General features: G+C 38.0%; 5 protein-coding genes across 7 annotated transcripts; 3 read left to right on the top strand and 2 right to left on the bottom strand.

Annotated features, from left to right (window-relative positions):
- The first annotated feature begins 33,323 nt into the window (after positions 1-33,323).
- On the top strand, positions 33,324-38,285 carry LOC107831544 (RNA demethylase ALKBH10B). The gene is made up of 7 exons (XM_016659327.2): positions 33,324-34,085; positions 35,653-35,777; positions 35,893-36,010; positions 36,457-36,567; positions 36,691-36,806; positions 36,903-37,057; positions 37,390-38,285. The coding sequence occupies exons 1-7, from the start codon at positions 33,551-33,553 to the stop codon at positions 37,850-37,852; spliced, it is 1,623 nt and encodes a 540-aa protein (XP_016514813.1). The 5' UTR covers positions 33,324-33,550; the 3' UTR covers positions 37,853-38,285.
- Positions 38,286-38,511: 226 nt separating this feature from the next.
- LOC107831537 (auxin-binding protein T85) lies at positions 38,512-41,861 on the bottom strand. Its single transcript, NM_001425973.1, has 5 exons — positions 41,718-41,861; positions 41,239-41,345; positions 40,570-40,773; positions 39,787-39,854; positions 38,512-39,039 (listed from the first exon to the last, which is right to left on the bottom strand). The coding sequence occupies exons 1-5, from the start codon at positions 41,791-41,793 to the stop codon at positions 38,931-38,933; spliced, it is 564 nt and encodes a 187-aa protein (NP_001412902.1). The 5' UTR covers positions 41,794-41,861; the 3' UTR covers positions 38,512-38,930.
- Positions 41,862-44,237: 2,376 nt separating this feature from the next.
- LOC107831520 (methyl-CpG-binding domain-containing protein 4) lies at positions 44,238-46,222 on the bottom strand. Of its 2 annotated transcripts, XM_016659298.2 has the most exons (3): positions 46,105-46,222; positions 45,443-45,920; positions 44,238-44,421 (listed from the first exon to the last, which is right to left on the bottom strand). In XM_016659298.2, exons 1-2 carry the CDS (start codon positions 46,132-46,134, stop codon positions 45,444-45,446), a joined length of 507 nt encoding a protein of 168 aa, XP_016514784.1. In that variant the 5' UTR covers positions 46,135-46,222; the 3' UTR covers positions 44,238-44,421; position 45,443. The 2 variants fall into 2 exon arrangements, with proteins under 2 accessions (XP_016514784.1, XP_016514776.1); XM_016659290.2 differs by lacking the exon at positions 44,238-44,421 and having other exon boundaries at positions 45,239-45,920.
- Positions 46,223-48,498: 2,276 nt separating this feature from the next.
- Positions 48,499-52,133, top strand: LOC107831478 (receptor-like cytosolic serine/threonine-protein kinase RBK2). Of its 2 annotated transcripts, none has more exons than XM_016659245.2 (8): positions 48,499-48,650; positions 49,533-49,902; positions 50,383-50,631; positions 50,717-50,871; positions 51,043-51,122; positions 51,240-51,375; positions 51,458-51,607; positions 51,830-52,133. In XM_016659245.2, exons 2-8 carry the CDS (start codon positions 49,551-49,553, stop codon positions 51,998-52,000), a joined length of 1,293 nt encoding a protein of 430 aa, XP_016514731.2. In that variant the 5' UTR covers positions 48,499-48,650; positions 49,533-49,550; the 3' UTR covers positions 52,001-52,133. The 2 variants fall into 2 exon arrangements, with proteins under 2 accessions (XP_016514731.2, XP_016514738.2); XM_016659252.2 differs by having other exon boundaries at positions 48,646-48,744.
- Positions 52,134-54,929: 2,796 nt separating this feature from the next.
- LOC107831510 (histidine-containing phosphotransfer protein 1) lies at positions 54,930-58,365 on the top strand. Its single transcript, XM_016659278.2, has 6 exons — positions 54,930-55,102; positions 55,227-55,357; positions 55,463-55,531; positions 55,858-55,929; positions 57,301-57,373; positions 57,927-58,365. Exons 1-6 carry the CDS (start codon positions 55,040-55,042, stop codon positions 57,975-57,977), a joined length of 459 nt encoding a protein of 152 aa, XP_016514764.2. The 5' UTR covers positions 54,930-55,039; the 3' UTR covers positions 57,978-58,365.
- The last annotated feature ends 12,906 nt before the right edge of the window (positions 58,366-71,271 follow it).

Raw genomic sequence — 71,271 nt, 5'->3', positions numbered from 1 at the left:
AAGGGGAAAAATTTAAAGAAAATATGGATATCCTTGCCTCCAAAAAGGAGTCCGTTCAAGCGCAATTGGAGTTTGCTGAGGCCCAGCTTTGGGCTGCAAAAGAAAATGACTCGGAGCAGATCGAGGGGGTTAAAGAGCTTCAGAGTCAGTTAGATTTGGCCACTTACGATAAGGCAAGCTTGGCTAATGAACTCGAAGTGGTAAGATCTGAGGTGACTGAGGCTAATAAAAGAGCTGATGCTAAAGTAGCCCAGTTCGGGATTGATGTTGAGGTTAACTAGGCCAAGGCCAAGAGCATTGTCGAACATGCTCAATGGCAGGCTCAGAGAGATGCTCTCGACTAGGTCAGTGCTCAGGGCTTCGATGTTGAGGCCGAAATTAAAAATGCCAAGGCGGAGGAAAACAGGGCTCGAAGGCTGGCCATTCCCGAGGAAGACTCCGATAGCTCGAGCGAATCTGAAGGTGGGAAAGATTTCGAGGATGCGGCCTCCGATGAAAACCAAGCCATTTAGGATCTTAAGTAGTTTTTGTTATTTTTATCGAGGCTGCTTCGAGCTTTGTAAAGAACTTCTTTCGGGCCGTGTTGCCTTTGTAAAGATTTTGATGTATATATAAAACTTTTCCCTTCTATGGCTTCTAAATCTTTTGCCTTTTTGTTTACTTATACAAAGGTCAAAAAGTGCCTTAACATGGAATAATTATTCGAAGGTCCAAGATTGAGATAGTAAGGATTGATAGCAAGTAGTGCACTCGACATTTTCTTATAGGTAGTCCCCGAGTGAATGTTCGAACTCAAAGTGAGGTGGATCTTAGGCTTGATAAATAGATGTCAAGTGAAATGATTCGCTCGAACTCGAAGCAAAGTATCCCTTAGGCTTTACAGTCGAGTGAGAATGATTTCCCGAACTCGAATTAAGGTAGCCCTTAGGCTTTGTAGTCGAGTGAGAATAATTTCACGAACTCGAATTAAGGTAGCCCTTAGGCTTTGTAGTCGAGTGAGAATGATTTCTCGAACTCGAATTATGGTAGCCCTTGGGATTTGTAGTCGAGTGAGAATGATTTCTCGAACTCGAATTAAGGTAGCCCTTGGGTTTTATAGTCGAGTGAGAATGATTTCTCGAACTCGAATTAAGGTAGCCCTTAGGCTTTGTAGTCGAGTGAGAATGATTTCTCGAACTCGAATTAAGGTAGCCCTTGGGCTTTGTAGTCGAGTGAGAATGATTTCTCGAACTCGAATTAAGGTAGCCCTTAGGCTTTGTAGTCGAGTGAGAATGATTTCTCGAACTCGAGTTAAGGTAGCCCTTCGGCTTTATAGTCGAGTGAGAATGATTTTTCGAGCTTAAAGTAACGTAGCCTTTAGTCTTTGTAGTCGAGTGAGAATGATTTCTCGAACTCGAATTAAGGTATCCATTAGGCTTTGTAGTCGAGTGAGAATGATTTCTCGAGCTCGAATTAAGGTAGCCCTTAGGCTTTGTAGTCGAGTGAGAATGATTTCTCGAACTCGAATTAAGGTAGCCCTTAGGCTTTGTATAATTCGATCTCGTTGATTTTTCGGATGGCAGTCCCCGATTTATGGGGTAAATCATTCGAACTCTAGTCATGGTCGACCCTTAAGCCTATTTGCATAATAGATCAAGAATATGATGTAGAAGAACCTTTCTGAGGTATGAGATATCGGTAAAGAATAAATTTCTCTTTTATAGGTCATTATACATGCGTACATGTTTTGTGCCAGGGATCGAGCAAACTATGCGGGCATGATTCGTTTGATCATTTGGCCCTTATAAAATTTTTAGTATCGAGACCTTGTTGCCATGAAGTAACGATATTGCCCGAACTTGATATTCGAGGGCAATGCCCCACCAGTATTAGAGGTTGATTGTAAAGAGGCCTCGGATACTGTTGAATTATTCTAAGTTAGGACGATCAATGGTTGCCTCATTAAAAACCTCACCGGAAAACCCATTTGGGATAAAACCTGTCTAAGGGAAAAAGAGTGCAACGCGCGCTTTCATACCTAAAGGCTTCATGTTGAAGAATCCATCCTTGTTTCTGCTCGAACACCTGCAAGGGTTAGTTTCGAAATACAAATGAACATGGGAGGGTCGTACCTTAGCAGTAGTATCGTTTTAGTTGTGATACGTTCCAATTGCTCGGTAGTTGTTTTCCGTTTATCATACCGAGCTTGTAGGATCCTTTTCTGACGATTTCAAGAACCTGATACGGTCCTTCCCAGTTCGGACCCAGATTCCCTTCATTCAGATTTAGGGTATTAAGGGTGACTTTTCTTAGGTCCAGTATGCCTGTCGAACCCACTCTTGTTCATCAGCCCTCGAGACCCTTGGCCTCAATCACTTCTCCTTTCGCCCCGTACGGGGTTACATCCCAGTTCGCTATCCCTACTATCCTCGTTATACGGCCGGTATCGGTCCCTGTTTGACCTTGGTTCTCGGTCGGTGTCCCTTTTAATAACAGACCCAGAACCCAACTAATCGTCTTCGACTCTAATCTTCGATTGATATCGATTGTGTACGTCGGCCCAGGTAATAGCCGGGTACTCGATCAAGTTCTGCTTCAACCTTCATGAAGCCATCGAGCTTCGTTCGTTCAGTCCTTGGGTGAAAGCTTGAACGGCCCAATCGTCCGCGACCGGTGATAGATCCATTCGTTCCATTAGAAAATGAGATATAAACTCTCTTAGCATCTCGTTATCTTTTTTCCTTACCTTGAAAAGGTCCAACTTCCTGGTTTCGACCTTTATGGCTCTGGCATGTGCTTATACGAAAGAATCTGCAAGCATAGTAAAAGAATCGATAGAGTTAGGCGGTAAATTATGATACCATATCATTGCTCCCTTTGACAGGGTTTCATCGAACTTCTTTAATAATACAGATTCGATCTCGTCATCTTCTAGATCATTCCCTTTGATGGCACGTGTGTAAGAGGTGACATGTTTGTTGGGGTCGGTCGTTCCATTATATTTAGGAATTTCAGGAATGCGAAACTTCTTGGGGATCTGTTTTGGAGCCGCGCTCGGGGGGAAAGGCTTTTGTACGAACTTTTTGGAATCCAAGCCCTTTAATATTGGTGGTGCCCCCGGGATCTGATCAACCCTGGAGTTATAAGTTTCCATTTCTTTGTCGTTTTCTTCAATCCTCCTTTCTCCTGACTCTATTCGATAATTTCGGGATTAGTCCCCGATTCTTGTTCATTTGACCTTACTACAGCTGGCCCCGTTTTGTGGGTGACTTCTTGGGGTGGACCGGGCTCGAGCCTGCTCGGTGCCTGGGTTTGGCTCTACAACTGAGCTATCGCTACTTGTTGAGCTTGCAACATTTCAAAAATCGTACGCAGGTTGATACTGTCTTGTCCAGCATTTTGGGTATTTCAAACTGCATATCGAGTTCCATCATGAATGTTGTTTTCGGGGTCGGAATGTGGGTTCGCCTCAATGGACACATGTGAATTAACATCAATTAGATCTATTACTCGAGTTCCAACGAGGTCGATGAGTGGCCTTTCATCCCCGGGCATCAAGTTGTTATTGTAAGGCCCCGTTAAAAATTTCCTAATGATTTAAGATTTTAAAGTGCGCCAACGGTATTTAAGGATAGCGTTTTCGGGTATTAAAGGATACCTATGGGATAGGACCACATCACTTTGAAATGAAAATATATGTTTAAAGTGTGTTGGAACATAATAAGGAGTTTTGTGAATAGTAAAAATTTGTGTGGAACAAGTTGGATACATTAAGTGGAAAAGATGTCTCAATTAGCACAAGACCAGACTTCAAACGAATAGAAATCCCTCAATATAAAGACTTAGGTTCAAATAAAAGCCCTCTGACTCTAGTTTCTAATGCTTCAAACCGTTCGTCATTTGGACATTTCTACAAGAAGTTATGACCAAATTACCAAAGACTGGAAGAGGAGTGAACTGCGGATGCGAAACATTCGAGGCCGCATCCGAAAGAAGGGTTGGCAGTGAAGTGCTGCCATAGCATCCGGGGTAGCATCCGAAACCCAGAAATATGGGCCTATAACTACAATTTCGGGGTTCATTTTCCCCACTTAACTTGGACGAATTTTGGAGCTCTTCTCCACTCTCTCAAGACCACCAATTCCCCTCTTCTTCAAGGTAAGCAATCCCCATTATCTTTGTGTGAAATTCCATCATTTCTACACTAGTATTGATGAGATCTACACATAAAATACTTAGATCTTCAAGAAATTTCTTCAAGAACTCAAAGGAGAGTTTTGTAAGATTTCTTCCAAAAGGTAATCCTACACCCTTAGACTTACATGTATGGATATATTATGGAAATATGAGTATGAATTAAGTACTGGAACTTATGGTATGGTGATTAGAAGCCATTAGTTCCCAATTTAAATATATAATCGTTGTAGAGATTGAAAGGTGATTATTTGATGGAATTTTGTTCGTTGGATGTGGATGGATGGTCATGTATGTAATGTTGAAAGTTATGAATTGTTTAAGAATGATAGTGGGATAAATGTTTGGTAAATGGTAGTAGTTGGATGAACTAATTCTATGGTTAAGAGGTGTAGAGATTCATGCCTACTAGGTGTTTGATAAAATGTTTAAATGGCCTAAAATATGGAATTTGTTACTAATGTTGTTCCCATTGGATGTTATTATTGTAGATTGAAGTTACTTAGTGTAGTGGATCATTGTAGTATCATTAAGGGGCGAATTTCAGGAATGTTGGCTAAACTTTCTCTCTTAGAATCGAATTCCATAATGTTCACGTAAGTTCAAGTATTGTTGGCTCAAGATTTCTAATTTCTATATTCCGGGTTATCTCCTATAAACTTGACTATTCCGAATGAGCCTTATGTCGAAAGATATATGTTCGGAGTATGGTTTGCGTATTAAAATGTTATGACTTTGAGTTGTGTTTTAAAGTAAAACTAGTATACCAATTAGGTGAGAAAAACTCTATGTTCTTAAGACTCTAAATTGCTCATATGTGTACTTAAAGTCTTGATTGAAAATATCTTGTTGTCAATAATCTATATAGATGCTTGAAAATAAAATAAGTGAATTGGGGATATAGAGTGTGGCCAAAGTGCCAAGAATTTAAGTTATGATTATGGCTAGTAGTGAAAATGAAATGAGAGGAGGCGATAAAGAATATGAAATGAGCCTCGACTCAATTGTTTAAAAATAGAATTGCCTAAAAGCTTTTGTACTCAATTCATGCCCATAAGTGGCTACTTTAACTAATGTTATGTTTTATAAATATATCCAGTGTGATTCGAGTTCTTACATACTCAGGTGTTGAAATTGTACATTGTCATTTTTGGGGAAGAGTATTGCAAGAATAAATGGTGTATTGATTGTCTATGATTTTGATGTGTGTTTCTATTGCTGTTGGTATGCCCCATTCTTTGGGAAGAAACCTTTTGTGTTTAAAGTTCCCATTACAAATGGATTTGAAGTATATGATTTCTGAAATATTTTTTATGTTGATATTTGATGGTGGACCTTGAAAATAAAAGAGGTGAAAGTGTGGAACATGAAATACGGCCACCGTGCCAGGAATAAAGAATCTTGTGAATGGCAAAATGAGCCAAGGAAATATTGTTGTTGTGAGCGACTGGAAATACTAATGAGAATTTATACAATGTGAAAGAGGTTGAGGTGAGTACAATTGTATTTATGTTACCTTTGTTTCCAAATCAATTAATAAAAAATATTTTTGGGAGTATCATTAGTAAAATCGAGGAAGGGTGGGTCATAAGGCCCACACCTGAAACTACACGTGTCGGTGTAGGTGTGTATCGTGATTATTTCCCTTATTTGGGATGAAATTGAAATATTGGTAAAATTGTAATTATTCCCCTTAATTGGGATGAAACTAGTAATAGCTGTGAATTGAAAAAGTTTACCCACACAGCATATGTGGGAAGACGACCTAGCTGATCGGGTGGAGATCAGACGCCATGTTACGCACATGGTGGTACTACTCTTAGTAACAAGTTTCTTTCGCATCACATGTCAAACCACATTGTTTGTGGGGAGATGGCCTAGCCGATCGGGCGTGATCGAATTCCGTGCTAACAAAGACGGTGGTATATCAGTGCTAATGATTTTCCAACCAAAAATATAAATTATTTTCATATTTTAAAAATTGTTATGTTTCAATTGGGCATTTGGATATAGTTGATTGTGACTTGTTGTTTCTATGGTTTTCCTTTTCTTATATGGTCATTCTATTTTGAAAGAAGACTTTTAGATATATATACTAGTACTATTCCATATGTACTAACGACCCCTTTTGCCGGGGGGCGCTGCATCTTCAATGGATGCAGGTTGTTCATCGGCGGGTAACTTTGGTCCTCGTTAGCAGTTACTCCCTATTCAGCAGGTTTTGGTGAGCCCTACTCTATTCCGGGCCTGATATATTTTGATGTTGTACTTTGAGTATTGAGGTATAGCGGGGCCTTGTTGCCGTCATTTCCATATTACTCTTCTGTTATACTTAGAGGCTCCGTAGACAGGTTGTGAGTGGTGTTTGATGTGGGGAATTGAACTAGAAATATTGGTATTTTAGAAATTATGAAGGAAGCTGCTAATGGAAATTAAATGGGAGTTGCTAATGAAATCTTTTTTAGTGTTTTATTAATGGAGTGCATCTCTTCTTTATTCATGGATGGGTTTGGGTAGAAGAAAATCTAACAGGCTTGCTCGACCGGATTCACTCGGTTGAGCGCCGGTCACGCTCCCCGAGTTTGGGACGTGACAAACTTGGTATCAGAGCTTAAGGTTTTAAAGTGTCTTAGGATGTCTCGGAGCTGTGTCTAGTAGAGTCCTTCTTATTGGTGTGTTGTCTACCACATCTATAATTAGGAGGCTACATGGGCATTTAGGAATGTCACCTTTTTTTGGTACTCCAGATCGTGCGATAGAGCTCAAGATAGGAAGCTAATTTTCTCGTCATATCTCATTTTCCATGTGAGTAACCCACGGGTTCGAGGCAGTGAGGAGGGAATGAAAGAACCAGTTACTAGGGGAAGTGTTCTTATTCCTATTAATGTCACCACACCACCAAATCATGTGGTGAAAGCACCTAAGAAACGAAAGAGGGTTGTTTGTACCAATAAGCCGGAATGTTTGATATGAAAGAAGATCTACTCGGGTTTATGTTGGATGATTCTTGAAATATGTTATAGTTTTGGAAATAGGGGGCACAAGAATAACAAAGTCCCTAGGTTGGATACACCCATACTGATCTGCCCGATATGCAGGAAGGAACATTTGGTGTTGTGTTATGAGTATGCTTAGGAACGTGTTAGGGTTGGCAGGCTTGGGAAATTCCAAAGGCCCACACATCAAACTTTTACAGAGATTGATACTCCCGCCGTGAAGGCTTGGAGGAAGTATAAGGGGGATGATTATGATGTATGCAAAAAAAGGGTAAATATCAGGTTAGTGGGGCGAGTCAGTTTAGCGGACCCCATCCTCGTTGTGTGAAGTATATGAGATGTCATTCGGGGGTATGTCACTATGGTACTAATGTAAGTTTTGGATGTGGAGTAGAGGGGAATCAATTAAGGTATGGATGTGGAGTAGAGGGGAATCAATTAAGGTACTGCCCTATCAATCTAAAATCACCAAGTAAGTCACTCCTTGCTACATCATTATGAACACTGCATAATTTTCCTTGTTGTATATGTATATCTGCATTGAAGAGCCTGCATAAATATGGTCTTAACAAAATGCTGAATCACAAAACATTGCATGTACTTACTCTTTGAACGAGACGTCTAATTCATGAAGCCACTTTATCACAAATTCTCTTATTTACAACCTCTTAAGGAATTGAGTTCTGTAATGATTTCCTTGAATTGAGTTATAACCCTAGGCTAATATTTCCCACTTGCTTCCCTAAATTCTCAACAAGGGACTATACCTGATGATTTATTTCAGAATCTTTTGATTCAAATGTATAACATCTGCTCACTTGTGCTTATGCATGCACCGTCCAAAACGTTTACCTATGTGGTATCAAAATTCAATGTATAGCGGTCTAGTGTTAAGATCCTTCTTGAGCCACTCTTTCTCTCTCTGGTGTATGTGGCTCATATGGCTTGAACAGTCACTCTACTCCTTTGTGAGTATTATCATGGAACCTTTCCACTGTCTTGTAACATGAGAGCATATCTTATCACCTATCATGTGCGTACATGTCAATTGAAAGGGGCCACTTGTCCGCATAAAATTTTTGAGAAATTTGAGATTTATCACAAATTCATCACAAGAAGATCTTGTTGTTTGCCCATCTCAGTATGACTTTCATGTTCACCTAAATCGTCTCGCAGTAAGTAGCTCACTTTGTACCTAGTATTGTAGTTGCCCATGAAGTGGCTTGAAATTGCAGCTCGAGAGTTATTATGGCAAAAACATGTCTAGCTCATAGCAAAGTGTTCATTCTCTTTAACCAATACATGATTTCATCCCAACAATAATATGTCCTAGCTACATGGTTTCACTTGTGTGTGGGGTTGAAAGTTAAGTAGCCATATCGCGACCTTTCTCTCCCAACTTCAGGTAGATGTTTCAGATTCTGACACATATCAGCATATTGATTTGAAAGACAAGTTTGTTGTATCTCTAGTCCTCTCATAAATGATCAACTATTGTGAAGGGTTAAGCTGTCAGAATGATAATAATCTCACAAGTGTTCAGCTTTATTTTTTTCATCCTCATGGGCTTGTGGCATAGATTCCTTGTGCTAGTCACTGTTAAGAGCATAATGCAACTTCATGTATTTTGAAACCCATATCACATTCCGGGTGCTAGAATATTCTCATTTCGAGTTAAACTGATTTTCCTTACATTTTCTCTTTAGGCCTACTATTGCCGAACAAGGCACATATGGAATGAAACAATTGTTGATGTCATTTTCATGACTCATAGTCTTCCAAGAATAACTGACGCTAAAGTATTTATCCTCCTGACCATGCCTCCCATATGTCACATGTCTAAAATGACTCATTTATTTTAAATCTTATAATCATGAACATGGTCCCTACATTATCAATGCCTACTAGGCAACTCTATGCCTCATTTGTAGAATCAACGATGTGATCACAATGATTAACCATGATAGCGCTATTGGTAGTAACCTTCATGTCTCTTAGGATATAACCTCATGAAATACTCTGCTTAGCCCATTGATGGATTCTTGAATAATTCCAGCCAAATCTTGAACCCCGTCATTCCTCCTTGTATTAAATCTATGGGGATTGAAGGTTCAAACATGTCAAAGAATAAGCATCATCTCGTGATCAAATATATGGGATAGGAAATTTTATCGTCATATTCATGCTATCAAATCTTAGAGAAATTGTTGGAGGTCTCCAAAGGTTTAGTTTGGGTGTTCGGCGTAGAGATTTAGAGTTGAAGAAAGTGAATAGGTTATTCTCAGGATTTTCTCCATGAAGATATTATGTGAATTTCTAATAAAGGTAAAGTATGTGTAGTCACATTAGGCCTTATGAAATCTTGAAGGAAATATGCCGAACTATGAGTATGATGTTTCCCCATCCTTAACCTTTATGTACCCGGTGTTTCATGTGTCTATGTCCAAGAAGGTAGTTGGAAATCCTATGTCTATCATTCCGGTGGAAACTATTGAAGGTGAAGTTAATGGGTAATTGGATTATAAAAGATACCTAGTTGACATTCCTGTTAGATAAGTCCAGAAATTGATATCTACCTCCGTTAAAGTAAAGGAAGTATTATCACTTGCCTGTATAACCAAATGGTTGAGGCTCAAAAGGGTACTTGTTATGTGTTATGATTTAAATATGTGCAACTCATGTCTAGATATCACTTCTGTAAATGTAATACCCTTAATGTTGAGATCAGTGTTATTGATATATACGGTGATGCTTTGTTGAGTTATGTATATGTTGTTAGGGAGGTTATGTGATTCTCTGGCAGGTGAATAGGCCCCAATTACGTGGGAGACTCTGACGAAATTTTTGGAAATTTAGGGAGTTAGTCAAAAATTTGGAACCGCTGGTGTATGTTATAGCAATTGAGTCACATTGGGTGCTAATGGTGAATTTTGACCCTCATTTCCTCGAATGATCCTAAGCGGGGGAGAATGTAAGGCCCCGTTAAATATTTCCTAATGATTTAAGATTTTAAAGTGCGCCAGCGGTATTTAAGGATAGCGTATTCGAGTATTAAAGAATACCTATGGGATAGGACCACATCACTTTGAAATGAAAATATATATTTAAGGTGTGTTGGAACATAATAAGGAGTTTTGTGAATGGTAAGAATTTGTGTGGAACAAGTTGGATACATTAAGTGGAAAGGATGTCTCAATTAGCACAAAACCCGACTTCAAACGAATAGAAATCCCTCAATATAAAGACTTAGGTTCAAATTAAAGCCCTTTGAGTCTAGTTTCTAACGCTTCAAACCGTTCGTCATTTGGACATTTCTACAAGAAGTTATGACCAAATTACCAAAGGCTGGAAGAGGAGTGAACTGCGGATGCGAAGCATCCGAGGCCGCATCCGAAAAAAGGGTTGGCAGTGAAGTGCTGCCATAGCATCCGAAACCCAGAAATATGGGCATATAACTACAATTTTGGGGTTCATTTTCCCCACTTCACTTGGATGAAATTTGGAGCTCTTCTCCACTCTCTCAAGACCACTAACTCCCATCTTCTTTAAGGTAGGCAATCCCCATTATCTTGGTGTGAAATTCCATCATTTCTATACTAGTATTGATGAGATCTACACATAAAATACTTAGATCTTCAAGAAATTTCTTCAAGAACTCAAAGAGGGGTTTTGCAAGATTTCTTCCAAAAGGTAATCCTACACCCTTAGACTTACATGTATGGATATATTATGGGAATATGAGTATGAATTAAGTACTGGAACTTATGGTATGGTGATTAGAAGCCATAAGTTCCCAATTTAAATACATAATTGTTGTAGAGATTGAAAGGTAATTATTTGATGGAATTTTGTTCGTTGAATGTGGATGGATGGTCATGTTTGTAATGTTGGAAGTTATGAATTGTTTAATAATAATAATGAAATAAATTATTGGTAAATGGTAGTAGTTGGATGAATTAATTCTATGGTTAAGAGGTGTAAAGATTCATGCCTACTAGGTATTTGATAAAATGCCTAAATGGCCTAAACTATGGAATTTGTTACTAATGTTGTTCCTATTGGATGTTGTTATTGTAGATTGAAGTTTTTTAGTGTAGTGGATCATTGTAGTATCATTAAGGGGCGAATTTCAGGTATGTTGGCTAAACTTTCTCTCTTAGAATCGAATTCCATAATGTTCACGTAAGTTCAAGTATTGTTGGCTCAAGATTTCTAATTTCTATATTCCGGGTTATCTCCTATAAACTTGACTATTCCGAATGAGCCTTATGTCGAAAGATATATGTTCGGAGTATGGTTTGCGTATTAAAATGTTATGACTTTGAGTTGTGTTTTAAAGTAAAACTAGTATACCAATTAGGTGAGAAAAACTCTATGTGCTTAAGACTCTAAATTGCTCATATGTGTACCTAAATTCTTGATTGAAAATATCTTGTTGTCAATAATCTATATAGATGCTTGAAAATAAAATAAGTGAATTGGGGATATAGAGTGTGGCCAACGTACCAAGAATTTAAGCTATGATTATGATGCAAATGAAATGAGAGGAGGCGATAAAGAATATGAAATGAGCCTCGACTCAATTGTTTAAAAATAATTTCGAAAATAGAATTGCCTAAAATTTTTTGTACTCAATTCATGCCAATAAGTGGCTGCTTTAACTAATGCTATGCTTTATAAATATATCCAGTGTGATTCGAGTTCTTATATACTCAGGTGTTGAAATTATACATTGTCATTTCTGGGGAAGAGTATTGCAAGAATAAATGGTGTATTGATTTTCTATGATTTTGATGTGTGTTTCTATTGTGGGTTGGTATGCCCCATTCTTTGAGAAGAAACCTTTTGTGTTTAAAGTTCCCATTACAAATGGATTTGAAGTATTCTAAAATATTTTGTATGTTGATATTTGATGAAGGACCTTGAAAATAAAATAGGTGAAAGTGTGAAAAATGAAATACGGCCACCGTGCCAGGAATAAAGAATCTTGTGAATGGCTAAATGAGCCAAGAAAATATTGTTGTTGTGAGTGACTGAGAATTTATATAATGTGAAAGCGGTTGAGGTGAATACAATTGTATTTATGTTACCTTTGTGTCTAAATCAAATAATAAAAAATATTTTTGGGAGTATCATTAGTAAAACCGAGGAAGGATGGGTCATAAAGCCCACACCTGCAACTACACGTGTCGGTGTAGGGGTATATTGTGATTATTCCACTTATTTGGGATGAAAATAAAATATTGGTGAAATTTTGATTATTCCCCTTAATTGGGATGAAACTAGTAATAGCTGTGAATTGGAAAAGTCTACCCACACGGCATATGTGGGAAGGCGGCCTACCTGATTGAGTGGATATCGGATGCCATGTTGCGCACATGGTGGTACTACTCTGGATAACAACTTTCTTTCGCATCACATGTCAAACCACATTGTTTGTGGGGAGATGGCCTAGCCGATCGGGCGTGATCGGACTCCGTGCTAACAAAGATGGTGGTATATCGGTGCTAATGTTCTCCCTACCAAAAATATATATTATTTTCGTATTTTGAAAATTGTTATGGTTCAATTGGGCATTTGGATATAGTTGATTGTGACTTGTTGTTTCTATAGTTTTCTTTTTCTTATATGGTCATTCTGTTTTGAAAGAGGACTTTTAGCTACACATACTAGTATTATTCCATATGTACTAATGTCCCCTTTTGCCGGGGGCGCTGCATCTTCAATGGATGCAAGTGGTTCATCAGCGGGCAACTTTGGTCCTCGTTAGCAGTTACTCCCTATTCAACAGGTTTTGGTAAGCCCTACTCTATTCCGGGCCTGACATATTTTGATGTTGTACTTTTTGTATTGAGGTATAGCTGGGGCATTATTGCCGGCATTTTCATATTACTTTTCTGTTGTACTTAGAGGCTCCGTAGACAGGTTGTGGGTGGTGTTTGATGTGGGGAATTGAACTAGAAATGTTGGTATTTAGCAAACATGTTTTTCATTATATCTATAAACTTGTAATATGTTGGGACCAAACACACTCACGTAAGTATACGTGGTCGTCAAGTAATAAAGTAGTGAATAAAGTATCGTTCCCACGAAGACTTATGATTAACTTTTGACTAATTCAAACACGAATAGCTTATTGATTCAAAAGATTTCTGACAAAATATATAACTTTCTAAATTACTACCTAAAGGCTATCAAGTAATGAATTGCTAAGAATCAAACACAACACTTAAATAGTTTTGAATAAAAATCAATAGGATATAATATTCCAGGGTCACGGGTTATCTAACAATCATGTTGCATTCTTAGTTTAAAGTAACTAATTGATTTATCTGGATTGTTGATTCACATGGTTGATATTACTCGTAAGCATCTGTCGAGTCCTTACTCGCCTATTCAAGCTAACTTAATACCTATATGTCTATGGAATTAAGTTTAACAAGAACGCATTTATAATTCCTGTATTGCAACCGAGAAAGGCAATTAGGTATATGTCTATCCTAATTGCGAATCCTTTCCCCGATGCCCGGGTTTAAGAACTTACTCTATTTAATTCTATATGCAATCTAGAGTTTCCACTTTCGAGTTCAACTCTAGATTCGTAGATAGTATTTCACTGTTAGCTACTCAGCAAAATAATTTAAAACATAATTAAATAAACAACCCAATATGATAAAATCAACTTCGTCAAATTAAACTTCAAACATCAACATTCATGTATACCCATGACCCTAGAACAATAGGGTTCTTAGCCACTCATGTTCATACAATCATCAAAAATTATATTTTCAAACATAAAATCAATGAATACTAGGAAAGGGATGGAAGAATTGATCAAATCCTCGCTTTTCCGTGTTCTGTGCCTCTCCTCTTCCTTTAAATCCGTTCCCTCCTCTTCAAAAATAGGTTTAGGTTGGATTTTATATGAGTTGGGGGCGTCTAGGGGTCGAAATAACCGAGTCCTAGTCAAAAAAGGAGAATTCCCGTTGTGAGCGTCCAGGCCAGCGTGGGGCGCTGGACCTGGCGCTCAAACTTCTTTGCTTCTGTAAAGTGCGCCATAGCGAGCGCCCCACGCTGGCTGTGGCGCTCAACTTCCATTTCTGCAATCTTGTTCCGATTTCGCTCCAATTCATGCCCTTTCGTCCCAAATTGCATCCGAATGATTCCTACACATAGAAATACCAAATTTTAGCACAAACAATCATATTAAACATCTCAAATCGTCGAGACGTGAACAAAATGTGAGGTGATATATACCAAAATATGCATTCATTAAGCCGATTATCAACACCCCACACTTAAATTCTTGCTCGTCCTCGAGCAATGGAACTATCTGAGCACTAAAGAGGACTTCACAATTAATTCAATCAATTCACCCTACCTTTTGACTATGATCGATGTCGACAATTAAGCATGAACACCCAAATTTCACATTCTTCCTATTTTTAAATAGCCCAAGTATACTCAATGGTTTTCAATCAACTCAAGCAACCTCTCCACAACCACCTTACCTCAAGAGACGACTTGTTACCACTAAGCATCCTCAACTCACGCATTCACTCAACACAAAAAAGTGTACAATATCACCAATCCGTCATGAGATCAAGTGCCCTCACCACAAACAAAAGAGTGAATATCAAAGTAGTCCACAAATTTAAATATGTCATTGAACATAAATTAAGGACATCACACAATTGAACAACATTCACTCACTCTCCCAAAGAATTCATGTGCATCCCGTGGTCGTACCATAAGCTTGCCCGTAGTGTACATCTCTACTAATCTAAGTTAGCTAACTCTAGGATCAATTAGGACTTTAAGGTTGTAATGTAGGCTAAGGGACGGGTAGGATACATTTGGGAGTAGTGACTAACCCTCCTAAGCACTTTAATACACTATACTCATAATTCAAGCGCAATATCTTCTCAACCCATTCACTTGTCATACACCATAAATAACATAGCCTCTTTTCTATCAAGCATCTCTATAGATTCACTAGCACTAGTGAGAGAGATTAGGAGGTGTGTATCTTTCTTCATTAATTGAACTTTTTATTTTTTGATTTAAATAACACACTCCATACATTGAAGTTCATAAACTAGTGACCTTTATTCACAATTTTAGTGCACCTTAGGGACCCTTTCATGGTTCCATTCGGAAGCCACTTCCTAATCTCTCAACTTACTACTTTTAGCGACTAAGTGCCTTAGGAGGTTAAGGTTCAACAATCTCACCTTAAGAACAATTAGGATTACGGCTTGTAATGTGGTTGCCAAGGAAACGGTCTATAGGCTCAAAGGGGCTAGCAATGGGAAAATTTTATCTGTCAGTGACAAGCACCTTTATGGTCAAGCAAGAAACGCCTGTCATCTCCTAGACTAGTACAACTTAATGATTTCGCGTTGATTAACACACGGGGCAAGTTCTAGACTATACAGGGTAGCACAGAATATTAACAATCCTTACACACACATGGCACTTGACTCACTCAAGACGGTTTTTTGCGACTCTCAAATCAAGCTAGCATATCAAGTTGAGGATCTTTAAGCAACACTGCGCTAGGTGGTATACAAGTCAATCAACTGAGAAAACGGCGTCAAAGAGTAAGCTACTTTAATTTACTTGGGCATTATAATTCAAATCATATACACAGGAAGACAGAGCGCATGCCCTAACTTAATTTACCAATACCAAAGATGTCAACAGGTACCTCAGATCAATCTCAGTTTTCTCCCTTATCCTACTTCTAAAAAGAAATAAAACAAAACACCCGGTTCGAGCTACACCCTTGGAAAAGAACCGGCATCCAAAGAAAAACCAAGGGATACTGCCTAACGATCAAAAGTAAAACAAAGAAAATCTTTTTGGTATTTTTAATCAGACTTTTCATCCCTTAGGAAAAGTGTCCAATAGATCCATCGTCGGGAAAAGTCTTTGGTTTTTTTTATTTTTATTTTATTTTATTTTATTTTATATGTTAGTCTTAAACTAAGCTAAAAGGTGAAAGAAAAAAATTATAAAATAATAATAACACTAAAAATTTCAATTCAAGGAGTATTCCCTCCACCCCACACTTAAATAAGGCATAGTCCCCGATGCTAAATAAATTCGAAAATAAAGTAAGGTGGAAAGAAAAAACTCCATGTTAGTCGGAGTCTGCCGCATCAGGATGCCAACCAATGGCGGCAATGTGCGCATCATCATCCCCAAAGGGTACCTAAGCCATTGGTCCCATATCGTCATCATCATCCGCATTATCAGATTCTTCGTCAGTGTTTTCATCCTCAAATGGATGAACGGGACTGCCTGGTGCTATGCCCAATATCTCCTTGGAAGAACTGGAGAGATCACTTCGCATCTGCGCACGCTCCCCATCTGACATCCCAAGCTTGGTCATAATATCATTGAGGGATTTGTAAAGATACCTGTTAAAATTTTCGTCCCTCTCATTCCTAGCAGCTTGGGTGAGCTTGGATGTGGGTTCTAGCATGGATGTGATTTCTAACAATGCTGTGGGTGCCTCCACTACCTCATCATAGCCAGGGTACTCTGGCACCCCACGAGAGAGCATGTATTGTGTTAAGGTGTTGCCGAAGAAAAACCTTTTTATCCTTCCTCCAAAATGGGTGCGGGCCATTTCCCTAAGCATGAGCTCACCCACATTTATGGGGAGCCAAGTCATCAAAAAGTAAATCACACACACTCGAGCTCGAGTGCACTCAGTATTATGTTCAACGGGCATTAATCTAGCTTGCACAAAATTTTGCCAAACCTTGGCCGTTTTGTTGAAGTCGAAACGGAGCATTTCAAGGTGAATATTGCTCTTAGTTCGCGTCCATCTTGCATTAGAATCAATGCCACAAAGAGTGTGACGTATTGCTTGGTAGTTTGGACTTTTGACGAACTTTCGAAGCCTTCGTGGATTAGGACTATCCACTCCCAAAAATTGACACAAGGCTTCCCTATCCATTGGAATTTCCTGACCTCTGACCCACGATATGTCATTTTTCTCGTTCCAGTTAGCATACAACTCTCTTACCAAGCTGAGATTTGCCGGGCCCAGACATTCGAGGAGCTTATCCATCTTCTTTGCAATCAATGTAGCAAGTATATCTGGGAAGTTCCGTTCTAAAGCTTTCAAATTTATCCCCATTTCAGATACATATCGCCCATATGGAACAAAAGTATCATGCCATTTGATGGCGTCCTCCCGAACAAGTTCCACTCGAGGCCGTGGTGGCCTTTCAGACCCACTAGCCTGTTGCTTTCCTTTGGCTTGTCGGGAGGAGCTCTCGCCTTGCCTGCGTTTCTTTGGAGGGGGAGCAGTAGTGGAGGATTTCCCCACCCCTTTTCCTTTAGCGGCATCGTCACGAGCCATAGCAACCTACACATGATAAACACAAAGATGAGAATGAATCAAGAGACGTTGCCTAAGGTCATCGTGAGAGGCAAGATGACCCCACACTTAAAATCGAAGGTTATGTATAAGCGAATCATAATATTGATCCAATGTGCACCAATGTGTCATCACAAGGCTATAGGTACTTAGACTTCCCTATGTCATAAAATTCAATTAGCCTATCATGGCCGTAACTTAACTATAGTGCAAACATAACAAAGTTAAAATCTACATTACTACACTAACTACTCTTACAAAAGTTTACAACAAGAGACAATACCCCCACAACACCCCACACTTCACCCAAACTCATATATAACTACACTCGGCTACTTAGACTTCACCGGTGTTCAAATTTACTCTCTTAAGCTTTTTAGCAAACACCTTGTGGGCATAACTTTTTGCTCTTCTATTTCAACAATGGTGGGAGAAGGTGGGCCTCCCAAATTCACATGAAGTAGAGGAAATTATAGTTTACTACTTCAATCACAAATGCTCAACCAAAGTTTTGCACCAATTTTTCGTGTATAATCATTCCACCCACCATACCATCCAAATATGTTTAAGAACCTAGGGTGTTGGAAGAAAAAGGGGGGGGAAAGAGATAAGACTACACTACTCTAAGAACTTCCAAAATACAAGAAAAGAGATAAGAAGAAGAACATACCTTAGATTCTTGAGATGGAATTGAGCAAGATTTATTGAAGAATATTGAAATTTTGAGAGAAAAGGGGGAAGAAGAAGGTGAAAGCGTGAGTGAACTAAAGAATGGGGTTTTTTTCGGTTATGAGTGTGTATTTAGGTGGGGGAGTGGGTTTGGGTTATTGGGTATGGGTTGGGATGTTAGTGTATATGGGTAATTGGGTAGGGTATTTTTAATTAAATAAAGAAAACGAAAAATAAAATAAAATAAAATTTACCTGGACCGCCAGCCCAGCGCCCCACGCTGGGGCTGGCGCTGGAGCATTGAGGACACTGTAAAGTGCGCCCCAGGCAAGGTGGGGCGTTGGCCTGGGCGCTCACTTCGGCGAATTTTTTTTTTTCCGACTTTCCGAGCACTCGATATATACATTCCACACCATTTCAACCTACAAAGAAAAAAAATTTATGGCCTACAAAAAAAACTATGCTGCGAAAGCGGTAAAAAATTGGGTTGCCTCCCAACGAGCGCCTAATTTAACGTCGCGGCACGACTCAACACATGTTTAAGCATCAGCTAAGTTCACTGAGGTCTTGTGACGTGCAATGTCACCACCCCAATAATGTTTTATTCTCTGGCCATTTAACAAGAAGGTACCACTTGAGCTCTTATCACGTAGTTCCACCGCTCCGTGAGGCCTCACACTTACCACAACAAAAGGACCTGCCCAACGGGACTTAAGCTTTCCAGGGAATAGCTTCAACCTTGAATTGAACAAAAGAACTTCTTGACCCGGCTCAAACTCTCAATGTTGAATGTGTTTGTCATGTCACCTCTTCGTCTTTTCTTTATATAATTTGGCATTTTCATATGCATGCAATCGAAACTCATCAAGCTCGTTGAGTTGCAGCAACCTATTTTCACCAGCTGAGTCCATATCCATATTTAGCTTTTTGATCGCCCAATAAGCTTTATGTTCAAGCTCGACTGGCAAGTGACATGCTTTCCCATAAACTAACCTGTACGGAGAAGTACCTATGGGAGTCTTGTATGCAGTTCGATATGCCCATAATGCATCGTCCAGCTTTCCTGCCCAGTCTTTTCTATTTCCACTTACTGTTTTCTCCAGAATCTGCTTTACCTCTCTGTTTGAAACTTCTACTTGACCACTCGTTTGGGGGTGATAGGCAGTGGAAACTTTGTGCTTAACTCCATATTTTGCAAGAACATTATTCAGCAATTTGTTACAAAAGTGAGTTCCTCCGTCGCTTATCAACACTCTTGGAGTCCCAAAGCGTGTGAAGATGTGCTTTTTTACAAAACTTACCACTACCTTTGCGTCATTAGTAGGCAGAGCAATGGCTTCCACCCACTTAGAAATATAGTCGACCGCCACCAAAATGTACCTGTGACCATTAGAGTATGGGAACGGTCCCATGAAATCAATCCTCCAAACATCAAAAAGCTCTACTGTCAGAATATTTTGCAAGGGCATCTCGTGCTTCCTTGTGATAGTTCCGGCTCTTTGGCATCTGTCACATTTTTTAACAAAGGCATGTGCATCCTTAAATAATTTTGGCCAATAGAAACCTGATTGTAGTACTTTTTGGGAGGTTCTATCCCCATCGTGATGACCTCCATATGGCGAAGCATGACAGCCATGCAATATTGCATTCATCTCTTCTTCAGGAACACACCTTCGCACCAACTGATCTACGCATTGCCTATATAAGAATGGCTCATCCCATATGTAGAGCCTCACATCATGTAAGAATCTTCTTCTATTATCAGGTGTTAATTCTAGTGGTGTCACCCCACTTGCAATAAAATTTACATAATCCGCATACCATGGGGCTTCACCTGAGGTGACTGCTAATAGCTGCTCATCAGGAAATGTTTCTTTGATTGACTCTCCTTCAGCTATATGGTTCCGACTTTCTAATCTGGACAAGTGATCAGCCACTTGATTTTTTGTCCCTTTTCGATCTCGGATATCTAAGTCAAATTCTTGCAAGAGGAGGACCCAACGAATCAGCCTCGGCTTGGCATCTTTCTTTTCAAACAAGTATCTGATAGCTGAATGATCTGTGTAGACGACAACTTTGGTTCCCACTAGATAAGATCTGAACTTGTCAAACGCCCACACCACTGCAAGCAACTCTTTTTCAGTAATTGTATAATTCATCTGAGCTGGATTCATAGTTTTGCTCGCATAATAAATGGAGTGAAATATTTTATCCCTTCTTTGCCCCAAAACAGCTCTGATTGCTATGTCACTTGCATCACGCATCAACTCATATGGCAGTCCCCAATCTGGGGCGATGATAATTGGTATAGTCACCAACCTTCCCTTCAGCTCCTCAAATGCTTTCAGACATGCATCATCAAACTTGAAGGTGACATCTTTCTCTAAAAGCCTGCATAATGGAGAAGAAATTTTTGAAAAATCTTTAATGAATCGACGATAAAAACCTGCATGGCCCAAGAAACTGTGAATGCCTTTGACGGATGTCGGTGGGGGCAATTTTTCAATTGCCTCCACCTTTGCTTTGTCCACCTGTAAACCATCTTTTGACACCTTGTGCCCCAAAACTATACCTTCACGTACCATGAAATGACACTTTTCCCAGTTGAGTACCAGGTTTGTCTCTTCACACCTAGCTAGCACTTTATCAAGGTTCGTTAAACAATTATCAAAAGAACATCCAAACACAGAAAAATCATCCATGAATACTTCTACAAATCTTTCACCCATGTCAGTAAAAATAGCCATCATACACCTTTGAAAAGTCGCAGATGCATTACAGAGACCAAAGAGCATTCTCTTGAACGCATACGTGCCATAGGGACATGTAAATGTGGTTTTCTCTTGGTCCTCTGGGGCTATAACAATCTGATTATACCCCGAATAACCATCTAGGAAACAGTAGTATTCCTGTCCGGCTAGCCTATCAAGCATTTGGTCAATAAAGGGGAGGGGGAAGTGGTCCTTTCGGATGGCTTTGTTCAATTTTCTATAATCTATACAAATTCTCCACCCAGTGACAGTTCTTGTAGGAATTAAGTCATTATTTTCATTAACCACTACAGTCATCCCCCCTTTCTTTGGCACACATTGAACGGGGCTTACCCATTTGCTATCAGAGATTGGGAATACAATACCTGCATCAAGCCACTTAATCACTTCTTTTCTTACCACCTCTTTCATGATTGGATTTAGGCGGTGTTGTTGCTCTACACTTTGCTTGTGTACATCCTCCATGAGGATTTTATGCATGCAGAAAGCTGGACTAATGCATTTGATGTCAGACATCGTCCACCCAATTGCTCGCTTGTGCTCACGTAGCACTCTCAACAACTTTTCTTCCTGCAATTTAGACAAGTCAGAAGAAACAATAACAGGTAAAGTGTCAGAACTTCCCAAATAAGCATATTGAAGGTGAGGGGGTAGGGGTTTAAGCTCCAATTTTGGAGCTTCTTCAATTGACGGCTTTAGAGGGGGGCCACTTGGCCTATTCAGGGGCTCAAACGGGTTTATTCCTTGTATGTAAGCACATGATGCATCTAGGATATGCATCATCTCCTCAACCTCATCATCAATCTCCAAGCTATCAAACATCATGATTGCTTTTTCTAGAGAATCGTCTAGATATACAATCGTGTCAAGAAGTTTCTCATCCACCTCCACAACAGTTATCATAGAGAGCTCCTCATAGTGGCGGGGAAGTTGGATCGCTTTGTATACATTAAAAACTGCTTCCTCGTTGTCCACCCTCATAATCATTTTTCCCTCTCGCACTTTAATTATTGCATCACCAGTAGCTAAGAGAGGTCGTCCCAATATGATTGGAACTTGTTCATCAGCCTCAAAATCAAGAATAATGAAGTCAGCTGGGAAGATAAATTTCCCAATTTGCAGCAATACATCTTCAATTACTCCTTCAGTGTAGGCTATGGACCTATCAGCTAATTGCAACATCATAGTGGTTGGTCTTGGAGCTCCCAGACCCAATTGCTTAAATAATGACAAGGGCATTAAATTTATGCTTGCCCCCAAATCACAAAGGGCACGACCCACGTTAATATTACCTATTTGTACAGGGATGGTGAAGCTGCCAGGATCCTTAAGCTTTTGAGGAAGCTTGTTTTGGACCCTTGAAGTGCACTCCTCAGTAAGTGCAACTGTTTCGAACTCAGTCAATTTCCTCTTGTGAGCCACTATATCTTTTATGTACTTAGCATATTTTGGGATTTCACGAAGTACATCCACCAACGGAATATTCAATTGAACTTGGCTTAACATAGAGAGAAATTTATTGAACATGCGATCATCATTCTTTTTCTGCAATCTCTGAGGGAAAGGTGGTGGTGGCCTTGCAGCCTCCACTGGCTCTGAACTTGCATCATTTTTCTTTGACTCGTGTATTGCCTTAGGGATTAGTTCCCTCTCAGGTATAGGACTGTTCTTTCTCTTCTTTGGCACTTCTTCTAGTTCCCTCCCGTTTCTGAGTGTAACTGCATTAACTTGAGGGTTCTTCTCTGTATCACTGGGAAGCGCGCCTGCAGGTCTAGTATTTTGATTTGCTGCTAACTGTCCCATTTGCCTCTCAAGATTTCTGAAATCGGTCCTGAGTTGTTGATTATCAAGCAACAACTTCTTCAGCAAGTCATTCGTACTCTCTTCTGTTTGTAGGGGTGGTCTCTGAGGTTGATTGAAATTTCCTTGGGGCCTATACTGGTTCTGATTCTGTTGATTTCCTCCCCATGAGAAGTTAGGATGATTCTTCCAATTTGGATTGTAGGTATTCCCATATTGCACATGCTGATTCATTGGACCCCTGCTCTGTTGTCCCACATAGTATATAGACTCAGGATTCGTGGGGCACATGTCACTCATATGACTGTCACCACATAGTTCGCAACAAATAGACATCTGCTGTACATGTTGCATTTGTTGTGTTTGTTGCGTTGTCATTCTATTCATCTGATTTGCCAATTTTGCTATATCGGCTCTCATGGCGGAGAAATCATCAAGCTCAATCAACCCGGCTGCCTTCTGTTTAATTGCCCTTCTTGAATCCCCCTCTCCTTGCCAATTATGGTCATTGGCAGTGAAGTTATTTAGCAAGAGTTGTATTTCACTATACGGCCTCGCCATGCAACTACCCCCACAAGCTGAGTCAAGATTCATTTTTGATGCTTCATCTAACCCATCAACAAAAGTGTGACCCAATACCTCATCAGTCTGACAATGATGCGGGCAGTCTCTGAGTAGCTTCTTGTATCTTTCCCAAGATTGACGAAGTGTTTCGCCATCCCGTTATTGGAACCCAAGAATTTGGCTCCTCAGGGACTTTGTCTTCTTAGTTGGGAAAAACTTGATTAAGAATTTCCTTGCTAGATCATTCCAAGTGTGGATTGAGTTCGCGGGCTCCTTTTGCAACCATTCCTTAGCTTCCCCCAACAGTGAAAAGGGAAATAATGTCAGCCTGACATAGTCCTTGGAAACATTCGGATAATTGTAAGTGTCCGTAATTTTGAAGAAGTTCTGAATGTGCCATTGCGGGTCCTCATGAGATAGACCCACATATTGTCCTATGGACTGAATCAGCTGTACCATGTACTGTTTGAGTTCAAAGTGTCCAGTGATATCAGGCTTCACAATAGCCTGAGTCATATTCGCAAGATTGGGCCTTGCGGCTTCAATCACCGGACGCTCTTCATTACCTGCCATCTCTATTGGCTGTGGTTGAATTACGATGTCCAACTCTCTTTCTATTCTCGTTCTAGCTTCGAGTTCCCTTCTCACTCTATGTAGTGTTTGTTCGATTTCTGGATTAAGAGGAATGAGGTTGTTTACACTTCTACTCCTCCGCATTCAAGAGAAGATCTTGCGTTAACACAAACAAGGCAAACTGAAAATTAAAACTTGAACAAATAACTAATAAAAGCTTAACTTAGTCAAATAGCTAATTTCTAGGTCCCCGGCAACGGCGCCAAAAACTTATTGGGACCAAACACACTCACGCAAGTATACGTGGTCGTCAAGTAATAAAGTAGTGAATAAAGTATCGTTCCCACGAAGACTTATGATTAACTTTTGACTAATTCAACTCGAATAGCTTATCGATTCAAAATATTTCTGACAAAATATATAACTTTCTAAATTACTACCTAAAGGCTATCAAGTAATGAATTGCTAAGAATCAAACACAACACTTAAATAGTTTTGAATAAAAATCAATAGGATATAATATTCCAGGGTCACGGGTTATCTAACAATCATGTTGCATTCTTAGTTTAAAGTAACTAATTGATTTATCTGGATTGTTGATTCACAGGGTTGATATTACTCGTAAGCATCTGTCGAGTCCTTACTCGCCTATTCAAGCTAACTTAATACCTATATGTCTATGGAATTAAGTTTAACAAGAATGCATTTACAATTCCTGTATTGCAACCGAGTAAGGCAATTAGGTATATGTCTATCCTAATTGAGAATCCGTTCCCCGATGCCCGGGTTTAAGAACTTACTCTATTTAATTCTATATGCAATCTAGAGTTCCCACTTTCGAGTTCAACTCTAGATTCGTAGATAGTATTTCACTGTTAGCTACTCAGCAAAATAATTTAAAACAGAATTAAATAAACAACCCAATATGATAAAATCAACTTCGTCAAATTAAACTTCAAACATCAACATTCATGTATACCCATGACCCTAGAACAATAGGGTTCTTAGCCACTCATGTTCATACAATCATCAAAAATTGTATTTTCAAACATAAAATCAATGAATACTAGGAAAGGGATGGAAGAATTGATCAAATCCTCGCTTTTCCGTGTTTTGTGCCTCTCCTCTTCCTTTAAATTTGTTTCCTCCTTTTCAAAAATAGGTTTAGGTTGGCTTTTATATGAGTTGGGGGCGTCTAGGGGTCGAAATAACCGAGTCCTAGTCAAAAAAGGAGAATTCCCGTTGTGAGCGTCCAGGCCAGCGTGGGGCGCTGGACCTGGCGCTCAAACTTCTTTGCTTCTGTAAAGTGCGCCACAGCGAGCGCCCCACGCTGGCTGTGGCGCTCAACTTCCATTTCTGCAATTTTGTTCCGATTTCGCTCCAATTCGTGCCCTTTCGTCCCAAATTGCATCCGAATGATTCCTACACATAGAAATACCAAAATTTAGCACAAACAATCATATTAAACATCTCAAATCGTCGAGACGTGAACAAAATGTGAGGTGATATATACCAAAATATGCATTCATTAAGCCGATTATCAACACCCCACACTTAAATTCTTGCTCGTCCTCGAGCAATGGAACTATCTGAGCACTAAAGAGGACTTCACAATTAATTCAATCAATTCACCCTACCTTTTGACTATGATCGATGTCGACAATTAAGCATGAACACACAAATTTCACATTCTTCCCGTTTTTAAACAGCCCAAGTATACTCAATGTTTTTCAATCAACTCAAGCAACCTCTCCACAACCACCTTACCTCAAGAGACGACTTGTTACCACTAAGCATCCTCAACTGACGCACTCACTCAACACAAGAAAGTGTACAATATCACCAATCCGTCATGAGATCAAGTGCCCTCACCACAAACAAAAGAGTGAATATCAAAGTAGTCCACAAATTTAAATATGTCATTGAACATAAATTAAGGACATCACACAATTGAACAACATTCACTCACTCTCCCAAAGAATTCATGTGCATCCCGTGGTCGTACCATAAGCTTGCCCGTAATGTACATCTCTACTAATCTAAGCTAGCTAACTCTAGGATCAATTAGGACTTTAAGGTTGTAATGTAGGCTAAGGGACGGGTAGGATACATTTGGGAGTAGTGACTAACCCTCCTAAGCACTTTAATACACTATACTCATAATTCAAGCGCAATATCTTCTCAACCCATTCACTTGTCATACACCATAAATAACATAGCCTCTTTTCTATCAAGCATCTCTATAGATTCACTAGCACTAGTGAGAGAGATTAGGAGGTGTGTATCTTTCTTCATTAATTGAACTTTTTCTTTTTTTTTTTTTGATTTAAATAACACACTCCATACATTGAAGTTCATAAACTAGTGACCTTTATTCACAATTTTAGTGCACCTTAGGGACCCTTTCATGGTTCCACTCGGAAGCCACTTCCTAATCTCTCACCTTACTACTTTTAGCGACTAAGTGCCTTAGGAGGTTAAGGTTCAACAATCTCACCTTAAGAACAATTAGGATTACGGCTTGTAATGTGGTTGCCAAGGAAACGGTCTATAGGCTCAAAGGGGCTAGCAATGGGAAAATTTTATCTGTCAGTGACAAGCACTTTTATGGTCAAGCAAGAAACGCCTATGTCATATCCTAGACTAGCACAACTTAATGATTTCACGTTGATTAACACACGGGGCAAGTTCTAGACTACACAGGGTAGCACAGAATATTAACAATCCTTACACACACATGGCACTTGACTCACTCAAGACGGTTTTGTGCGACTCTCAAGTCAAGCTAGCATATCAAGTTGAGGATCTTTAAGCAACAATGCGCTAGGTGGTATACAAGTCAATCAACTGAGAAAACGGCGTCAAAGAGTAAGCTACTTTAATTTACTTGGGTATTACAATTCAAATCATATACGCAGGAAGACAGAGCGCATGCCCTAACTTAATTTACCAACACCAAAGATGTCAACAGGTACCTTAGATCAATCTCAGTTTTCTCCCTTATCCTACTTCTAAAAAGAAATAAAACAAAACACCCGGTTCGAGCTACACCCTTGGAAAAGAACCGGCGTCCAAAGAAAAACCAAGGGATACTACCTAACGATCAAAAGTAAAACAAAGAGAATCTTTTTGGTATTTTTAATCAGACTTTTCATCCCTCAGGAAAAGTGTCCAATAGATCCATCGTCGGGAAAAGTCTTTGGTTTTTTTTATTTTTATTTTATTTTATTTTATATGTTAGTCTTAAACTAAGCTAAAAGGTGAAAGAAAAAAATTATAAAATAATAATAACACTAAAAATTTCAATTCAAGGAGTATTCCCTCCACCCCACACTTAAATAAAGCATAGTCCCCGATGCTAAATAAATTCGAAAATAAAGTAAGGTGGAAAGAAAGAACTCCCTGTTAGTCGGAGTCTGCCTCATCAGGATGCCAACCAGCGGCGGTAATGTGCGCATCATCATCCCCAAAGGGTACCAAAGCCATTGGTCCCATATCGTCATCATCATCCGCATTATCAGATTCTTCGTCAGTGTTTTCATCCTCAGATGGATGAACGGGACTGCCTGGTGCTATGCCTAACATCTCCTTGGAAGAACTGGAGAGATCACTTCGCATTTGCGCGCGCTCCCATCTGACACCCCAAGCTTGCTCATAATAACATTGAGGGATTTGTAAAGATACCTGTTAAAATTTTCGTCCCTCTCATTCCTAGCAGCTTGGGTGAGCTTGGATGTGGGTTCTAGCATGGATGTGATGTCTAATAATGCTGTGGGTGCCTCCACTACCTCATCATAGCCAGGGTACTCTGGCACCCCACGAGAGAGCATTTATTGTGTTAAGGTGTTGCCGAAGAAAAACCTTTTTATCCTTCCTCCAAAACGGGTGCGGGCCATTTCCCTAAGCATGAGCTCACCCACATTTATGGGGCGCCCGGTCATCAAAAAGTAAATCACACACACTCGAGCTCGAGTGCACTCAGTATTATGTTCAACGGGCATTAATCTAGCTTGCACAAAATTTTGCCAAACCTTGGCCGTTTTGTTGAAGTCGAAACGGAGCATTTCAAGGTGAATATTTCCCTTAGTTCACGTCCATCTTGCATTTCAAGGTGAATATTGCCCTTAGTTCGTGTCCATCTTGCATTGGACGGTACAGGCCAGCGTGGGGCGCTGGACCTGGCGCTCAAACTTCTTTGCTTCTGTAAAGTGCGCCACAGCGAGCTCCCCACGCTGGCTGTGGCGCTCAACTTTCATTTCTGCAATTTTGTTCCGATTTCGCTCCAATTCGTGCCCTTTCGTCCCAAATTGCATCCGAATGATTCCTACACATAGAAATACCAAAATTTAGCACAAACAATCATATTAAACATCTCAAATCGTCGAGACGTGAACAAAATGTGAGGTGATATATATAAAAATATGCATTCATTAAGCCGATTATCATAATATTTTGGAAATTATGAAGGAAACTGCTAATGGAAATTAAATGAAAGTTGTTAATGAAATATTTTTCAGTGTTTTATTAATGGAGTGCATCTCCTCTTTATTCATGGATGAGTTTGGGTAGAAGAAAATCTAACAAGCTTGCTCGACCGGGTTCACTAGGTTGAGCGTCGGTCGCGCTCCCCGAGTTTGAGACGTGACAATTATTCTTATCTTGAAGGCCAGCTTCGTTGTCGATAGGTAGGGCCATTAATTGAGAGTTCGTCGTTTTTAACCTGAAATCAAAGACACTTCCAAGAGCAAGTGTAAAATAGTGTGTTTCACAGAGATTCGTATCAAATAACCACTATTATCCTTAGCCCCACGGTGGGCGCCAAACTGTTTACCCGAAAAACGGATAGAGTTGAATTTATACGCAGTTCTAAGGCTACATGGTATAAATTGGTACAAATCGGGAAAGATAAATAAGTGTGTATTGAAATTAGTTATAAAAGAAATGAATGCAAACCAGATGAACTAGTTGGCCTAAGCCTTCAAGTTTAATCAGCTCCAAATCGGGTAAGAACGATTGATAGAAGAAGCAATTTGACTAAAATACCAAAAGCCACCAAAGGATAGTATTGGCTCTGTTTTCTGTATATATTAGAATGAATGTGTGTATGTATCCGTCCCCTCTTACAAATAATAACCACTCTTAATATAGTGGGGGAATCCCATTTTGTGTATAATTAAAAATACATAGTGGAGATCCCATGATAGACTAATTAATTAACTTTTTCGTGATTTCCGCCGAGATTCTCTTCCCAAATGCGGCTATAGAGGCTCTTTTGTCCCTTGACTCGATCTCGATCTTGGCCGGTCTCGGTATGGGTCGGTCTCTGGGTCTCGAGCTCGATATTGACTCAAGCTCGATATTAATCGGTCTCTGGGTCTCGAGCTCGATATTGATTGGCCTCTGGGTCTCGAGCTCGATATTATGATGACAAACCTCGGTCCATCATGCTCCAATCTTGATTAATCACACGAAAGACAAACTCGATTTTGACCGTATACATATTTATATATTTATTTCAGCTGATTGCTTAATGAAAAAATTGAATAAACAGGCACAAGTCCACTGCTTCTCTGTACTTTATGTGGCTTCTCGTGTGCGTTGAAGTATGAGGTAACAATAGACTCAATTTGCACCCACAGAGTCATCCAAGGAGCCAAGCAGTAGGAGTATAATAATTATTTGAAGAGCAACAGTGTCTAATAATTAGACAAAAAATGTCAACAGTGTCTATTACATTATTTGAAGAGCAAAGGACTTAGTATATATTTAAATAAATCGATCCCATTTAAAAAGAAAACATAATTAGGAGTATAATAATTTTCTTGCATCTGGAACGACATTTTATTTGGCAAAGGTCGGTCACTAATCCTTTCATCATCTCCCGTTGTTGTTTAATACTACTTCATTCGTCCCAAACAGATGAGGGTGAACACATTCTTAGTCTTTTGTGTAAGTTCAGAGAATCAATTACAAAATTTTACACTAGTAAATCACAACTTTTATAAAGAAAAATACCTTGAAATGTTTGACAAAATACACTGACGAATAAACTTCGACCGTAATCTATCCAAACCGAATATTCCTTTTGTCCCAATTTATATAATTTAAAAAAAATAATACTTTTCTATATCTAGAAACAACTTAAATTTAAACTTGATAACCATACAAATATTTTTAATTTGTTTTAAATTACACTATTTCAAAAAAAAAATTTTCTTTCCTAAATTTCGTGCCTAGTGAAACAGCTTACATAAAATGAGAGAGAGGGAGTAATAAATTACTGAAAGTATCTTTTGGAGTGAGTGAAAGTGGAAGAGTCCCATGGTTATTTGATGGTGCCCTTTTGATTATGTAAGCGAAATTTGAGGTCCAAACATATACAACAACGTTCTGAAAGAGATGGATAATAATCTTTTGAAAGCGTATAAATTCTACTATTAAGCACTTGAGACTTGACATTCCACGTGCTAAAGGGTACGAGTCTTGAAATTATAAAGTAGGTCAATACTTTTGTCGACAAATTAAACGCTTTGATTTTCACAATAACGCTACGATTTTAATGTGATATAAACATTATAGAAACAGCTGCAATTAGTTGGCAGTCTTCAACCTAATGACATGTATAAACATAATTTGCATATGTAATTAAGGGGACACTGTGTCACCTAGGATCCTCTAAAACACATGGTAGAATTATTTAATCATACTCATGGATATGAGATAAGATATGCTACACATTTAAAACTTAATTAAACAGCTATTAGTTGTGTAACCAACTCCTCCCTTTAGCATTGACAAACATTTCTTCTCTTTCACACCTAATTAACTACTTTTCTCTAATGGTCAGATTCATGCTCTGAAGAATAAAGAATCTAATTATTGAAAGAGAACATTCTATATATTCAAAAACCGAAGCCAGGGTTTTTTATGGAGTTGGGGTTGCGGATCAGGGAAAAAAACTGGCCTTGGGGAACAATATTTATAATTCTTAGAGGAATTATAATATTGGCCTCATTTGTTTTAAAATTGATAGCTGATTTGGAATTTGCAACAACTATTTAAATAATAAAATCAATGTGTTATTATTTTGACTTCATAAAAAGGGGCTCCTAATTGTTGTTTCGTTCTCCAGTGACCCTATTTTCATATCTTAATTACCCGTTTTCAATTGCCCTTCGCTTGATTCAAATGCATGCTTAAACTAAAATAATCTCGTAACTTCTATTAATACTCCATCTGGTCCACAATAAGTGATTTCTGGCCCTTTTTGTGGTTCAAAATATCTGATTTTTTTAGATTTCAAGAATTAATTAATTGTTTTTTCCCCTATATTGCCCTTGGAGTAAATAGCGTTAGAGTATGTGTTAGAGCCCGTTTGGATGAGCTTGTTTTAAGTAACTTTTAAGCCAAAAGTTATAAGTTAGGAATTCTAGCTTTTGACTTATTTTTGTCATTTTAGCTTAAAAATAAAATGGCTTAAAAACATTTTAGCTTAAAAGCACTTTTTTACTTTATCCAAACATTACAAAATGGCTTAAAAGCTATTTTACCTTAAAAACACTTAAAATAAGCCAATCCAAACGGATTCTTAAAAGTGTGTAAATCACTTATTATGAACCGAAAGGAGTAATAACATTCTTTCCTCTCTTTTTTTCTTTATTTTTTGACCATCTCGCTTATTCCCAAAGTTGTACTGCGGTGGAAGTGCGTGATGTTGAATACTTACTCCTCCTTTCACTTTTACAGACGTTGACATATATACTAAAAATAGATTTTTATTTTTACTTGTCACTTTACGCATATCAGGAGAAGATAAATTTTTTTTCCTGTTATACTCACAGTATTTATTGCTTATTTCAAATCATTTTCTCAAATCCAATAAAATATGCATCAATTAATATGAGTATCATGATAAGTTATGCACTTCATTTATTATTTCTTAAGGGACGTGAAAAGTCAAAACGTGTCAAGTAAAACTGAAGAGAGGGAGTAATAAACATCAACAACTTTTTTTTTTTGACAAATAAAACAGGAAAAATTAAGGATTTTTCCTTGATTTTAAATATGCTCGTTATTTTATGTATACTTTACTTACACGGAAAGATCGACGAAGACAGATAGAGCTAGGATTTGAACCATATGGGGTCGAGATTATAATCTTTTTAAGTTACAAAGTTCTAAATTAATAATTTGTACATATTTATTAAATTTCTTAATATAAATACAGGGTTTGAACAAAAGCTACTGGATTCGGCCGAACCCGTAAACGACACTGTGGCTCCGCCCTGGACAAAGTTTAAAGAATAATATTGCAAGAGAAATAACTTATGTTTATAATGTTAGAGCTCCTCCTAAACTTAGGAATGTTGTGTGATTAATATAAGTTGTTAGTTTCCAAAAGAAAAAGGTCGACAAAAAATTATATCTTAATAGGAAATTATTCAGATTCTAGTGATCATGAGCAAAATTAAGTCTGGTTTGCTTTTTAACTATGTAAAAGGAATTAAGCAGATGAATTAGAGCCTTGCAGTTAACACTAACAAAGGTTTCTTTTTTGTTTTAAAGGTTAAAAAAGATTTATACTATACTGCCACATATTGTCAGTATCCTAGCTTATTGGTTTTGGCCCACGCCAGCATTAGCTTCCTTATTATTAACCATATGTTTCATGTGCAATACATATAATCAACTTTATTGTTTTCACATTTTTAATTTCACAATAATAACTGTTTTTTTGTAAAATAATCACATTTGTTTAGTGATGCGGCCAGCCAACTTTGAAAAAAACGTGAAAAAGAGATTTTTTTTCCCCTTCTTATGATGAGATTTGACCTGTAGCAAAATGACATAGGGTGAATTTATTAGTGGGTAAACACCAACCTAGTGTTGCTTTAATTTGTATTGCTATAATTTCACTGTCAAAATAATAATATTTTCTATTAATCCTATCATTTTAGAAAAGTCAAACGCCGTTTTTATAATAGTTTAAAATATCTTTCTTATAAAAATATGACTAATACTAATACTTTTTGTTTAATATAAGCTGTAAATTTTATTTCAAGAAAATAAAATTATGATCTAAATTCAATTTAGACTATTGACTTATAATACATACCAGGTAACTTTTTGTAAAGAAGAAGTTTGATATGATTATCTAGAAAATAAAAATGCAACCTACCATAACCAATTAAATTTACTCTGATAATGTAAAATTTAATTTTACTGTTAGTATACATAATTTAAATTGATATTTAATCAATAAATATATAATTAGAATTTCCATATTGTGACACCTGGGTACACGCTGTACGGACTGTCACTATCGCAAAAGTCGCCATGAACGTGCCTTTAAATACTCAAAACCCCTTCACCAAAATCTCTCTAACAAAACCCTCCCTTTTAAATCAATTATTATTCGTGTTTAATCATTCTGTTCTTTTTTCATTTTTTCGGTACATTTTCCTCTCTTTACTAAACCAGAAAATCCTTGCCAAATATTCGAAGCATTCAAAAAATACTAATCCAACTACTAGTTAATTAAACACTTCGCCATATTTTTATTAGTGACTCATACTAGTTTGAGATTAAGGCGTAATTGATTGATTAATATGTCGCCAGCTGTCGCTGCTGTTGGACACCACCGTGTAGTACCGTTAGCACCTACGGTTACGCCGGAGGCAGCTAGTCCGGTGGTGAAACCACCACCTCCGACCGTAGTGTCGGAGACATTTGCTAAGGACGCAATATTAGCGTGGTTCAGAGGGGAATTCGCAGCTGCAAATGCAACAATTGATGCGTTATGCAACCATATTACACAGCTTGAAGGCGGGAGATCATCGGAGTATGAATCGGTGTTCGCTGCCGTTCATCGCCGGCGGCTGAATTGGATCCCGATTCTTCAGATGCAAAAGTACTGTTCCATTACCGAGGTTACCGTTGAGCTACGGAAAGTCGCTGACAGAAAATTAAAGGAGAGAGAGGAGGAGGAGTTGACTGAAGCTAAACAGAGTGACGCAGAAGTGAACGGTTCTTTGGGTGACAAGGAAAGTAAGCATTCCGTAGAGAGCTCCGAAAATGCAGGAAGTGAAGTGGTGGATGAAGATGAATCACATGATTCTCCTGAAAGTGAGATCACTGATACAGGTAAGTAGTTATGTAGTTTAATTATAGTTAGTGCAGTATTCAATAAAAACAGCAAATATTCAGAGCATAAATAATGTATTATTTTGGGGTCAATTGGTTTTGTGGTCCGTTATTAATATTTTTTTTTGTTTTAGCTTTATGTCAAATTTCATGAGAAATATTTATTTTTACAGGAAAGAGGTTAGAAATTAAATTACAAGAGATATTTACAAGATCAATTTCTTTGTTAAGTGTTGAACCAATTTTCCATTATTTCGATGAAAGAGTTCTACTCTTAATTAACGTCAAATCCATTTTTAAGAAATTGCAGATCTTAAGCAAAATTGGAGTTCTAAGCTTAATGAAAGTGTTGAATTTTAACTTTTGTTTTTATCCCATCCCACTTTTAGATAGTCAACAATGTTCAGCTTATCTTTGACTCTGGCTTTTGAAATTTAATTTCTACTCCATTAACGCTGCTATAATCTAATGTTTCACAAAATAAAATATGTTTGGTTCTAAGCCTGGATTAAAGAAAAACGGTTACTCTAAGTTGGCCGTCAGCTAAAATTAGTTTGATATAATAAATAACCGACCTAACTAATTTGGAATTGTATTATACTAGTAGTTTTCTTTTCCAACTGGAATTGTATTATAGTAGACTGATTGATTAAAGTTCTCATTTTTCTCAAGTCCTTTTCTCCTCTTGGAACGAAGGCAATTCGTAAGTGAAGCTAGTCAAATTCGTCAGAGATATTCAAATTTTAGATATTGATTTTTTAAAAAGGAAGCTTTGCTATTCCAGTCCTCTGTATTTTTCTGCCCTTTGTTATTGGGACTGAGAAGTATTGGATAAATGCTGTTAATTTCCCGAGGTTTTGATGGAACAAGTTTGAGACAACCGAGATGGGAAGAAATGAATGTTATAATTCAGTTGTTAGTCCCAGAATCAGAATAGCTCAGTGAGTTGTGGCAAATGCCCTCTGTGTGTGACAGTGTGAGGTTGGGCGGCTCTGTTAGCTATATCCTTACCTAGGTTTGGGACCAGGATCGGGTCACCAAAATTTTGACTTTATTTGGTGGTCTAAACCGTTTGATGCTTTTACGAACATCATGCTCTGTCTTGTTGGCTTCTTCTTTGCAGGTTGTCTGGTTAGGAAAGCTTGTTGACTAATGTGACAGCTAAATTCAATCTTTGAGATTCCATATTATAAAAAAAAGTGCTTCTAATAGAGTAGAATAAGTCCGTTAAAAATAGGGGCGACAGTCCTATGATAGTAATCGCAAATGAGGGCAGCAACTAAACTAATAAAGTAGCAATACTATATGCAGTTCAGTTGTCTGTCTCAGAATATCTTTTTGCTAGGAAAGTTACTTTATCTTGATACATTCTCAATGGCGAGTGGTGACGGCCATCTTTCTGTCGTATTTATTTCCAATGTAAATAGTTTTCATACTATTCCCAGAGAAATTTAATTCAGCTCAAGCAATCATATATGTGTGTTCGTCCTTTGGCTTAACTAATCATGTTTTACTCAGGCTACGATCATTCTAAATGTATACATGTATGTTTTCTTTCATTGTACAGGATCTGTAGAGCCTTCGGTAGAAAGTGTTGAATTCTGCTCAAACCATGAGAACTGTGAGGCAAGGCACGCCCACATCAAGATGACAAAGGGGTTTGTATCAAAGGAGCCAGTTAAAGGGCGTATGGTGAGTTTTCAATCGCAGTTAGTTTGCATGCTTTCTGTGAAGGATGGCATTCAGTTTTAAAGTTGATCCATAATGTGAAGGCCTTAAGCGTGCTTCCATAATCTGTGACTGGCAGGTGAATGTAGTAAGAGGTTTGAAGTTATTCGAAGACGTATTTACTCCAAATGAAATCTCGAAATTAAATGACTTTGTGAATGAACTTCGAGCTGCTGGCCAGAATGGTGATCTCTCAGGTGGATCCTGTGATTCATGACACTTTTATAGTTAGTGTTGTTTCCTTTTTGGGGCGAAGTTTGAGATAGTAAAGGACACCTCCTATACTTTTGCTCAAGCAGGTTTGGGAATTCATTTTCTTGTCTCGTTATAGCTGCCTTAGCTTACTATAATAGGCTTTTCCATGAATACTTTCTTCCTAGTGAAAATTTTCTCGGTACCTGAGATCTATGCTGATTACTATGTTGCCTCTATTGTGAACTGTACAATCATCAAAAGCTCAAATCAATCTTCTGTTTTGTAGCTTTTGTTGACGAGTTTTTACTGCTTGCATTTTAAGACATCATACTTCTTGAAAGGAAGTCATAAATGCTCTTTATTACTGTCTGATCTTTTAATCGGCATTCTTCAAAATCACCTGTTTATCTTGGATATCTTCCCTGAATTGCATGTGATTGCCTTATAGGTGAAACTTTTGTTTTATTCAACCAGCAAGTGAAGGGCAACAAAAGAGAGCTGATTCAGTTTGGCACCCCAATTTTCAGGCATATAAAAGAGGAGGCCACATATCAAAAGAGTAAGTGAAAGCTGTGTCTTAACGCATATCTATCGTTTGCTGCAATAAAACTTCTGAATGCTTCTCAACTTTATGACCCTCGACAATTCACTTCAAGCCTAACTGCGAGATGTCAACCTTCAGGTAACATTGAACCTATTCCAGCTCTTTTACAAGGTGTCATAGACCACTTGATTCAGTGGCATCTAATATCAGACAGTAGAAGACCTAACAGCTGCATCATCAACTTCTTTGATGAGGTTTGTGAAACATTTATGCAAGATTAATCTTAGCCTTTGTACATTTTGATTGGTAAAAACTGAAGCCTAAAAGCTTATTTCCTGGCTTATATGTAGGGAGAGTATTCACAGCCTTTCTTGAAACCACCTCATTTAGACCAGCCTGTGTCTACCCTTCTCCTCTCTGAATCGATGATGGCATTTGGTAGAACTCTTGTATGTGACAGTGATGGAAACTACAAAGGATCGTTCATGCTTTCTCTAAAAGAAGGGTATGCATCTTCACAAATCTGAGGGGGTTCACAATATAAAGCTTTCTCCATATATTTGTGGTCTCAGCGATCATAGAGTCGGTATCAATTTAGTAAGTCTGTGTTTACTCTGGTAAAGTAATGAGACTAAGAGATAATTCTGAACATGTCCTGCCTTAATCTATTATGCTGTATTTCAATTTTCCTCTTGTAGTAAATCTTTATTTCCGTTCTTCCATTTCTCAGATGAAAGAAGGGTCCATGCTAGTGGGGTTTGAGTCTGTTAGCAATCTACTTATCAAACAACTATTATCTCATGGTTGACATTCTACCTTTCTTTTTATATTTGGCAGGTCTCTTTTGGTCATGAGAGGGAATAGTGCTGATATGGCTAGGCATGCGCTGTGCTCATCTGCTAGCAAAAGAGTTGCTATTACATTCTTCAAAGTAAGAACAAAAATGGATAGCTTTTCCTCAGAAGTCCCTCCTCTGACTAGAGCAATGACCTTATGGCAACCTGGTGTCCCAACACAATATTCAACTGCAAATGGAGCAGCTAATGGTTATAAGATAATGGATGTGATTCCTAAATGGGGTTTCCTTGGAGCTCCAGCAGTTATGTTACCTCCTATTCGTCCAATGGTTCTGAACCCCAAAAGGATACCACATAATGGTACTGGTGTCTTTCTTCCATTATCAAGAAAACCTGTAAAACACCTTCCACCACGTGCCCAGAAAAGGCGGTTTCTTGAGTTACCTTCCCCAGGCGATTCGCCTAAATCAGAGAGCACTTCAGAAGCAAGTATGGATGTCTAGTGCCTGAATTATCAAGACACTCTACACCATAAGCGCTACAGTCAAAAGTAATCCGACATCCTTTTTTGCGTATGTACACGGAGCTCATGTGCTGAGTGTGTATCTTCTGTCTTTTTATACCTCCAAAGATTTTCCATCTCTTAGTTAGGTGTTGGGTGCTGTTCTTTTCCACTGATGCTAACCATAAGAGGCTTTACAGATATTCTGCTTAGTTGAGTGTGTATTAGCCTGTGCAGAAGGTTGAATTTTGTATTTAGCTTTTTGTTTTTCTCTCAATCTCTTCAAGGCCAGTAGAGGTTGATTTAAGGTAATTACATTTGGTTTCTCTTCTTTATTTACTCAGTACATTTTTGGGGTTATCGAGTGTTTACTGTTATCACATGCTTCTTCAATTGTATTTGATCTTAATTGGCTTGTTGAGCCTTGGTACGAACGAATCCAATTTCTCCATATCTAGTGAAATAGCATGTCTAGATACTTTGAAATTCATCAACTTTTTGTAAATGTCTAGGAAATTTGGTCTTAAACTCTTTCTGAAGCTCTGATTTAATATTACACGGTTTGATGACAAGAGTTTGGAGCTTACTATTGTTCATCTGGTGATTGAAACTATGGACTATGGTTTTTGTAAACTAATTAGTTATGATCTCTATATTGTCAGGATTCAGATATATACAAGATGGATGGAATACATAGAACTAATCTCCGGTTCATATACAACACAGAGTTGAAATGCAGTAACCGCAACCAGTAAACTGCATGTAGTGATCCTGGCTTAATATATTCAATATACAATATCGAAATATGTAAGAAATAATGTTCTAGAAGCAACTAAAAACTAAAGCTCTCTCAACGTTGGCGACTAAATAACCATAAGTATAGGCATCAGATATTCTTTTAAGATACATTTTCTACAATGTACAACTGCAACACCGATCCAGGCCTGTTAAGTTGCTCTTCGTTTAGTCGATCTTTAACTTGTAGGACAAGTAAGCAAGATCCCAATGTTATATCGGAAAGTATCAAACATCATGCTTATGTAGTCAAATGCCATAGTGTACTTCTTTGGGTTGGATAGTTAAAGCTCATCTTTCCACGAAGTTGTCTGATAACATTCCTCATCCCAGTAATAAGGGAACTTCAATTTGGCAGCCGTGTGTGGCATCGACCAGTCATCATACATAAACCTGAAAATAAGTGCAAGAAAACAAATTTCTGCTAAGTAACAATCAAAGGCTGGCATAAGATGGACTTATAGCAAAATTTTATTTGCACACAGTCAGGAAAGATGAGTAGCATCAATACTGAAACATTCTGTCCTTGGTCGTAAACTAGACATGTTTGTATTTTCAGAAAAGCACTTGCAAGAATTTACACATTTAGTACATCATGAACTTAGAACCACAAGTTGCTTTCAAATTCACAAAAAAGGCTGACCTCCAAGTCTTGACAAATTTTTGCTTTCAATATATTCTTTTATTTTTTTTATTCAAAGTCATTTAATCTCCCCTATAAAACAAAAACCTCCCTCCCTCTCTCTTTTTTCGAGTAATAGTAGTGTATTATTAATATGGCACCACGGAGGTTCCCTCCCTCCCTCTCTTTTGTTTATTATTTTTCTCGAAGAAGGGTTACAAGTGAGTAGATCTTGATGAGAATGACAAATTTGTATTAATTATGGTGAAGCAACACAACCTGCAACATAGGGGTAACTGCACCAGAAAAACTCACAACTCATGTCTAATGTGGTCCAAGTACTGGTCCTTGTCAGCAGATGAAATTTATATGTAGTCTCTTTCACCATGGGGATAACATAGAAACAAAAGTATGAAATGAAAAGGTTAATGAAACATATTAAGCATGGATGAATTGATGTCATATGATTATCTGTGAAATGGTGGGTTGGAAGTTAATATTTAGCATAGTTTACTTACACCTTCACTGGAGGACGCGAGATAACAACTAAAACTTGTAGATCTTCATGCTCACCAGTGTTCCATACCTGTAATGACAAAAAGTAAAAGTATGTTTCCAGTCATAAATATGGAATTAAGAAGTTGTAATTCGTTGATGTATGGGCTCTGTTGGGTTTTGTGATTTGCAGTCATATGTGCATAGAGATGGAACCTATTTAAGAAGTTGTAATTCACTTGACATATGATCTCTGTTGGGATTTGCGACTGCAAGATGCAGCACTGGCATAGGACTTTAGACAAGCTACACTAACAACTTAGTCCTCATAGAAGATAGATTATTTGAAGGGATGCAAGTAGAATTCCAAAAGGGAACTTGGCTTTTCCCATGATTGTTCAACGGTGAGAACCAGACCCATTATCAGATATATTGCCATAAGCAGAGCGCGAGAACTTCCAAGGTAAGGGAAGAAAAGCAGGTATATTTGCCATGAAGTAGATAGAACATATCTCACACAAAAACAAATCATGACTTGCAGACCAAGAGTTTCCTAGAAACCTGGTAAAATATTAACTGATCCTTTCCATAATTAATTTGTTACCTGATAGATGACGATTCAAAACATAAAAATTAGAAATCTTTGTGGGTATTTGTTTCTATAAAACTAACTGCAACATTAATAAATGCACCAACTAGGAGTTTCTTCGGCAGATCAAGTTATTGAACTCCTATTCACATCTTGCAGTACTAATTTTGAACTCAGGTAAGATAAAGAAAAATGGAGAACAAGGCAGACAGCCTACCTGGTGAACATCATTAACAGGGATATGGAAGGTGCTATTAGGGAATATATGGAACTCCTGCGGGTTCCCCGGGTACTTTGAATGTGAACTAGGAGTGAGATATAGAATGCCTTGACCCTTCAAGACGACGAAAATTTCTTCACATGAGTGCCTGTGTATTGGTGTGCGAGATCCTGGGGCAAATGTTTGAAGCCACACTTCTATCTATACATAAAACCATAGTGATGAAACCCAAGTAAATAGCGGCAATTTGAAACCGAATAGCCAATATTCACAATCAATCAACTTCATTTCAATCAAATTAGTTAGGATAGGCTATATGAATCCATTTTATCTACGTTCTATCCAGGTCAGTGAATAGTTTCAACAAGTCAATATTCCCTCCGTTCTAATTTGTTTGACATTATTTTCTTATTAGTCCGTTCCAAAAAGATTCTATATTTGGAAACAATTAACTTTAAAATTTTCATTTTAAGCTTAATGAAAAGCTTTTGTAGACATAAAAATTTTATGGAATGTCTGTGACCATAAGTTTCAAAATTTTCATTTTATTTCTTAAAGTGCCGATTCAAACTATACCAAACAAATTGGAACTGAGGGAGCACTAAGCAACTGCAAGCAGAACAGCAAAGTAGACTGAATTCTAGAATGAGTAGTTGGAAAAAGAACCTCTTTCATGCCGTGCAAGACTGAACCTGCAATTGTAGTGTGAGATAAACCGGACCTCCCATAGTTTTCCTGTGGAAGCTCGCTGATATTCCTCACAAGTGGTAATCCTACATAACAATTAAAAATTTGGCTTCTAAACTTTAATCAGGATAGGAAATTTTTGCTCATAATAACATCCAAATGTAGACTGATCACACTCATTTCATTTATTTACAGTTCTAAATTCCCAAATAATGTGAAATAATTCAGCATATCAACAACTTTTGGTATTTCAGTCAGCCTTTAAGCTCTGCAAATCATATTTCTATATTACTAAAGGAATTTGCCCAACTTTAAACGGATGCAGGATTTTAAATTAGTAAGAACAGAATATAACAGCGTCCACTACTCCTCTGTGATAATGGTGCGTACCTACAATAACTACACCTAAATTTTCAAAATTTTCTCATAAACACAGAGGAAATGATGAGAAGACATGCCGTTAATTGAGCATTGAGAAGCTTCAGCAGTCGCGAACAACAAAACAGCTACCACTACGAGAACATGGCGAGCCATTCTCAAACTGTCAATCTGCAAACTGGAAACTCCACTCTCATCACCTTGCCGGTCGTTTGGAGAAAACGTCGAGAAAGATCCAGTAGAAAAGGGTAAAAATGACACCAGGTAGCCACTCGCGCCGTTATTTAGAAATTAGCCAGTTTCAGGATAAAAATAAACATCGGCTAATCTCTAAATAGCCTGAGAATGGCTATCCGTGCACTTGCCCCAACAAAAGGTGCGCAATGGGCCGCTTGACGAGTCATGGGCTTTTTAAAACTCAAAAGAAGATATTGATTCTTTAAGTATTTTTAAAAATAATAAATCTTACATCCATTTAGAAATTATATTATATTAATATATTAAATCACAAAATTTTTAAAAATATTTTATATCCTAAGGTAATAGTCATATAAAATGGGTAGAAGAATTACTTTATACAACATTTGAATTGACTTTATTAACTAACACAAGAAAATAAAAATTATAGAATTGTGAGTATTATTATTATTAAAATGATAAGAACTAAATTTTGTACATATTAATAATTCAAGTAGTGAAACTGAGAAAATACCATAAAGTAATATCGATCACGGGAATATAAAATAATAGAAAGTTGTCAACGTCTTAGGTGAATGATAGTTTACTTTACACAGAGCTTCTTCATCTATCTAATGCGTAATATACTGTTTTTTTCCTTTTCAAGAATAATTTTGCATTGACATCACAAACAACGAATCACCGGTAATGAGTAGGGATTTCGATTGATATTTAAAAACCGATCAAACCTTATCGTACCGTGCTGAATCGATTTTTAGATTTTTTTAAATAAAATTATAAGTTTTAATATAAATCTATAACCGTACCGATAATTACAGTAGGCCTTTTATTTTATGAAAATAAACCGAAAAAATATTGAACCGTACCGAGTAAATTTACATATCAAAAATATATTTATATATTAATTTTAAAAATAATAAAGTATTAAAATTTTTCTTGGGCCTTGGAATTATGAAAACAGTTACAAGTCAACAATAATTAAACTCAAAATCCTAATTCTCAAACCTACTGTGTTACTCCTACTGAAACTAAATTATTTCCAACATAACTAGCAAGCTAAGACACAAGGTATTGTAGCGATTATGAGTAGCAAATAAATATGTTTCCTTTCATACGACTTAGATTTACCTTTTTGAATATTCAATCTTCTATAGATTTTATTCTTGAGTCTCAGTCCGAGCTTCGTTAATATCTTTTCACTCGTGTGATTTATATTTTCTTTGTATTAATTTGCGTAGTTTCTTTTACGCCGCTGTAAAATAGGTGATGGATCTATACTCCAGCCATCTTTCATATTTTCTTAATTTATCACCCTTTCAAATGTAAAAATATAAAAATGTCAAAAACGTTTTGCTAAGTACTATAAAAATACATATGTTATTATATTCTACTCCGACTAATGACTTTTACATGACATTTTAAAAAAATATCGAAAATTAACCGACTCATACCAATACCGAAGAGAAACCGATATGATTGAAACGGTTTCGAAAAGTTCAGTTTTTGTTATACATAATAGAATAACGAAAAATTGGTGTGGTATGAATTTTTACACTCCTAATAATGAGTAAACTTGTGTATGAGATATTTTTAACAAGTGATATTCGAACTAAGCGCGCACCTTAACTATTTCACCAAATACATCGAATCTCTTGGCGTTGCCCCGGTCCTCCTTCGATTCTTACGATATTAAGCAAGAAAAAAGAGATATTCATGTATCTTCGCATATGCAGTTCTGCTGTTATGGATCTCCCTCTGGCATATCAGTTTCCTTTATTGTGATTTTAATGCGGAAAAATGTAAAACAATAAGTAGCACAACAGTTACAAGGTGATTGGACTGATCATATTTAATTTGTACTAGTACTTCTGCAATCTTTACATGTTTTGATCTACAGAGTTTGATCAGCTCATCATATTGAGGTAGAACAGATGTTACTGAGAGTGAGAAGTAAGCTGCCTGGAAGATTTGACATAGATTCTAACTAGGGGTGGCAAACGGGCGGGGCGGGTCGAAAACGGGTAATTCAAAAATATATAAATTATCCGACCCGACCCGCATTTGAGACGGATAAAAAACGGGTTATCCGACGGATAATATATATCCATATTATCCATGACTTCTTGAATATGATCAGTTATGGGAGAATTCCTACTCTCTCAAACTTGAGGTACCCCCAACTTGAGGTTTTACAAATGTAAAAGTTAAACACATTAGTTATCCATTTTCTAAGTGGATAATATAGTTCTTATCCATATTCAACCCGTTTTTAAAAAGTTCATTATCCAACCCATTTTTTAATGGATAATATGGGTGAATAATTATTTTCTTTTAACTATTTTGCCACCTCTAATTCTAACTATGGTTGAAGCCTCTTATCTTGAAGGGCGGGTGACTATCTCTTTGAAGAAGAACGAACTTTCTTTCTATACACGACTTGATGTACGAAACAGCATATTTACAAATTTAAGGAGAGTAAGAAACGCCTGCATAAAATTGTAAGTGAGATGCTAAACTTGCAGATACATGTGCTTCATAGTATGAACTCTGCCGCCCATTGATCTGACATTTCCCCTGCCAGTGAACCTAACGAAGAAGAGGAATGTTCACAGTTAAATTGTGAGGGCATAAACCCTGGCAAACTGGAAGTATCCAATATCCAGTATGTAGATAACTGGAAGTGAAGAAGATGCAAGTGATGAATCTTTCAGACAGAAGAAAAGAACAGGCCAACCTACGAAAAAGCTCACAGTTTTCTGCAGTATAGGTGATCGATGATGGTGTTCTCAACTAGTCCTTCTGAGAGCAGGCTATATACAAGCGTCATATTGTTCTTTTTTCAATCTGATAAAGAGTAGAAAGACTGAAACTGCAAGTTTGCAAATCGGGAGAATTTTGGCCCCAGATGCATCCCTTAACCATGTTTTGATCTTAGCTTTCTATGTTGTACCTAGCAGTTCTCTTTCTATAAAAGCCAGCCCGGTGCACTAAGCTCCCGCTATGCGCGGAGTCCGTGGAAGGACCAGGCTACAAGAGTCTATTGTATGCAACTTTACCCTACAATTCTGCAAGAGACTATTTTCACGACTCAAACCGGTGATCTCCTAGTCACATGTGGCAATAACGTTACCAGTTACGCCAAGGCTCCCCTTCAAGGGGTTCTCTTTCTATGCTCCTTGCAAACACAGGCCAAGTTACATATTTTGCTTCAGTATTTTTAAGAATATCATTATTCAGGACTGAGTTTTACCATCCACTTGACTAGTGTATTCCAAGATTTGGGTTTTCCTACCAAAAACCATAACAACATTTTCGGTTGAGAAGAGTTCACAGCCTCTATTTCTGATCTGTCCAAAACAAGGGGTCGACTATATCAATCCTCACTAACCATGACCATATAAACTCATCTCAGAGACTACTATTATACAAAATAAAAATAAGCTCTTCCAACGATTCAAGAATATTGTAAAAGTGGAACCGCCACATTTGGAGACAAACTATGCAATTGTGAAAGATGTTCTACTAGAAAACTATGCTAACAAATAACATGACTGTGAAAACTGCACCAACAGAACACAATAAAAAAAAAAACTGCTACGTCCACTACCTCATTTAGTGTTACTAGTTGCGGCCTTCTTGTTGGAGTTGGCAAGAACAGCGCTAGAGGGTATAGTGTCATCCATAACTTTGGGGCTGGTAAAGCTGAAATCTGAAACTGATAAATCGCTAAACTCAGGATTTTGCTGAAGAAAAGTGCCCAACTCAGTAGAAGATCTTACTCTTTTCCCTGAAGGAGTAACATAATAAATATCCATTTTAGAGTAATCTCTCCTCAGGGTCATATTTTTCTTAAACCCATTTGGGGTTTTGGGCGTATTGGGCTTGTCAATAACCCAAGTTCGAGATGAATCGTACTCAATATCTGCTGGATCCTCACAAGAAACATTAGGCTTTTTGTTGCAGAAAAAGGGTTCTTCAATAAATTTACTTCTGATTTCTTCAAACTCTTCTTGTGTTGAAATCATTCTCCATTTGAAGCATTTTCCACATTGTGCTGCCCATATGCTTACCGATGGATTCGACGGCTGTCACAAAATAAAAAAATTTAACATAAATTTAGCAATTCGATTCACCTTAAAAAAATGCAAAGATAATGGTGAAATCCCAGATCTCTGTTTATGAAAATTTTCCAGCAAAACCCAGAAGCACCCGTGTACTTTTTACTATTCCAAAATAGTAAATCGACAGAGATATTGATAAGAAATTTACCTTGGGGGGTTTTGGAGAGTCTTTCACCATTTTTGAGTGTAGTCAAAACGACAAGCCACAGTTACCCTCTGGTAGTGGAGACTGCTTTGTTTCTTTTTTAAGTGACACAAAAAAGGTCAGACGGATACGGCTAAAAAAAAAAAAACAATAGCAAAAGGACAAAAGTATGGAAATTAGAGCATAGGGCCCTCAGTAGTTTAGGAATAATGTAATTTAACCCCCTCTAGTTTTAATCGATGAAATAATTCAATATACACTAATAGTCTGCTTGACCAAGCTTCTCCAAATATTTTTTCGAAGTTAAAGAATTTGGCCAAACCTTGAAAAGAAAAAGAAGTAGAAGAAGAAGCAATTTTGGAGAGAAAAAGTAATTTTTCCCAAAAATATTTTTGAGAAAAATATATTTAGAATCACTTTTCAAAAGTTTGGTCAAATACTGATTGTTGTTCAAAAGTGTTTTTCAAATTAATTAACCAAACAAAACTGTATCTCAAAATAAGATAGTTCTAGTAGCTTGGTCAAACAAACTATAACTCTTGACCATTTGAATAAAAGAAGTAATTCTGTTAAAATTTCTAATATTTTATTCTCAAAAATTTTCATTCAAAATAAAATTTCTTGAGAGATATGATGCAAAACAACAACAAAAATTAATGGGATAAAGTGATATAGCTTTGTTGTGCTAGTAAATGTGTCTCAAAAGTCAAAACACATGCTAAGTAGAAGCTCCCACTGTCCTTATTTATGTGCTACTTTTTATTTCTTAGAGAATTATTTTAACTAATTTTTAAAGTTAAATTAGATTAGATCAATTTAATATTTTAAAAATTAAATTTTAGATATTCAAAGATTATACAAAATGTATACGTTGTAATTTTTCTCGTGTCAATATGATAAAAGATATATTTTAAAATATTTATCAAAATACACCTAATTTAAATCTCGAGAAACAAAAAGATACCACATAAATTGAAGCAAAGGAATAATCTCATAAAATGAAAGAAAGGAGGGAGATTAGGTGAAAGAAAAAATGATACTATATTCTTGGTGGGGTTTGGAATTTGGATTAATTTTTTGCATTGTGTTAAGATTAAGCTGTTTTTTTCCCTTAAAACAAATGCCACCTTAGCTTTGTTACCAAACAAAGTTTGTTGCCTCCTTGCAGTGAGTGCAATGATGGAAATCGTTTGGATCGCAGTGATGATGGCGAAACAAGGTATTTAAATTTAAAAGAATTAAAAAATAATTTTCGACAAAGGGTGTTCAATATGTGTTATATATTTCTAAAACGTAATATTTTATCTATATATACAGTATAATTTTTTGACTAAAAGTGATCAGTTGACGACCCTATGTGGCTTCGCCACTGCGTATAGAAACCAACGAGTTTATGGGGTGGACGTGCCGCGGCCGTCGGTGCACCCAAATCATATCACTATACATATTTTAGTTTAAAAATTATTAATAGTTTACAATTATATTAAATTTTAATTTGTAACTTTGTTACAAAGTCGAAAATTGACATTGTTACCAATTAAGATACTAATTAGTGACCAATTAATCCCATTAAATTAACAATCTTTCTAATGACAACAAAGCTATATCCAAATTTGTCCACATTATCGACTTCCGAATGTGAAAAAATCGTGTATTTATTGACTTAACATGTTAAGATTCCCAGTTTGCAAAATCATGAAGGTAATGATATTTTGCATTCATTCTAGTTTGTATTGATAAGAGAGGGAGAGAAGGAAAGATATATCCCAAGTAATATTGTTTCTTTAGACGTATAATGCAAACCTAATACATCAAAATTATTAGGGTCTTCTTATATAGACAAACCTATCGTAGAGTAGAGGAGCCGCAATTACTGCAATAATAGCTACGTATTTTACAAACATTCGTACCGACTAAGATTTCTTTCCCTCATAAAAATCTTCTGCAACTTCTATTTCATCCTCTTTACTATTTCCCCTTCCATTCCCTCATAAAAAACTTCATTCGTAAAAACTTACATGCACATTTAACATCAAATAAATGAATATCTCAGTATTATTATTGTTAAGTAGTAATATATATTCTCATTTAAATATTAATTTGTTTGAATTAAAATATAAGTATTTACCTTATATTTTAGCACTCTTTTCATTGTTGTTGACGAAGGGAGTAAGTTAGCTTGTTTTGGCAGAAAATAAAACATCTTGCCAATATACCAATTGTGTGTTCCAATAATAATAATAATAACAATAGAACACAAGGAGAAAAACAATAAACCAAAAAGAGAAGTATATTACTGAAATTAAAGATCGGAGCCAACATTAATAAATAAAAAACACACACATTAAAATGGAAAAAGAAAAAGGCAACAAAGACTGTTCCTGTTTCCTATTATACCTTTTTCCCTTCCTTTTGTCTCCTCTCTTTTCCCCCCTTCCTTTTGTATCCTTTTTTCGTATTTCCTTTTTCCTTTCTTGGTTTCGTTTCTGTTCTATCAGTAGACGTGAAAAATATAAAACAAGTTGATCAGCAGTCATCTATGTCTCTTGGTAATATTTTTACTTCCATTTTTATCTCTTTCTTCCACCGTTCAGTTCTGTTCTGCTTTTCATCAAACCTTCGTCTGTTTCTTCTGCTTTATGGGTATGTTTTCTTCATGCATGTGATTTAGTTCTCCCCTATTAATCAGTAATTTCTGTATAACTTTGTTCCTCTTAACTTCGTTCTGTTTCTGTGTTCGTTTTGTTCTGTGTTACTGCTCTGCTTTTGTTGTCGTCACAAATTTCTCTCTTTCTTAATACTGTGAAAATTTCTGGGATATGCTAATTGTGAGTAATTAGTGGTCCTCGCTCTATTTGCTAATTATTTGTCTGTCTTAAAAGCTTGTCTTTTATTTTTCTGGCCCTTTATTTCAGTTTTCTGGTGTAACAAAAACAACCAGTGTCTGTTTATTTCTAGTTAAGATGAATTTTGCATAATATTATTTCTCCTTTTGCTAGCTATGCATGATCTGGAAAACTATTCTGCTGTCTGTTACTCACTCTGTTTTATTTTATATATGATGGTACTTATTAGACACCAAGTTTAAGATATAGTTAAAATGGAGAAACATGATCATCATCATATAGCGGATTCGACTTGTTTGAGATTGAGGCATATTGCTAAAGTTTAAGATATTAATTGGACTTATATTAAAGGTAATTGGAGAAAAGATTGAAGTATAGTTGAAAATTAGTACGATGGAAAAGCATCACATCAAAGTTTTAAATCTTGAATAGTTTAATGAAATTGAACTCTTGAAATATTGTAAAAACTGTTTACACATTGAACGATGTCAAACATTTTGCAACGTTCCAAACGGAAATAGTGTCAGATAAATTTGGAGAAAGGAATTAATAATTTACTCAAGTATTTTTGCTATTGTGTGCTAGGCATTTGAATTTCTAAAGATGGACAAAGAAAAGGTAAATGGCTCTCCGGACACAGTTTTAGAGGACTTTTTAAGGACTGCAGTATCAGAATCAGACTCTTCAAAAGCCAGCACTTCAGAATTGGAAGTTGCAAAACATCAGAGACCTGCTTCCAAATGGGCTGGATTTCTCGAGCTATTCAGAACCAAATCAAGAAGATACTTAGCTAAGGATCCTCTCAAACTATCTAAACGATTTAGCAGCAGCATGAGAGAGTTAGTTGGTGTTATGAAAAATCCCATTGTTGATGCTGATTTGAATTACTTCAGGCCTCAGAGGAGGAATTTCACCCTCTCTGAGCTCCTAGCTGCAACCAACAATTTCCACCAAGGTTAGTAATCTGCTTGGAATTTCACATCTTATTAAAGTGAAAAGGATCAAACGGGTCAAAATTACCACTCTACCTCCTGCTATATGAAATATTTTAATTTTTATCTTTTGTCATACTTTGCAATTTATATATTTGTCGTTAACAAATACTCTCGGATTTTCCGTTGACCTCTGATGGAGCTCCAACCTGAAGTATAATGGAGAGAAGGCTAAATTTGGACTTCTTTCCCCGAGTATTGTTATACGTGCATGGAATCCACCCAGTGCACTTCGGGTTAGAGTTCTGTTAGGACAAGACAAATATGAGACGATTTGCTAAAGAGAAAAGGTATGAATAGCCCCAAAGTATAGCGGAGGGTAAAATAGAAAAAATTGGTATAGTATCGGGATAAATTTGGACCTTTATGCTTCGGTTAAATTTGTTGTATCATGATAACTTCTCGTGTAGCTTCTGATGGCCATTTGCAATTTTGTTCTGTAGAAAATTTGATAGGAAAGGGTGGTTATGCAGAAGTTTACAAAGGATGTTTAAAAAGTGGCCAATTTGTTGCAATTAAGCGGCTCACGAAGGGAAAGCAGGATGAGAGAACTGGGGATTTTTTATCTGAGCTGGGGATAATGGCCCATGTCAACCATCCAAACACTGCTAAATTGATTGGTTATGCAGTTGAAGGTCTCTATCTTGTTCTTGAGCTTTCTCCTAATGGAAGCTTGGCCAACATGTTGCAGGGTTCGCGACTCTCATGATCTCAAATGCGGTGTCTATCTTTTTCTTGGTCTATATCTCTTTACTGATTTTGTTTAGTGTTGTAAAGTGTCAAAGCAGAAACTAGATTGGAAAATCAGGTATAAGGTAGCTGTTGGGGTGGCTGAAGGGCTGCGATATCTTCACGAGGGAGGTCAAAGAAGAATTATCCATAGAGATATTAAGGCTGCAAATATATTGCTTACTAAGGACTTTGAACCTCAGGTATTATTATGACTATCATAACTGTTATTGGTATCAAGTAAACTCTACTTGCTGGAAATAGTATTTTAAATTTCACTTACTGACCTTGGTATCAAGAAAAACTTGTCCGGATGAATCTTTTAAAAGGGCCTCGGGTGTTTGAACCTCAAAAAGTTTCTGTTTTCATTTCAGATTTGTGATTTTGGCCTTGCCAAATGGTTGCCAGAGCGATGGACTCACATCACTATATCGAAATTTGAGGGCACATTTGGGTTCGTATACTGTTTAGAGCTTCCTCAATGTCTTGTACTTGCAGCTAAGGTTTCTAATCTAGTATCAGTTTGTGTCTTGCTAAATCTTCTCATTGAACTTTGTAATTGAGGATGCAGCTACCTTGCTCCAGAGTTCTTAATGCATGGCATAGTAGATGAAAAAACTGATGTTTTTGCATTCGGAGTGCTAATCTTGGAACTTATAACTGGACGTCGAGCACTTGATTACACACAGCAAAGCCTTGTCATATGGGTATCCCTCTCTACTCTCTATTATTTACTCACCATTGTATGTGAAAAACAAAATCTGAATATTTCCTCTTTGCTTTTTCTAGGCCAAACCCCTGCTGAAGAAGAATAGAATAAGAGAGCTTGTTGATCCTTCACTTGCTGATGACTACAACTTATTGCAGATGAATCTCATGGTATTGGCTGCTTCCTTGTGTATACAACAGTCTTCCATCAGACGTCCGCGAATAAGTCAGGCAAGTGCTGGACATTGCTTGATCAAAAAAAAGTTAAATTTTCTATTCTACATACACAAGGCTATTCGAACATGTTACTGAGATCAAACCACTCACATGAATTAAGGGGGATGTTGGAACTGAACTCTTGGCTTCTTTACTCCACATGCCTTTATGATTGTTTATTAACAGTTTTTATGTATCCTCATTTGTGAAGAACTGAAAACTGAACTCTGAATACAGGTTCTGCAGCTTCTCAAAGGCAATAGTGGCAGCCTAGATATAATCAGGAGATGCAGAAAATCTTCCGATTGGAAGAGGCATTATGAACAACTCTTTAGTGCAGAAGAATGCAAAATGATCAGAGGTTTAAGTGGTTTAAGTATGCAGCAACAGATACCAATTGAAGTCTGAGATGTCTCTGGCTTAAGGCTCAAACTGTGATGTTGGGTTGATATAAAACTAACAACATCCTTTGGAAGAGGGATAGGGGATTTAGGACCTTCGATTTTCGTCTCATGATTAATGGAAAGTATGGAATTATGCATCTGCTCATATTTTTCTCCCTGCCCCGTCATGAGACCTACAATGGGGAACTTTACCTAACTGCCCCGTCATGAGACCTACCCCCATATGATTAGGAATCAGAGGCGGAGCCATAATTTGAAGTTTATGGGTTCGGAATTTTAGTGGGTTCTAAATTAATAATTTGTACATATTCAATGAACTTTTTAAGATAAATATCGGGTTTGGACCAAAGTCACTGAGTTCGGCTAAACCCGTAACCAAAGCGCTAGCTCCGCCCCTACCAAGGATCTACAGTCAGTCCGCGACTACTGGATGCCAAAGGCGTCTTCTAGCTACTGACAATGGTAAATAAATGTAGTGGTCAAACATTACATTAAAATAAAAAAGAAGTGATAATAGTCACTATAAGTATAGTGAAATAATTCTTTATTTCTAATTCTTATAATGCTATTGGAGCGTATCGGTAGAAAAGATTGACATGATTCAAGGGGGAAAAACACTTAAATATGCCAATGCAAGTTCTCTTGAACTCCCCCATTGCTGTTTGGTCAAGCTTTCTTCTTGGCCAAAAGTTTTTTTTTTTTTTTTAAAGTTAAAGGTGTTTGACAAGCTTTTTAAAAGAAAAAAAGTATTTTTGAGTAGAAGCAGAAGTAGTTTCTGAGGAGTAGAAAAAAATAGTTTCTTCTCAAAAATATTTTTTTGAAAAGCACTTATGAGAAAAATACACTTATAAGCACTTTTGAAAAGTCTGGTCAAACACTAATTGCTGCTCAAAAGTGATTTTCATATTAATTAGCTAAACACAAACTGATTCTCACCAAAAGTACTTTTTTAAAAAGCACTTTTTAAAAAAATACTTCTCAAAATAAATAAATTTTAAAAGTTTGGCCAAACATACTGTAACATTAGTTCGCTCAGTACTAGTAACTTTTTAAATTGTTTGAATGGACTACGAGTTTTTTCTGGCTATAATGAGCTTATAAAAATCTGCTTCTTACTTCCAACGCTGTTATATAGCCAAAAGGTATATCCTCCCTGTTGTCTTTTTCTTTTTTCTTCTTCTAGGATTCATCTTTAAATGGGTAGTACATTGAAAATATTAAATTTATCTACTAACGACATCAAAAAATTACATGTTTAGTGTAATTTGATAAAAAAAAAAATGTGCACCTGACAATTTTGATGGTCTAATGTTAACTCTTTGCGCTTTGAGTAGAGAAAATAGTTTAAAGATAATTTTTAAAATTAAAGAGAGAAAAGAAGGATGAGTAAATTAACTCTTTGCGTTTTGTGCCTCTACTAGAAAAAGTTGTTATTTCTCTTACATGCCAGTACTGAACTAGCAACAAAAAGGCTTGCGTTCATCAAGGTAAGATGCAATTATGTTCTCTCCAAATCCACCTCTTGGTTACACTCTGAGTTATAAAATTCTTTACAAGTTATATAGAACTATATGTTTTAACTATATCAAAATTCACCAATTAACCCAAATGTTAAGAGTTTCATTATTTATATAAGTATTTTGTTTCTCATTATTTATATAAGAAAATATCTAAATCCATTATTATAATGAATGTAGTCAATTCCACCTTTAGAACTTCACTAATTTGATCCTTCAACGCCTTTTCTCAGACTTTGGGGACCCATATATATTTGTCACATCTGTAACTCTCGTCATCTGCTTGATCTGCAAAGTTTAAAGTCACATAAATAAAACAGAAAAGGGCGAACAATACCCCTAACGTATTGAAAATGATTTAAAAATATCATCTGTTAACCTTTTGGTCCGCAAATGTCTCTAACGTTTGTTTTTTGGCTCAAACTTACCCCTATATCTAACAGAAGGGCCAACAATACCCCTAACATATTGAAAATGGCTCAAAAATACCTTCCGTTAATATTTTGGTCCGCAAATGCCCCTAACGTTTGTTTTTGGGCTCAAACTTACTCATATATTTAACGGAACTAACCTGGTCAATTTTTTGACTTTTACTTCGCCATGTGACATTTTCTTAACCTGCCACATATATTATTTATATTAAATAAACTCACCAGTATCTTTTAAAATACCCAACGACCCTGACCCGCTTCTATATATTTGGGCGGTCAGCTAAAAATAATTACATTCGCTAGTTAAATATATAAAAAATATACATTGATTATATATAAAAATATGTATATTATACATTAATATTTTAATATATATTTTATATGATATTATTTTTACGAGAAATTATACGGTATAGTTTTTCCTTCAAATTTTACAGATCTTAATAAGTTTAACAAATATAAATTTTAATTTGCAAACATAACAATAGAATGATTCTAAAGGAGAAACAAAGAAACAGATGTAAAGGAAATTATTTAAAACCTTTAATTATATACATATCCAACTGCTTAGCACATTAATGGACTTCACATGATCTTTTTAATGGGAACTAATGGTATTTTAATATATAACAATAGAGTTAAAATATTAGCAAAAACTGTCGTTTCATTGTCAGCTTAATAAATTCGAGTTATAGATCATAATTAATAGGGAAAACTATACCGTATAATTTCTTCTATAAATAATATCATGTAAATATATATTAAAATATTAATGTATAATAATACATATTTTTATATATAATTAATGTATATTTTTTTATATATTTACATAATATCATGTTAGATATAGGGGTAAGTTTGAGTCTAAAAATAAACGTTAGGGGTATTTGCGGATTAAAAGGTTAATGAAAATTAATTTTGAGCCGTTTTTAATATGTTAAGGGTATTGTTTGTACTTCTCTTAGATACAAACGTTATGGGCATTTGCAGTTAAGGAACGGTATTTTTAAACCATTTTCGACTGGTAACCCTTTTCCGTAAATAAAATAGTACTAACAGAATAGTACAAGTTGGAGTTTTGAGTGCACCCAAATAATGGAAATTGTTGGAAAATTGCAGAAACAGTTTATCGACTTCATTACAGCTTTGTACCATGAGGTAAGTTTCTTTTCCCAATTTCTTTTACATTTGTTTTATTTTTGTTTATTGATTTGAGGCTTTTTCTGATGTGGGTTTCGTTTTTCTTGTTCAAAAAAATAATTTTTCTTTTTCTTTTACAAAGGGATTCTTGGATGATCAGTTTCTTCAGCTTAAGAAACTACAAGTTGAGAGCAACCCTGATTTTGTATTTGAAGTAGTGACACTTTTCTTTGAAGATTCAGAAAAGATTATCAACAATCTGGCAGCTACACTGTGAGATTAAGTGTCTTATAATTTTCTGGGGTTATTTTTCCTTGATTTTGTTTTATAAAAGTTGAACTTTTGGCTCATTAGTTTTTTTTTTTTTTAATTGTTTAGTCAGCAGCAGGTTGTGGATTTTAAGCAAGTTGATTCCCATGTCCACCAATTCAAGGGTAGCAGTTCCAGGTACTTAATTTTAGTTGGTCCCTTACATTTTTAGGAATACTTAGTTTTAGTCGGTCCCTTACATTATTAGGTCTGTGTCGTTGACTGAACTACTTCAATTGATGTTGAAGGTTTTTTGTATTTTCCAGTTACATTTGGACTACTTTTCTGAATAGTAGGTTAGTTGACAAGTAATACCTACTTGGTGAATTTATTGTACTCAGAGATTTTGTTTTATGCTATTAGATTTTAGATCACAGTAAGTAGATAGTTGAATTGAAGACTTTCTGTTTTTCTTAAGTATCACTATTACTTTATCTGACCTGAATCTCTGTAATGTTGAGCAGCGTAGGTGCACAAAGAGTAACGAATGCTTGTATAGCTTTCAGAAACTTTTGTGAACAGAAGAACCTTGAAGGGTGAGTTTTGCTTTATGCTCTATTCGTATGGGATTTGAGAAAATTTCATAAACAAATTTGGCTGCTTAGATATTCAGAAAAATAGTTTACTATGAAAGTTTTGTATTCTACCATGTCCAAAATTGGTCATTGTGGTTTATAATCATTAAATTCATTTCGCAGCATGGTCATAAACTGGTCGAGAGGTAGTGCATAGAAAAACGAAAGTATGAGACTTACCTGTTATCATGTGGTATATTCTTTAATCAAATTAGAAGAATGTTTATCATTGGCTAAGTCAGATACTATTTGAGGCTAATATGGATCTTCATTCACAAGGGGTACATGTCTAGAACTTTCCGATTTCTCTTTTCCAGCTACTCCATTGTAATTTCAATCACCCAGTGTCTGTCACGTCTCTGTCTCCCCCCCCCCCAAATTTCCTGGTCTCTTTGTGTTCCTGTCTCTTCTTTTGTGTTTTGGGGATAAAGTTGTGCTTCTGTCTCGCTTTTCTGGACAAAATCAACCTTGTTGAAGCAATTAACAAAATGAAGTTCACGCCTTTTGGGAGTTTTATATATATAATGTATGCAGGTATAGAAAACAATGGGATTTGAGTAGAGATATTTCTGGTTGGTTAAGGATATTGGAGTCTAGCATGCCACTTCATTATTGTTTATCTCTTATAGTAGTAGCCAAATTCTTTGAATTGCCAAAGTAGCAGTAAGTTTCACTTTCAAAGTTATCAAATCACAATAATAGACCACTTTCTCTAGTGAGTCTCTAAAGTTTCACTAAATTATCATTGCCCCTTAAGAGGACACCACCATGAACCGCAATCTCTGCAGAGATCTCTAAAAGTAGCATTTGTACTTCTTTCCGTCTCAAATTTGCTAAAGTTTGCATTGTTTAGCTGAGTATACAATCTTCTCTCTTTCACAAGATGAATATGAAGGCCAACTCAGTTGAAGCATTTCCACATAGTTACGTTTTAGTATTATGTTGGAAAAAAGCATTGAAGATTTATGTACCATATGTTATGTACATATAGTCCATAAGTCAGCAACTAACACCATGTAGCTGTGGCTTTGGGTTTCAAGACAAATAAAAGGATAGATAGTTATTCCATCTTGATTCGATTCCCTTGTAGGAACTTTTAACTCCATGAGATAACATAAGAGTTAAAGCCTCTTTATTAGTTCCGGCTTTCAGACATATAATTGCAAATGGTTGTAAGAAATGACGAGCCCCATCATTACCTTGCTTTAGTTTGGATTTAAGTCTTCATACTGTCTTGCTATTGTGTTCATGTTGCATTGGAGTTCGATTTTTTAGTTGTACCCATGAGACTGCAAAATGCTTCAGCTTTGTACATTTGTTTTCCTTGTGCAGGTGTGTGCAATGTCTGCAGCACGTGAAACATGAATATTTTCTTGTGAAGAACAAACTCGAAACCTTGTTGAGGGTAAGTACTCATCTATGAATGCATTCCAAGTCTAAGTGCCATATCATTGAAGAGAAAGCTACTTAGTATATGATACTAAAAGTTCAGTGAGTCGGGTGTTCTGATGCTCAACCATCAACTTGGATATTTCACCAATTACTTCATGATATAGTTGACAGATTATGTGTTATAGGTCATAGCATTTGATAAGCAAACATGAAATTTGCCTTGAGGCTGGCATTTAATGAGATAGTGAAACTGCCCTCTCAGCATTCTCATTTGATTTAGTTTTTACCACTCAAGTATTGTTTGAGATACCAGATTTCTGACATCGAATTCTCTTCCATGAGAAGAGAATGGTTCGTTGCCTCTTTGGCTTCATTAAAAGCTTTTGATTCCCTGAAGTCTCCATTTTTTCCAATAAGGTTTTTAGCACCTTGCCTTTGTCACATTACCAATTATGTTTTCGATTATTTCCAATATATTAATAGTTAATTTTGAGAAAGGTTCTTTTTTGTTTCTCCCCGAAGTCTTAAAGTCAGCTCAAATCACTGCTTGTTTTATGAAAATGTAGCTAGAGCAGCAAATCTTGGCAGCTGGTGGTACGATTCCTGTCCTGTCATAGGTGCTGATGATTTTAAGGCATACCAAAATACAAGGATAGTAGAGAGGAAGGGAGTTGGCATTGCAAATGAGTTTCAAGATTTTGGTGTGAACCCAACGAGGAACTTCACTATCGTATAGTTGACTCGACTCGAATGCCCTCTTAGCTGCTTTGATTGCTGGATTCTAATAGTTGAAGATGTAAAGAATTCATTGTGAATAGCAGATTTCCTATATTGTTACTTCAAAATTCCTTTCGCCTTTTGGTAGTGAGCTATCTATATACTAACAGCTGAACTTTTTCTCCCTTCAATGGTTATCACTAGGGTTGTTATTATCAGAATTTACGTGGTAAGCTTCAGCCATTATTAAGTACTAGAACTTGAGGTGTTCACCTTGTTGTTAACAAATTGTAAAGGACAGTGTCAGATGCATATGGATGATGTCTTCCACCTCCCCCCGCAAACAACATGCAAATCTAGGATCTAGTGGGTTCAAAATTAGTGTGATCTTATTATATGCAAATTTTCTCAATTTTTGTTGTATATGTATAATTGTATACATTGTTTGAGCTAAAAGTAATAGATTCAGTTGAACACATAGAACCCACTTCAGATTTGCCGTTGACCCACAACATGTGAGAAGTAGGGTGGGCATCGGCCGGTTCGGTTCGGTTGTGAATATTATCGGTTTAGCATGTCGGTTATCGGTTTATAAATATGCTAAACCGATAACCGAACCGATAAGATATCGGTTATCGATCGTTATTGGTTCGGTTATTGGTTTACCCGATAAGATAATAAGAAATATAGTGTATAATGCCATGGACTGAACTTCAATCACTGAAGTTTGCATAATCAGATTCCAAAGCATAGCCATTTCGCCATTCCATTTTTCTTTTAAAATACATACTTTTGTTTTACTCAGTGCAAGTTGCTTATTTGACCACAGGATACCATTTGCAAGTTCCCTCAATTTTTCATATTACAAACAAAGAAAAGGAAGTAATCAAGTAAGGAATAGTTTTACATAAAGTTGACCTGCAGTACAATTCACTGGAGTCTATAGTGAATGTTAAGGAGGTTATATCCTACCTCAAATCATTCAATAATCACAAAATTATATTTCAAGAGTACATCTCACTGCTACCGTTGAAGGAATGAAGAATGAAGACTTGCAGTTGAACAAAGTTTAGAGAAGGCTGAAGCCCTAGATGTATTTATATACTTAAGGATAAAATCATAATTTTATTAAATTTTATTGGGTTATCGGTTAATCAATTAATAAAATTGGATAAACCGAGACCCGAACAGATAACCCAATAGTAAAAAAATATAAAACTGTTACCGAACCATTAACTCAATAACCCAATACCGATAACCCAGTAAGCTTTTTTCGGTTCGAATTATCGATTTTACCCGATATATGCCCAGCTCTAGCAAGATGTGGCCTCTTATTATTAGATTAGCCACCTGCATGAAGTTGCTTATGGACTAGAAATTTAATAAGATGGTCAAAGCTCTTCTTTGGAGGTCAGTCAATAAGAGTTGCTTTCACTGATCTGTAGGTAGTTCAATGAATCTGCTTTTTTATAAGCAAGTTCTCCAACTACTTTAATTTAGAACGTGAAATTCATGGATTTCCTAACTTCTTTTGGTCTTTTTCACCTCAATGTGGTTGAACGGGATTTGCATAAGTCTATTAACATCTTTTTTGGTTTTCTTGCTCTCTCTTGTGATGAAGCCTAGCACTACTTTAAGACAAACTAGAGTTCTTTTGTCTCTTAAACAGGGGGAAAAAAGGGTATAAATAATTTGTTTCCTCACAAATTGGGATAGCTCTCTGTTTTTCCTTTTCCTTTTTAGTTAATTATCTGTATATCAAGGGAAGAATGGAACAAGGCTCATTTTATGGTTGGTCCTGCTACCTATATCATAAAGGGATAGGGTGTAATATACTCTTTCCGTTCACTTTTACTTGACACATTTTGACTTTTTACGTCCCTTAAGAAACAATGATTGACATGATAATTTTACCACAATAACCCTATTAATCGATACTCAATAATTGAACCCAAATTCCCAAATAAATACTCCAAAGAACAAGAGAATAAAAGATGACTTTAGTGGACTTTTGTGTTTAACGAAGGGTGATAATGAAGAGTTCCGTGTGAATTCCAATATTAAGCATTGGAAAACTACAACTGACTATTATTTATTTAAGAAATGTTGGTTAATAAATTAAGAGTAAAACAGAAAAAAAAATTATCTTCTTTTGATGTGCGTAAAGTGACAATTAAAAATAAAAATTTATTTTTAGTATACATGCCATGTAAAAGTGAACGGAGGGAGTAACTCATAGTCACTTTCGGTCCAGACCAATAACTAATCTAGCCAACAGCTAGGTTATTCCCCAGCTAGGAAAGTTATTTAATGAATCTTAGGTGAAACAGTTATTGGAAATTAGTTTAGTTGGATATATAAACTAGGAATACCTTTGAGTTCTTGATTTTTCTAGTCTGACGAAATGGAGTTTAGCATTTGCTGAGATGGTTGGCATTCCTAGTTTAGCATTTCGAGACCAAGACGACATCCTAATTTCTGCATAAAAGACTTTTAATGAACATTTTAGTTTTAAGCAAGGTGTAGGGTTTTAGAAAAATCTCTCAACAAAGTTAATCCACACCTTTGTCAGTAGCTCAGTACACCTCTATTTATTCAACAGAACAAACATGAAATATCCATTTGCTATGTGTTAGCATTTGTCAACGACACAGCATGTGCAGTGCTCAATCGAATCTATACGTGCAAAAAGAGGAGAGCACCGTGTATACGGCCAAAACTGATCAGTCCGTCGTACGAACTGGTCGAGATGGTAATACTTTGATCGAAGAGCGTCTTCGTAATATCAGATTGAGATATCAGATTGAGGTCCGAAGTCAGGTCATCAAGCTTCGAGTTCTAGGACCGATCAATGTCAAGCTCGATATCATTATCGAGCTCGAATTCAAATCGAGCTACGAGGCGAAGCGAAGTTATCGAGCTTAAGATCCATAGGCCGACCGGCACCGACCCCGAATCGATATCAGACTCCGAGTCGGAATCGAGCTCGAGTCAAGATCGAGAGCTCGAGTCAATATCGAGCTCACAGACAAGAGCCGTTGCAACCGCACTAGGGGAGAGAATCATGGCAAGAATTAGGAAAAAACTAATTCATTATGGGTTCCCCACTATGTATTTTTTATTATATCTAAAGTAGAATCTCTCCACTATAAAAGGGATGATTGTTGTTTCTGTAGGGCAGCGAGTCATTTACATTGTAACAAGAATCCTATTTTCTCGTATTGAAAGATTAAACTTTTTTGAGCTCCATCACTTCATCTTATTTTGCTCATTTATTTTTCTCCTTTCTACTGTGTTTATCTTTTATTCTTTATAGTCAAGACTGGATATTTCTATTTCTCTTTACGATTTGTGTCAAGTTATTCCACATACCCTTAGAACTACGTACAAATTCAACTCTATCCGATTTTCCGGGTAAACAGTTTGGCGCCCACCGTGGGGCTGAGGATAACAGTGGTTATTTGATACAAATCTACAACACACACCATTTTACGCTTGTCTTTTGAAAACACTCGATTAATGGCTTTACCTATCGAAAACGAAGCCGGCCTTCAAGATAAAACCAACAACTTGACGCCCAGGGCTGGAAGGCTGCTTGTCGATGCCGTGGAAGCTCGAGTCGGAGTACCTGAAGCTCGGGTCGAAGTACCACTAGACGTTAATTCGCATGTGGCACTTGAGGCAAACCAACGTTCTGAACCTGAAAATAGCGTTCATGGCGGTACTCGATCTGCAGCTCGAGACACCCATAACGTTGACGAAAACGGAGTCAACTTGCGTATGAATTTTGAAATGTTGCATGCCCAACAAGTAGCGATAACTCAGTTGCAGAGCCAAACCCAGGTACCAAGCAGGCCAAAGCCCAGTCCACCTCGAGAAATTGCCCACATAACGGAGCCAGCCATAGTAAGGTCAAATGAGCAAGAATCAGGGACTACTCCCGAAATTGCTAAGATACTCGAGGAAATCACAAAGCAGATCGAAGCAAACGATAAAAAAGTATAAACATATAACTCCAGGGTCGATCAGATCCCGGAGGCTCCACCAATGATAAAAGGGTTGGATTCAAAAAAATTCGTGCAAAAACCTTTTCCCTTGAGTGCAGCCCCAAAACCAATCCCAAAAAATTTCCGTATGCCCAAGATTCCCAAATATAACGGAACTACTGACCCCAACGAACACGTCACCTCTTACACATGTGTAATCAAGGGTAACGATTTAGAAGATGACGAAATTGATCTGTGTTGTTGAAAAAATTCGGAGAGACCCTCTCGAAGGGGAAATGATTCGGTATCACAATCTGCCACCGAATTCCATCGACTCATTTTTCATGCTAGCAGACTCTTTTGTAAAGGCACATGTCGGTGCCATAAAAGTCACAACAAGAAAATCAGACCTTTTTAAAGTAAAACAAAAGGATAACGAAATGCTGAGGGAATTCGTGTCCCGATTTCAAATGGAACGTATGGAGTTGACACCGATCACGGACGATTGGGCCGTTCAAGATTTCACCCAAGGGTTGAACGAGCGAAGTTCAATAGCATCACTTGGGCAGATGTGCACAATCGATATCAGTCAAAAATCAGGGTCGAAGGGGACCAATTAGGAGCTCCTTCCGGATCAGTACATCCAAACAGGTCGGTTATAAAAAACCAGAGGGACATCAACGGAGAGCCAAGGTCGAATAGAGACCAATATCAACCATACACCACAAATCGAAGGAACAATAGTTCGGGACGCAATTAGGCCCGGAACAATCGAATGAGTGATCAAGGACAGAATTCTCGGGGAGTTATGAGCAAAAGTGGTTTCAACAAATATGCCGATCCTATAGAGGCACCTCGATTATCGGAATATAACTTTAGCATCGATGCATCGGGCATTATATCGGCAATCGGAAGGATCAAGGATATTAGGTGGCCCAGACCCATACAAACCGATCATTCCCAAAGAAACCCAAATTCAATGTGCAAATATCATGGCACACATGGCCACAAGACCGAGGATTGCAGACAATTAAGGGAGGAGGTAGCCCATCTATTCAATGAGTGCCACCTTCGAGAGTTCCTCAGCGATCGAGCCAAGAACTATTTCAAGGAGAGAGAGACGCCAACAGAAAAAATGAACAGGAGGAACCTGAACATATCATTCATATGATCGTCGGTGGGGTCGACACTCTACAGGAACCCATACTCAAACGCACAAATATACCGGTCACTAGAGAAAAACGAACCCGAGATTATTTGCCTGAAGACACATTATCATTCAACAACGAAGAAGCCAAAGGCATCTCTCGGCCCCACAACCACTCTCTGGTAATTTCTATCTTATTAAATAAAGTTCAAGTTAAGCGTGTTTTAGTGGATCCAGGTAGCTCTGCGAATATCATCCGATTGAGGGTCGTGGAGCAGCTCGGTCTGCAAAATAAAGTCGTGCCCGCAGCTCGGGTCTGAAACAGCTTCAATATGGCCAGTGAAACAACTAAAAAGGAGATTATTCTACCTGTAAACGTGGCTGGGACCATCCAAAATACCAAGTTCCATGTAATCGATGGCGACATGAGGTACAATGCCTTACTCTGAAGGCCTTGGATCCACAATATAAGGGCGGTACCTTCGACTCTCCACCAAGTAATAAAATTCCCGACGTCGGATGGTGTAAAAACATGTACGGGGAGCGGCATGCTGCGAGGGAAATGTTTGCAGACGATGAGGTAACACCAATATCAACACTATCAACCTCAGAAAGGTCAAGCTTCAAAGGTAAACGAGAAGTTAAATAGCAATCACAGCTGCCAGCCTCGACCGAATCGGGGAAGCAGCAAAATAGAAGAAGAGGAGGAGGATTTTCTAACCCCTCGAGCTTTTATCATCCCCGAAGATTCTGACGCCACCAAATCGACGGTCGAAGAGCTGGAACAGGTTATATTGATCGGGCATCTGCCCGAGAGAAAGGTATACCTGGGAACGAGATTGACCCTCGAACTCAGGAAAAAACTTATTCAATTTCTTATCAATAACATAGATTGTTTTGCTTGGTCCCATTTAGACATGACAGGAATCCCACCGTCGATAACAACGCACCGGCTGAGCCTGGACCCTAGGTTCAAATCGGTGAAACAAAAAAGAAGACCTTGGTCCGAGGTAAAGCACGCATTCGTAAAGGGCGAGGTAACTAAACTTCTAAAAATAGGGTCGATTCGGGAAGTAAAATATCCTGAATGGTTAGCCAATGTAGTTGTAGTCCCTAAAAATGGAACAAACTTAGAATGTGTATAGATTATAAGGATTTAAACAAGGCGTGCCTCAAAGATTCTTTTCCACTGCCTAACATCGATCGCATGATCGATGCCACGGCCGGCCATGAGATCCTTACTTTTCTCGATGCCTATTCCGGGTATAATCAAATTTAAATGAACCCGGAGGACCGAGAAAAGACTTCATTTATCACCAAGTATGGAACGTATTGTTATAATGTAATGCCCTTCGGGCTAAAAAATGCAGGAGTTACTTATCAACGCCTAGTAAATAAAATGTTCGAAGAACAAATAGGTAAGTCAATAGAAGTTTATATTGATGACATGTTAGTTACGTCCCTGCGCGCAGAGGACCATTTGACTCATTTGTAGGAGACGTTCAAGATTTTAAGAAAATACAACATGAAGCTCAACCCCGAGAAATGTACTTTCGGGGTTGGTTCGGGCAAGTTCCTTGGCTTCATGGTATCGAATCGGGGAATCGAGATCAACCCCGATAACATCAAGGCCATCGAAGACATCGCCGTCATGGATAGTGTAAAAGTCGTGCAAAAGCTAACCGGAGGGATAGCCGCCTTAGGCCGATTCATTTCGAGGTCGTCAGATCAAAGCAATGAATTCTTCTCTCTACTCAAAAAGAACGATTTCGCCTGGACCCCGGAATGCCAACAGATATTAGAAGAATTGAAGCGATACTTGTCGTGCCCACCACTGCTTCACATACCGAAGGCAGATGACAAACTTTACTTATACTTGGTGGTATCGGAAATCGCGGTGAGTGGCGTACTAATTCGAGAAGAGCAAGGTACGCAATTTTCTATTTATTATGTAAGTCGAACCTTAGGAGAAGCAGAAACTAGATATCCACACTTAGAGAAATTGGCACTTGCACTGATAAGTGCCTCTAGAAAGTTAAGACCATACTTTCAATGTCACCCCATATGAGTGTTAACCACCTACCCACTTCGTAATATTTTGCACAAGCCCGAACTATCGGGCCGATTGGCCAAATGGGCTATCGAACTCAGTGGGTACGATATCGAATATCAACCCCGTACAGCTATCAAGTCTCAAATTTTAGCGGACTTCGTGGCCGATTTCACGCCAACCCTCGTACCCGAAGTTGAAAAAGAACTCTTGATAAAATCGGGTACATCGTCGGGGGTTTGGACCCTCTTCACAGATGGTGCTTCGAATGTGAAGGGGTCCAGGCTTGGCATCGTTTTGAAACCCCCCACGGGTGGCATTATTAGGCAATCTATCAAAACTTCTAGGTTGACTAACAATGAGGCCGAGTACGAGGTCATGATTACACGTCTTGAACTAGCTAAAAGCTTGGGAGCAGAAATTGTTGAAGCCAAATGTGACTCTTTACTAGTGGTGAACCAAGTAAACAAAACTTTCAAAATTCGAGTGAGTGATTGCTCGAACTCGAAGTAAGATAGCCCTTAGGCTTAATAGTCGAGTGAGTGATTGCTCGAACTCAAACATGAAGTATTGTAGCCCGCAAACTTTTATGGTCGAGTGAGTGATTGCTCGAACTCGAAGTAAGATAGCCCTTAGGCTCAATAGTCAAGTGAGTGATTGCTCAAACTCGAAATATCGTAGCCCATAGGCTTTATGGTCGAGTGAGTGATTGCTCAAACTCGTAGTAAGATAACACTTAGGCTCAATAGTCGAGTGAGTGATTGCTCGAACTCGAACTCAAAATATCGTAGCCCGTAGGCTTTATGGTCGAGTGAGTGATTGCTCGAACTCGAAGTAAGATAGCTCTTAGGCTCAATAGTCGAGTGAGTGATTGCTCGAACTCAAAATATCGTAGCTCGTAGGCTTTATGGTCGAGTGAGTGATTACTCGAACTCGAAGTAAGATAGCCCTTAGGCTCAATAGTCGAATGAGTGATTGGTCGAACTCAAACTCGAAGTATTGTAGCCCAAGAAATATCGTATCCTGTAGGCTTTATGGTCAAGTGAGTGATTGCTCGAAATCGAACTCGAAATATCGTATGCCGTAGGCTTTATGGTCGAGTGAGTGATTGCTCGAACTCGAAGTAAGATAGCCCTTAGGCTCAATAGTCGAGTGAGTGATTGCTCGAACTCGAACTCGAAATATCATAGCCCGCAGGCTTTATGGTCGAGTGAGTGATTGCTCGAATTGGTCGAGTGAGTGATTGCTCGAGGCTATGAGTACTAGCCTCGAATTATTAGATGAAAAACGATAAACGACACTTGTTCGAAAGGCTGCGCAAAAGCAACGAATCGAAAGGTACTACAATAGAAGAATCAACCTCCGCCACTTTAGGATCGTGAACCTAAGTCCTAAGGAAGGTCACCGCCAACACTCGATATCCTAATGAAGGGAAGCTCGGCCCGAATTGGGATGGACCCTATCAAGTCCTCGATATAGTTGGAGGAGGGTCTTATAAACTCGGAACGATGGATGGCGAACCATTACCAAACAACTGGAACATATCACTCCTCAAACGATATTATTGTTAAGGTACTATTTTCTCCCTTCTTTCGTCTATATATATTCGACGCTAACTTATTGCAGGAGTTCGACCAAAGACATTGAGACCTCATGTTTTAAAGTACGCGTTACACTTTTTTTCCCTTGGATCGGTTTTTATCCCAACCGGGTTTTTTCGGCAAGGTTTTTAATGAGACAACAACTATGTGCTACCTGAGGACAATTCAATAGTATCCAAGGCTTCTTTACAATCAACCTCGAATACTGGAGGCCTTTACCATCGAATAAATTGAGCTCGATACTAGAAAGTTATTTCATACCAAAGTCATGTCAAACAGGGTCTCGATAGGGAAAAGTGTAAGGGCCAAATGGTCAAAACGAACCATGCCCGCATAGTTTTGCTCGAGTCCTGGCACAAAATACGAACACATGTATAATGACCTCTTTACCGATAACTCATATTTTGCAAATTTCATTCTGCTTCACGATTCAAACAGGCTTAAGGGCCGGCCACTACCGAAGGAGTTTTGAAAAACTTACACCATAAAGCCTACGGGCTACGATATTTTGAGTTTGAGTTCGAGCAATCTCTAACTCGACTATTGAGCCTAAGGGCTATCTTACTTCGAGTTCGAGCAATCATTCACTCGACCATAAAGCCTACGGGCTACGATATTTCGAGTTCGATTTTGAGTTCGAGCAATCACTCACTTGACTATTGAGCCTAAGGGCTATCTTACTTCGAGTTCGAACAATCACTCACTTGACCATAAAGCCTACAGGATACGATATTTCTTGTTCGAGTTCGAGCAATCACTCACTCAACTATTGAGCCTAAGGTCTATCTTACTTCGAGTTCGAGCAATCACTCACTCGACCATAAATCCTACGGGCTACAATACTTCGAGTTTGAGTTCGAGCAATCACTAACTTGACTATTGAGCCTAAGGGCTATCTTACTTCGAGTTCGAGCAATCACTCACTCGACCATAAAGCCTACGGGCTACGATATTTCGAGTTCGAGTTCGAGCAATCACTCACTCGACTATTGAGCCTAAGGGCTATCTTACTTCGAGTTCGAGCAATCACTCACTCGACCATAAAGCCTACGGGCTACGATATTTCGAGTTCGAGCAATCACTCACTCGACCATAAAGCCTACGGGCTATGATATTTCGAGTTTGAGCAATCACTCACTTGACTATTGAGTCGAAGGGCTATCTTACTTCGAGTTAGAGCAATCACTCACTCGGCCATAAAAGTTTGCGGGCTACAATACTTCGAGCTTGAGTTCGAGCAATCACTCACTCGACTATTAAGCCTAAGGGCTATCTTACTTCGAGTTCGAGCAATCACTCACTCTACTATTAAGCTTAAGGACCAATATGGGTATGTTACTACAAGATTCGAAAATTACCCATTATTTGATAAAACCTAAGGGTTTATTCTATTCTGAGTTCAAAACATACTCGAACTTAGTTATAAAAAAAACAGTGCGGTCATGTTGTCGATCACTCACCCTTGCGTGTCTAAAGAACCTAAGTGTTTTGTCCTAAGTTCCAACTTGTATTCGCTAGATTACAGAGGTTGCAACAACAAAATTTTCACAAGGCAAAAGCACAAAACATGTTTTGAGCACAAAACTGAGAAGGGATTCAAAAGAAGTTTTTCTACTATATATTGATAAAAGGGGTATGTACAATAGACCGATCAAGGCCTTGCAAAAAAGGAAACTAAATCCTAACTACGGCCGGTTTTCGACCTCTTCTTCGGGAGCAACTTCTCCTTCAGGCCCCTCATCGGATCCTCCTCGACTGCCTTCTTCATCATCATCTTTGTCATCGAAGGAGGCAAGATGCCTGGCTTCAGCCTCAAGCACCTTGGCTCGGGCTATCTCCTCGGAGAGGTCAAAACCTCGAGTATGGATTTCCTCGAGGGTCTCCCTCCGGGATTGGCACTTTGCCGAGTCTATGATCCATTGCTCTTGGTCAGAAGCCTCCCTTAGCTGCATTAGAGTAGCCTCAGCATTGGCCCGGTACATAGCAATGGACTTATCCACCATGAATTTTGTCCTCTCGATCTCTACCTCGGCCTTAGCAAGCCCGGTTTCAAGCTCCTCAATTCTCTTGGCTTGGGCCGAACTTTTCTGTTTGACGCCCCGAAGTTGGACCTCAGCCGATAATAGCTTGGCTAAGGTAGCTTCTTTTTCTGTAGCCAAGCGGTCCATGGTCTCCTTCCACTGATCACACTCGGCCTTGACCTGATCGACTTCTCCCCGAAGCAACCCGATCTTTTCAACCTTTTGTTGCAGCTGAGATAACAAAGTGTTAACTTCCACAGTTGGGTCGAGTCTGTACTCTATCAAAAGGATGCCCACTTGTTTATCTAGCTCGGCCTCTTCCTCACGAGCCTTGGCCAAATCCCCTTGAAGATCCTTTATAGCCTCGTCTTTTTGGCCGCAAAGAAGCTTCAGAGCATTCCTCTCCTTCGAGACCTTTTGGAGCTCGGTCTCACACTGGCTGAGATCAGCTCGAAACTTGGCAAGGGCCTACACAAAAAGGGACAACGCAAGTCAAATTTAGAAGAGAGTAAAGAAATAAAGTGCAGTAAACAGATTATTACCCGAGATATGAGGCGTTGGGCCTCTTCTAGGAGAATAGAAGTGTCACTAATATCGGAGGCATCATCGACTCCAGTAAAGCAATCCCGAAAGGGATCCCCTACACTAGAGCCTCCGCCCATATCAGGGGTCTTCAACTCTCGAGCTTCCCTTAAAGCCTCCTCAGAAAAAGTCGGAAGAGAAGGCATGTGGCATGCTGTCATGGTCTCGAGCAAGTCGCTCGGGATGCTCTGATCGATTTTCGGGGTCTCAGAGCCGGCCCCGTCCGGTGTGGTCGTGGATGGATGAGAAATGACCTCGACCTCTAGTAATTCGGGACCTTCACCAGATTTCTTTTTGGAAGCCTCCTCGACACGAGGTTTGATTTTAGCAGCCACTGTCGGCTCGGAGTGTTTGGAAACCTCGACGGCTTTCCTAGGTCGGACCGTCAGTGCCGAGGCATTTTCCTCTTCTTCATCTCTCAGTCTTTGGACCGAGTCCATTGTAAGGGTGATTACTTTTCTCCTCACCCTTCGAGGCTTAGGCTTGGGGTCCTCGGACTGCGAGGAAGTTTTCCTTTTCTTATCTTCACCCGGTTTTGGAACCGGGGACTTGGTCCCTTCCTCGCCATGATTCTTGGCCTCTCATCTGCCTTTTGCCAAATCACACCATGCGCGTTCGGCATAAGGAAAAGTCGAGGCTAACTTCCAAACCCAATCCTCGAGGTCGGGCATCGCTTGAGGCATCCAAGGAACAACTGCATATCGAAAGGGGTATCAGGTGAAGTCGAAGAAAGTACGAAGAATAAAGTTTGAAAGATCACTTACGGTGAAAATTTCACTCCTCAGGGAACGACATCTTCCCTTCCGAAATATTGTCACGGGTCCTCACCCGTACAAAACGGCTCATCCAACCCCGATCCTTGTCTTCGTCGATGCTCGAGATTAAGGCCTTCGTTGCCCGGCGTTGGAGCCTGATTAGTCCTCGACAGATTCGAGGCCGATAAAACCGCATAAGGTGATTTAGAGTAAACTCTAGCCCCCCCCGGCCTTGCTAGAGAAGAAGCGCAGTATGATTACTATGCGCCATAGAGAGGGGTGAATTTGGCCAAGAGTGACCTGATAACTTTTATAAAAATCAACAATCACTGGGTCGAGGGGACCCAATGTGAAGGGGTAAGTATAAATACTTAAAAAACCCTCCACATGAGCGATGATGCTCTCCTCGAGAGAAGGAATTTGCAACATGACCTCGGGACCCCAATTGCAGTCCCTCCTTACGGCCTGGAGGTGGCCCTTTGTTATCGAGCACATGTACATAGACAAATGCTCACATCGGCTCGGGATCGATGAAGGGTTTTCGACTTTGAAATCGGACTTTAGAGTACACGAGCCAGGAACATACTCGTGGGGAGGCGGCTCCGCCGGCGCCTTGCCGCCGTACAGTCGGGAAGAGGAGCAAGAAGCTTTCTCCTTCTGCAGTATGGTGGTTGAGGTTTTTGCCATTTGTATAAATAAAGAGGAGCGAAGGAAGATAAAAGGATGATGATTTCAACGCTAATGAAGATGGTTCTACAGGCGGCGAAAAGGAGACGAAAAGAGTGAGAAGATTTAGAGGTCTCATTAGAGCAAAAAGTAAAGTTTGACTCAATGAAGGAGTGGGTTATTTATAGTCTAAACAGTGGCGGTTCAATTTCGGTAATGGCCGACCTTCGTCTGACACGCATTAAATGCCTTGGTAAACTGAACCGACGGGACAGCTATCACGTACGTCATGATCGGACTTGATACAAACGTCAGTATATATCTAATCGCACCGTTGGAAAATCATGTCGTTTCTTGTTATATCCTTACCGAGAAACGAGAAGACT

This window comes from Nicotiana tabacum, chromosome 22, assembly GCF_000715075.1.
Source record: "Nicotiana tabacum cultivar K326 chromosome 22, ASM71507v2, whole genome shotgun sequence".
NCBI lineage: Eukaryota > Viridiplantae > Streptophyta > Magnoliopsida > Solanales > Solanaceae > Nicotiana > Nicotiana tabacum.
This window is presented reverse-complemented; position numbering and strand designations above follow the sequence as displayed.

Excerpts from the sequence above, each read along its gene's own strand:
- LOC107831510 (XM_016659278.2), top strand. The coding sequence starts at position 55,040 with ATGGAAATTGTTGGAAAATTGCAGAAACAGTTTATCGACTTCATTACA. Across the intron at positions 55,532-55,857 it reads TTCAAGGGTAGCAGTTCCAG|CGTAGGTGCACAAAGAGTAA; the intron begins GTACTTAATTTT and ends AATGTTGAGCAG. Across the intron at positions 55,930-57,300 it reads GAACAGAAGAACCTTGAAGG|GTGTGTGCAATGTCTGCAGC; the intron begins GTGAGTTTTGCT and ends TTCCTTGTGCAG.
- LOC107831478 (XM_016659245.2), top strand. The coding sequence starts at position 49,551 with ATGGACAAAGAAAAGGTAAATGGCTCTCCGGACACAGTTTTAGAGGAC. Across the intron at positions 50,872-51,042 it reads CTAAGGACTTTGAACCTCAG|ATTTGTGATTTTGGCCTTGC; the intron begins GTATTATTATGA and ends TTTTCATTTCAG. Across the intron at positions 51,608-51,829 it reads GACGTCCGCGAATAAGTCAG|GTTCTGCAGCTTCTCAAAGG; the intron begins GCAAGTGCTGGA and ends CTCTGAATACAG.
- LOC107831520 (XM_016659298.2), bottom strand. The coding sequence starts at position 46,134 with ATGGTGAAAGACTCTCCAAAACCCCCCAAG. Across the intron at positions 45,921-46,104 it reads ACTCTCCAAAACCCCCCAAG|CCGTCGAATCCATCGGTAAG; the intron begins GTAAATTTCTTA and ends ATTTTGTGACAG.
- LOC107831544 (XM_016659327.2), top strand. The coding sequence starts at position 33,551 with ATGTCGCCAGCTGTCGCTGCTGTTGGACACCACCGTGTAGTACCGTTA. Across the intron at positions 36,568-36,690 it reads GGAGGCCACATATCAAAAGA|GTAACATTGAACCTATTCCA; the intron begins GTAAGTGAAAGC and ends GTCAACCTTCAG. Across the intron at positions 37,058-37,389 it reads ATGCTTTCTCTAAAAGAAGG|GTCTCTTTTGGTCATGAGAG; the intron begins GTATGCATCTTC and ends TATATTTGGCAG.
- LOC107831537 (NM_001425973.1), bottom strand. The coding sequence starts at position 41,793 with ATGGCTCGCCATGTTCTCGTAGTGGTAGCTGTTTTGTTGTTCGCGACT. Across the intron at positions 39,855-40,569 it reads CTGTTAATGATGTTCACCAG|GTATGGAACACTGGTGAGCA; the intron begins GTAGGCTGTCTG and ends TTGTCATTACAG. Across the intron at positions 39,040-39,786 it reads TCGCGTCCTCCAGTGAAGGT|GTTTATGTATGATGACTGGT; the intron begins GTAAGTAAACTA and ends ACTTATTTTCAG.